The following is a 72,089-nucleotide window of genomic DNA, read 5'->3' as shown; positions in this document are numbered from 1 at the left end:
TACTAACATATGCAACAATATGGATGAATTTGAAAAGCATTTTGTGGTTAAAAAAAAAAAGCAAGACATAAAGAGCATCTATTTGATTCCATTTATATGAATGTCTAGGAAAGACAAAATGGGGAGCAGATCAGCGGTTTCCTAAAACTCAGGCAGAGTGGTAACTGTAAAGTAGCATGAGGGAACTTTTGGGAATGATAAATAATGTTTTATATCTCTATTGAGGTGGTAGATACCCTGGAGTCTACTTTTTTCCAAACTTATTAAAATAAGTTGCACACACTTAAAATGTGTGCATCCTATTCTATGTTAATTTTTTCAAACTTATTAAAATAAGTTGCACACACTTAAAATGTGTGCATCCTATTCTATGTGAATTTTGCCTCAATAAAGTTTATTTTTTAAAAATAGTCTTTAGGGACTGCATTGCATTTATAGATGAATTTGAGAAGAATGGATATGTAAAAAATACTGAGTCTTTAATCCACAGGTATGGTTTATTTTCCCACTTAGTTCCTTAATTTCTCTAAGAAAAGTTTTATAATTTCTAGAGTAGAAGTTTTTAAGTATCTTTACTAGATTTATTACTAGATATTTGATATTTGATGACGCTATTATAAACGATATTTCAAAAATTCCCACATGTTGTTAGGTCTGTTTGCTTTCACCTTACAAAGTTTTGGAGAAGTAATGATAGGAAATTTTAAAATGCTCTACATAGGTATGGCAGCACTTTTTCAAAAACATGGATGAAGAGATCTGGTCTTTTTATAAGATGTGCACCAGCAAACATTATGCATTATATTTTATGCAACGTCAGCCAGGTTCCAGTACATTCCCATTTCCTAATACACCAAAGTGTATTAGGTCACCTCACTTGTATAGTGAGGTGGCCTCACTAAGACAATGGTATTTTGTGTGATAGTCATGGGGGTTCCCTGGTCGTATCTCCCTTTGAGAAGCAGCTTCCCATTCATCTGCAGGAAACATGCTTAGTTAACATCTTCTGGCTGCAGAGCCTTCCGTATTCTCCTCAGTTTTTGTGCTGAGGCCATGTCTTCCGGGAAGTATTCTGCCAATGGCTGGGCATGGTTAGAGTATTAGGGCCTGGCCACTCTGCCTAACTCAGCCTCCTAAAGCCAGTTACTGGTGCTTGGAAGCTCCCTGCTGGGTGGGCCAAGACACTGTTAGATTTCTATCATGGTCTGAGGTTCTTCCTGCTGAATTCAGTTTCCCCAGATTTTTTTCCTCGTATAGATGTCAGAACCACATTTTAGTCTGAAGGCTTTCCCTGGCCAAGTCAGCTTCCTCCCTCCTTTATCTTCCCTAACTTATATTCCTCCTCCATTCCCTGGCCTGCCAATACCACTAGAACTGCACTTCATCTTAGCATCTGCTTCTCATGGGCTGCAAATGACAATTACACAATACGTTTAAAGAAATTAGAATCTTTGCTTCAGTTATCCTTGCCTTCAAGCCCACCAAATTTTAACATTTCTTTTACAATGAAGCAGCCTTTCTCTTCCTTTGAACATAAAAGCTCTTCCCCTTCTTAAGCATTTATACCCAAGCGTGTGGACAAACACAGACCTCAGTTCTGGGGTTACTGTGTGAGATTCCTGCTCTTTTTCCAGAAGACAGCTCTGAAGAGTTCTCCTGCACAGATTATAAATCTCATCCAATGAGTCTGTCTTGCACATGGATCCTTAGGTCTCTTCCCAAAGACTATATTTTATATTACCAATGAGTCAATTTACACTACATAGCTCCCAAATTAATATCTCTTCCCATCATGCTACAAAACCACTCTCTTGTTGGCCGGGAACACTGTTGAACTTTCTATCTTTCATCGCAGGAAGGCTTTTTTTCTCTTAAAAAAAAAAAAAAAAAAAGTACTGCCAATTCTTTATGCTTGGTTTGAGTTGTAAGGCTAAGATTAAGAAAGGGGAAAAAAAACATAGTATTTTTCTCTTCAAAAGTTCTTTCTTTAATGGAATACGTTGTTTGAAGGCTTTTGTCCAAGTCTCTGGGATCTATAGAAGTAAAAGATTTCTGGATTTCTCATTGCTCATTGAGTTTCTGAAAATGCCTGAGACATATAGTGGTTCTTATTTAGACTCTAACAACATTGCCTTGCTCTCCTTCCATTCCTGTGTGGTCTTTTCAGGAAAGAGTAATTGCCCTGTGGCTTCCCCACTACCATTCATTCATTCAACAAATATTTATTCAACGCCTATCGTGTGCCAGGCATTTTAATGTATATTTCACTTTATTAGACAAAATAAAACTAAAAAGAAAAATTAAAGCATAGCACAATCGTCATGTGAATTTTAAAACTTGGAAGAAAAAAGTTTTTTTTGTTTTGTTTTATACCAACAGGTCAATGGGAGGTTGTATAATGTGGGGGAGGGCAGTTAGGGAAAGGAGAATTAGAAGATCTGGTGTTCGCTCCATGCCTTGTAGTGTAGAAGCTTCTATGCCAAACTGCATCTCAAAATTCACTTATCCAAAATGGAGCTTCTGATATGCATACCCCAAGTCCCCTCCCCTCACAAATCCCCTATTTTAGTAAATGTAAACTCCACGGTTGCTCCTCAAAAAATATTTGTTGAGCGAGTGAATCTAAGATAATATTAGCAAAATCCCAGAGTGGAATGTATTTTGATTTTTTGTTTATATACTGCAAGCTCAAAGTCATCTACTTGTTTTTGTTTTTAAACAAAATCAAAATCAATGCTTTATAAAATTTATATGCATAGCACCTTGCACTATACTTATAAGTCCTACTTTTAAAAATCTCTGTAGGAAATCCCACAATTCTCTTGCTCAGGCCCCCAGCCTCTAGTGACTTGACTTCTAGAGCAGCCACCCTAATAGTCCTGCCTCATAACAATCTCCACACTGCTCACAATGGCCTCAGGAGAAAAAAAAAAGTCTAGATTCTTCTAAGCAGTCTAGAAGGCATTTCTTGATCTGGCTTCTACCTCTCTGTCCAGCCTAATTCACCACTTAATCCTCCCTCACCTTGTACTTCAGATTCTGGTCACTGAACTGACTATAGAGTTTTGAGTAGACCACAACCTCATACTTTATTGTTTCTGTTTACGATGTTTCCTTTGTCTAGACTGTGTTCTCCCAACTCATCTGCCTGATTTTAATATTTGGGAAAAGTAGTCTTTGAAGAGACTCAATATAGAATATCCCCCTTCCCTACCATCTGTTCTGGATAAACTGAAAAATAAAATAAAGGATGAGAGGGTTAAGATCAAAATAGTACTCTGCTTACTGTTGGAGCCCTAATCAGAGGTCATAGCTTTAGGTGTGTGAACCTAGGTAGGATGTTAATGAAGAACCCTTGAGTTGGGCAGCTCACCAACTGAAGTGATGGGACTGGATTGGATTAAGCTTCCCCCCCCATGACTAAGGAAGACCCTACAGAAGACCCTACCCTGGTGACCAAGGAGGACCCTGGAGAAGTACTATCACATGTATACCCTGAAGGCAGCAGATCCTAAGATGAGAAAAAAGAACCTGAGCCTGTTAAGGCCAGGATCTTTTGTAAACTTTCCAATCAGGCCAGTCACTTCATTTTCTTTAGGACAGAGTAAATAAATAAAGAGGCAAGGAGAGGCCAGGAATGTGAATGTGCTTTTACAAATCCTTCTACATGGACACTAGAAGTGGGAGAAATGCAGTCCTTCCTAATATTTTCATGTCTTCCTCTAGTCTTTATTCCTGTGTATTCCCTAGTTTTTGCTAAGAGATTTAGAGGCGCTTTTCTCTAGTCAGTGATTTTCAACTAGGGGTGAATTCCCACCCCCTCCTCTACAAGGGGACAACTGGCAATGCCTGGAGACATTTTTGGGTATCTCAGTCTGGAGTTGGGATTCTACCAGTGGTTAGTAGGTAAGATCAGGGATGCTGCTAAACATCCTACAACCCGTGGGATAGCTCCCAAAATAAAGAATTATCTAGCTCAAAATGCCAAGGCTGGGAAACCTTGCCCTACACAGATACTGCTCCTAATTTGTACTTTCTATACTTACCTTATCCTTACTTCCTTACCAAAGGCACACTATGTGTCTCAACTATGGATTCTCATTACTTACTAAGGTGATCAATAAACATTTGCTGAATGACTTAATGAATGAATGAGCCAGGTTATAAATATGAAAACTACAAGAAAATAGTCAACTAACCCTATGGATGACCTAGAGATCATTTATACCTTTAGGGTTGCTAATTTGGAGGCTGAATGCATGGTGTCTGTAAACTTCTAAAATTATATGTAAAATGGTGTGTGTTCATACTTGTATTTTCCTGAGATAGAAGGACTAGATTTTACCAGATTCTAAAAGAAGTCTATTACTCCAACAATATTAAAAACCACATTTAAGATGCCAGTTTAAAAACTCATACTATGAGAATCAGTGCATCAGCCCCTCTCTCTAGGAAAGGTCTGGTCATACCTGTTTGTCATGGAAAGATTACCTTGTGGTTCTGACTCATTATACCCAAATTTAAGAACCACAATTGCTTGTTTTTAAGCCCAGAGCCTCTTGACTTTGACTTTCTCATTGTTCTGTTATTGTTCATGAGCTTTATGTTACATTTGCTGTGCTGACACATAGATAGCCTTCAAATATTATAACCTGGGCATTTTCTTAATCTCATTCTATTTTGCTTCTAATTATGCATTAATTTACCAGGAGCACATTAAACTTTAATAAAGACATTAGAAATTATCTGTCCAGGGCAGTCATTTTATAGATGACAAAATGAAAGCCCAAAAGAGGTAAACCAACTGCTCAATATCAGGACTGCAATTATCTCCTGTTTCCTGGTTTAGTGAGCTTTTTAGGACATAAACTAGGGTTTTAATTATCATGACTTCCTGATATGATTGCCCATATACATCTTTCTCCAATGTTCATAGCTTCTTAAGAAATTTTAGCTCTGGTACATAAGGAAACTGCCCAACATATTTTAAGACTTGCTCACAGCAAAAATAAAATGAGAGAGAGAGAGAGTGAGAAAGGAAAGAAAGAGGATAATAGAAAACACAATGACTAGTAATAACTATTGACCTTGGAACAAACCCCAAAGAGTTACTTGCACAGTGTCTTAACTCACAGTTCTTAGAAAATAGGGTTGCTTGGATGCTCTCTCCTCTTGGGTGAAAACAGAACTTAGTACCAGACCAAACAGATCCCTAGGGCTGACAATGCATTGAAGTCTGGCTTGAACAGGTCTAATGAGCTGGGGCCTCATATCATGAGTTCCAGAGGGCTCGAAAGGCATGTAGAATGGAGGTCAAAATTTTGATCAGGTAAGCTAATCGGCAGCAGGGGAACAGAAGCTTGTGCCTACTGGGAAGAGGCATGACTCCACAAATCACCTTCTTTTCAACTTAGAGTTAATACTACAGTTCAGAATTAGCTCCTCTGCCATTACATACATATACAAAGGATTTCCTGTGAGAGAAAGGAAACACCTCTTAAATCTGGTTGTTGTTGTTTTTCATCATTTTGGCCATTTAGTAGCTATATAATCTCAGCTAAATACTTTCTGTTTCTAAGCCTCAGTTTCCTCATTTGTTAAAAAAGAAAAAAAAAATGATAATAACAACCACCTGATAAGGTGCCTGCAGGATGCTCAGCTATTGTAAGCCCTTAATAAATATTAACTATTCCTACTTGAATATTTTAATGGTATTGTTTTGGAGAGTAGCAATACTCCAACTAACTGTATTTTGAGTTTCTCAAGTAGTTAATGAACTCTGCTTTCTCTTTCGATGATTTTGATGAAACATCTTCTTGACATTTTAGACAAGAATTTTACCACTGAGCAAAAGTTTGGGGTTTAATTTCCTGTTGGCAATCTACTAATAGAAATTGCTGCTTAATTACCTGATTCCCCAAATAACCTGCACCAAGAAGGTTCAGTACATGGAGTGGGTATATTTGACCAAATTAATTTGAATTTTATCTTCACAAGTTCCTTTTCAGCCTTTAATATTATTGATTCACTAAAGTTGTGGGGAGTAACTGATGTAGGGTGTGATGCTGACAGGGCAGAGAAATCTGTATAAGGAGAAGAGGAAAATAAAAGCATAAACCAGTTTAACTGCATTAATTGATTTAACTAGTTGTTAGACACAAAAATAAGCTCTTCCAGGTAAGGCTGTAAAAGCGTTTTTGTCTGGTTTGGGTCCTTCAGGGTGTGTGTGTGTGTGTGTGTGTGTGTGTACATGCACATGTGTATGTTTACATCTTATATTTTGAAATTGTGGGAGAATTTGTGTCAGCAACCAGACAAGGCATTGGGACTTTTTTTCTTTGGGACACCAGAAGCATGTTTGTGTTCATTACACTCAATTCCTGGCTCTATGCCAATCGTCTCTCTTGTTTTATTTCTATTTTTTTTTTCCCTTTCCACCCCAATGCCTGCTCCTTCACCAAGATCGCCATTCTACTTTGCTTACGATGCCCCTGGATATGCACATGCTTTTGTCACTTAACACTGTGTTTTTAGGATCTATCCATGTTGCTGTATGTACACTGAGAGTATGCTTTTATCCACTGTACGGTATTTTAAATGCATCTGCTACATTTTATTTATGCATTTTCCTGGTGATTGCACCTACGTCCCCTCCAGGCACTTACCAAGTAACTTATCACATACCACTTCGTATGAACATCCTTATATATAACTTCTAAAGATCTGTGAGTGTATCTTCTTTTTTCTTATTTTAAAGATTTTATTCATTTATTTGACAGACAGAGATCACAAGTAGGCAGAGAGGCAGGCAGAGAGAGAGAGAGGAAGAAGCAGGCTCCCTGCTGAGCAGAGAGCCCGATGCCGGGCTTGATTCCAGAACTCTGGGATCATGACCTGTGCTGAAGGCAGAGGCTTTAATCCACTGAGCCACCCAGGCGCCCCTGTGAGTGTATCTTCTAAGGTATAAACTCAGGAATGGGATTGATAGGTCAGCAAATAGAGAATATAGATGCAATTTATATAATTAAATATATGTTTTTTAGTATTTAAACGTAAGTAGTGACAGACTCTTCTCCAGAATGGCTATTCCTGTTTCCATTCCTCCCAGCAGTGCTCTCGTTTTCCTATTTCCACGTATATCTCACCAGTACTTAATATTATCCTATTTCTGGTTTTTGTCTCTCTGGTTAGTAAAATATGACCTTTCATGTTGTTTGAATTTCCTTTGTTTTCTCTTGATTACTAATGAGGTTGAGCATTTCTTCATCTATTCATTGACTATCTTCCATTTTGTGTATCACTTCTGTAGGCATGATTCCTTTTCTATTTTTTTTTTTTTTTTTAGTTACTAGAAACTCTCTTTAGAGTTAGCAAACATTTTCTTCCAATGACCTCTCTATTAGCCTTGTATATGGTGCCCTTCACTGAATAGAAATTGTTAAATTTTATACAGCTATGGACATCAATTTTGGCAATATTGTGTATACTTCCTTGATCCAAGAAACCATTCCTTAGGAAGAAGTTAGAAAACATTCCTTTACATTCTATTTATTAGCTTTATAGTTTAATATGTAAGCTTTATAGTTTATAGTGTATGATGTGAAGTAGAGAGCTACTTTATTCTTTATATGGTAAATCAGCACAGTCAGAATCATATGTTAAAAAATCTAGCTTTCTCTACTGCTTTGTAATGCTTTCTCAATCATATTCTGGTTTTTATATGTTCATGGGTCTGTTTATAAACACTCTGTTCAATCCTACCAGTCTCTGTTCTTCTACCAAAACTGTATTGTTTCTATTACTAAGAGTCTATGGTGTATCTTAATGTCTGAGGTGAGTCATTTAAAAATGACTTTGCTTTTCCTTTTAAAAATTTTCCTTTTAAAACTTGGGAACTTGTATTCCTTCATATATCTTATAATCAGTTGCTTAAATTCCTAAAAACATACTGCTAGAATTTTATTAACACTTTCAGGTCAATACTGAAAGAAAAAAAATGCTATGTTGTCATTTGATCTATTTACTAAGATTTTCTTTTACATTCTTAATAGAATTCTAAAATTTTCTATTAAGTTTTACACATTGTATACTTTAGTTCTTAGGCACTATGGTTTGAATGTTACTGTAAATGGTTTCTCCTTCCTATTAATATTTTTAAGCTAATTATTGCTGGTTAAAATTTCTAAACTGTTTTTGTTTGACAGATTTGCCAAACTCTCAAAAAACTCCTAATACTTTAATATTTTGTCTGCTAATCCCTTTGAGTTTTTTTAAATGTAGTTACAAAAAAACAATACTTGTTTTTTCCATTTTAATCCTATACCTCTTACTTTGTTTCAAATATTATTTTTTGGCCGGAACTTCTGGTATTGTATCAAATAATGGTACACTGCAGCCAACATCCAAAATTTCTCTATTCAGTATAATGTTGGTTGTAAAGTTTTAGTAAATAAACTTTATTTAGGGAAAAAAATTTTAACAGTTTTTGAAAATCATATTTATCAAATTCTTTTTCTATAGCTATTTGAATGACATAAATCTTTTACTTTTAGTCTCTTAATGTGTACATTTTCTTATGTTGAATGACCTTTGTATTCTCAAGAGAAAAACTTATTGCGATGCTATTTTTTTTTAACAGATAGAATCCTTCCATTAGCTAATAATTTTATTTAGAATTTTCTTACCTATATTCATAAGTAAGGTGGATCTACATATTTTTTTCTTACACTGTTTTCATCTGGGTTTGAAATCAAGGTTTAATTGGCTTTATCAAATTACTTGAGCAGTTTTCCCTTGTTTTGTATTATCTGGGATAACTCATAAAGTTTAGCAGTTCTTTAATAATTTTAGTAAAACTCAACTGTAAAATTGTAAAAAAAAAAAAAAAGCTTTGATTACCACAAAAAATGTAACTGTATCAGTCTACTAAACTTTTCTATTTCTTCTTGGGCCAATTATGCTTTTTTTGTGTGGTTTTTCTTCCCCAAATTATATGTTTTATCCAGGTTTTATTACTAGTCTCTATTTCATTGCTTTGTTGTTTTTTCCCCTTTGATTAAAATTCTTAGCTCATGTGTTTTTAGACTTTCTTCTTTTCTGATGAATATATTTAAATCTATATCCCATATTAGTTATGTTTTGATTGCCTTCTGGTCACCCCTTTGGTGAGGGAAAGATTTTCCCACCCTAAATAGTATGAGATGGCCAAACACAAGACACCTGACTTGAGACATATGAGATTGATAGCAGTGTATTGGACATATATTCACAAACCAGGAGAGGAGGATACCACACACCACTGGGGGCCACAAGGGTTGCATTTGGGAGCAGAGTGATCGATTTTTTTCCTACTGGAAATATCTGTCCAAGGGTACATTTTATGGGAATATTATCATTTTATTAACCTTACATTACTGAGAATATAATAAAACCCTAAGTTCAAGGACTTCCTTTAATACTCTATGTTAACTGTAACACAAATATTACTCTACTGTCTTCTTCCATCTAGGAAAAGTTTGATAATAAAATAGTTAACACTTAAAGAATGTTTACTGTGCAAGGGAGTGTTTGATGCAATTTACATACATTAGCTCATTTAATGTCTTTAATAGCAACCTCATTCTTGTTTCTTGATAGGTATAATACCCTGTGCCTAGCCCTCACCCCCATTTTAGAAGTTTGTAGAGTTTTTCTTTTTTGGTTGATGGTCTTAAATGTTAGTATATTATGCCTAGTTATGATTTCTTTTTTCATCTACTCTATTTAGCAGTTCATGGTGATTTTTATCTAAGGTCTTCGACATTTCTTCAGTTTTGAAAAATTTTTTTATTATCTCCTCAAATATTTCCTTTCCTTCATTTATTTGGTTTGGTCCCCCTCCCCAGCTTTACTGAGATATGATTGACCGGGAACATTGGTTTAAGATGGATGTGATGATTTGATACACATATATTATGAAATGATCATCACAATAAGGTTAGTTAAGACATTCATTACCTCACATAATTACCTTTTTGTGTGTGTTATGAAAAATTTAAGATCTACTCTTAGTAACTTTCAGGAATACAATTTTTTTTAAGATTTTATTTATTTATTTGACAGACAAAGATCACAAGCAGGCAGAGAGGCAGGCAGAGAGTGGGGGGAAGCAGGCTCCTTGCTGAGCAGAGAGCCCAATGCAGGACTGGATCCCAGGACCCTGAGATTATGACCTGAGCTGAAGGCTGAGGCTTAACCCACTGAACCACCCAGCCCCCCCTACAATACTGTTAATGATAGTCACCATATTGTACATTAGATCCCAGAATTCACCTTATAACTGGAAGTTTGTACCCTTTGACCATTTTTGTCACTCCCAGCTCTTGGCAACCATCCTTCTACTGTTTCTATGTGTCTGGCTTTTTTAGATTCCACATGTAAGTTATACCATACAGTATTTGACTTTCTCTGTCAGACTTATTTCACTAATCACAATCTAAAGGTCTATCCATAGTGTTGCAAACGGCAAGACTTCCTTCCTCCATTTATTTATTTGTTCCCTCTTCTCAAGACTCCTATTTATAGATCTCAACTTTTTTTAAACTTCTATTCTCTGTATATCTTACCTTTCCTTTTATATTTTCTTGCCTGTTGCTTCCTAGGAGAGTTCTTCAGCTAATCTTCCAGTTCACTAATTTATTTTCAGATATGTTGAGTTCTTTATTTCAAGTTTCATGTTTTGACGCCCAGCTTCTTTCACTGATTCATTTTTATAATGATTTTTGTTTGTTTTGTGTTCCTAATAATCTCCCTTATTTTTTTGAAAATCTTTATCATGCTTTAAAAATCTTTTTCTTCTACCTGGTGCATTAATAGTGCTTCATCTAGCACAGGTTGTTAAGTTTGTCTTCTTTTATAGTGCTTACATCTTGGAAAGTTTCTGCTTTGGGTGGTAATGTTTTCACGCTGAAGCAGCAAAAGCCTAGGCTCTGTCTAGCACTCATCTGACTGTATTTGGCATTGGGGAGGGAATGCTCTTCTTAGAAGGTCTTTGGTGTAAAATTCACCCTCTATCACTCATCCCACTTGTTCTCTCCACCATCAACTTGGCAACTGGCTTTGAAACATTCCTATCCCTTGGCCTATGGCACTATTCTTTGCCAAAAGCTAGCTCTCTGAACGACAATCACCTCTCTCATGGCATATTGAAAGGAAAGGGGGAGAGGGAGAGCTCAATGATTAAGGACTAATCTCCAGTATGTATGAGTTTTGTTCATTGGCTTGCTTTTTATCACTCTCCATCCAAACTAGAGAGCACTTCCCTATCTGACTCTGATCCAGAGCACAGGATGGCCCCTTGCTTTTGAGTTGATATGTTCCTCACACCTGGACCTAATCTCCTTCTGGCTCCCAGGAGCTCCTTAAGTTTCAATGTCAGGTTCTAGGATTCCTCAACCTTTTCTCTTCTCTTTTGGCATCCCCAGAAGTTGGTTAGGGGAAATCCAGCTCCTTTACTCTCTTAGAGCTACTTTACTCTCTTAACAGAACCAGCCGAGTACTAGGTACTCCCAGCTGTATCCTAGTCTTCATTTGTAAAATACGTCTAGGAAAATTTGTCTAAGAAATACGTTAAAGCTGAGTTTTTATAATGATGGAAGAGGGTATTTCACAGACTTGAGGTGGCAGTTTTGTGCCAAAGTGTGTGGCTTTTAGAAGGAATATAGCTGGGGCTCCTATGGTGGCTTAGTAGGTTAAGCATCTGTCTTTGGCTGAAGTCATGATCCCCGCATCCTGGGATTGAGCCCTGCATCCAACTCCCTGCTCAGCAGGGGAGCTTGCTTCTCCCTCTCCTCCCTGCTCCTGCTCTCTCTCTCTCTCTCATAAATAAATAAAATCTTAGAGGAGAAAAAAAAGCCCAGAAAGAACATAGCCAGGGTAAGACAGTATGACAAACCTTGATATATACACCTCAGCCATATTTATTGATCTCCAGTAACCCTATAGAGAATTTTTCATTCATTTTCCTCTTTTTCTCTTTCTTCTCTTCTCCCCACTCCTACCCCCCTTCCCTCCTTCCTGCCCTTTTTTCCTGCATGTGAAATAATCAGAAGCTGCTTGCCCACAGCAATATGAATCCACACAGTGGGACACAGGTAAAAGCGGATTTGCAGCAGGAAGTTTGGTGGAAGGGCAAAGAAGCACTTTCCTCCATAGTCAGAGGATTATGTCTAGACAAGGATGAGTGATTTGACTTCCAAATTAAAATACTGCAGTGCAATTTCCCCAGCAACAATAGGTGATTCTTATAAGCAAAGCATTATATAGTTCTTCCTTGCTCTTCTAATTGTAATGTCCCCTCTGATTTCTTCTATTAATGTGCTTCTTGCCAGAAGCAAGCCAGAAAATTGAGTAAAGACAGCTGGATTAGTCACTCCAAATTACCTATAGTCTACAAAAGAAAAAAAATTACCAGAAATTGGCAGTCAATTTTTATTTTCTCCCAAAGTAAAAATGTGCAGGGGACTATTCAAAAATGTTATTTTATTTGCATTCTACGTTTATGTAAATTCACAAGAATAAAATGTTTTCCAGTGACATCATCTTCCCTCCTAAGTAGATAATTAACTAACTGGTACACTTTCCAAAAGAAGGATTTGACCAAATAAGGACCATTGCGAATGCAAATGCATAAAGCAAACACTTGCTGAATAGAAAAATAAATCTACCCCCAGAAGAGAAAGAATATACCTAAGTGACTGCTTCTTAAGAATAATAATGTTATTCATTTACTTCAGATTTTCTTATTCAGATAGTCTCGATTTATTCAATAAAGGAAAAAAGGTTTTTAAAGCTATTCTTTTCCATTTTTTAACATAAATTTATTTCATTATGGCCAGAGCCTGTTTCAACCAATTAATTTATCCTTTAAAAATATATCATAATCATTCCCTTCCTTCTTTCTATACCACTATCACATCCTTATCCCCTGTATCAGCTACTATTGCTGTATAACAAACACACCAAAACCCAATGGCTTAAAACAAATATTTAGTATTTATCATGTGTTTGTGGGCTGCCTGAGGTCAGCTGGTCAGCTGGGGCTCAACTGCTTCCCACCTCTCTCTCTCTCTCTCTCTCTTTCTCTTTCTCTCTAGGCTAGCTAAGACATGTTCTTCTCTTGATGACCGCTGAAGTAAATCCAATCACACAAGAGCTTCTCAAGTCCTACTAATATTCTAGCAGCCAAAGCAGATCATATCATCAAGTCCTGAGCCAAGAGGTGAGAAATGTAGGTTGGAAGAGAGAAGGAATGAATATTTGGAATAGCAATTTAATTTACCTCATCTCCTTATTCATATGTTATGGTACATTGACCTCTTAACTGCCTTTCAGTATGTAGAACCATCCTTGTCCTGTTTTCTGTATACATTTCCCAGATCAATCTTCTTTAAAAAGTACTTTTATTAAAATCATTCATTTGTTCTAAAATCATGAATGGGTCTCAATTTCATCTATACTATGTCTAAAAACCCTGTCTTTCAAAACCCTTCATAATCAGGCCATTCTTCATTTTCTCAGCATATATCCTCCACTCTAATAAAGCCAGATTCTTCAATATTTTATGAACATCTTTTACCTAGTCTCATCTAGATACTTTTGTTCAGACGGTTCCTCCTGCCATAAATGCCACCCCATCTGCCCAGTCCTAATTTCATCTTCTCCACAAAGTTTCTGAGGTAATTTCCCTAATTTGTGTGCCTTTTCTGCTGTTGAATCAATATGTTACTTCTCCCAGGGGAAGATCTGTTTGTCACTTACGGATTCAACAAGGTTTTACTTAGTATTTACTAGGCATTGCCAGGCATTATAGTAAATGTTGGGGATAACACAGGGAAAAACACCCAGTCCCTATATATACAACAGTAAACTGGATAACCTAGAAGAAATGGATAAATTCCTAGAAATACCCAACCTTCCAAAACTGAATCATAAAGAAATAGAAAGCCCGAATAGACTAATTACAAGTGATAAAACGGAATCAGTAATTAAAAAGCTCCTAAAAAACAAAAGCCCAGGACCAGACTACCTCACAGGTGAATTCTACCAAACATATAAAAAGTTAATATCCATCTTTCTCCAATTATTCCAAAAAATTGAAGAGGAAGGAACACCTCAAGGCCAGCATTATCCTGATACCAAAACCAAAGACCCCACAAAAAGAAAATTACAGGCTAATATCCCTGATGAATATATATGTAAAAATTCTCAATAAATGAATGGATATGCATATACCTATTATATTTGTATGTATGTATGTATCTATCTATCTATATATACACATACATGCAACACACAATGGAATATCACTCACCATAAGAGAGACCATAAAAGAGAATGAAACCCATAAAAAGAGAATGAAATCTTCCTGTTTGCAACAACATGGATGAATCTAGAGGGCATTATGCTAAGTGAAGTAAGTTGGAGAAATCTAGATTTCTAAATATGTAGAATCTAAAAAACCGATGAATAAAAAAAACAGACTTGTAGATAGAGGAAAGAAACTCTCGGTTATCAATCGGATCAGGGTTTGGGGAGCGGGCAAAACAGGTGAAGGGGATTAAGAAGTAAAAACTTCCAGTTATAAAAAAATAAGTCATGAAGATGTAATAATGTACAACATAGGGAATACAGTCAGTAATATTACAAAACTCTGTATGGTGACAGACAGTAACTAGAATTATTATGAAGATTATTTCATAATATATAAAAATAAAATCTCCATGATATATACTTGAAACTAATAGGATATTATATGTCCATTTTACTTCAATAAAAAGTAAAATATAAATAAAAATCAATAAATACATTAGTTTTTTAAAAAGTCCCAGTCACTGGGATATGCTGGTTCACAATCTCTTAGGAAATATTAAGGTGTGATAGAGCTGCAGAGAGGTGAACATATAGGGAGGCACAGAGGTACACAGGAATGGCATTTAATCCTGCCTTGGGGGACTATGGGAAGACCTGGAGAACAAGTTATCTAAAGTTAAATCTACGTGGTAAGTGAGAATTATTCAGTTGAAAAAGGATCAGTAGAAAGCATTAAGGTTGAAGGAACTAAGATGAAGAAGAAATAGCCAGCGTATTTAAAGTGCTTCCCCTAATTGTGTGGGGCTGGGGCACTGAATGTAAAACAGAGAGAGGAGGGAAATAAGGCTAGAGAGGAAAGCCATGCGGAGGGAATATGAAACTCACTGAAGTCAGAAGGAAGGTAAGCAGTGTGCTTAAGAAGGGACTTGACATAATCAGGTTCCTGTTTGGATTTTTAATTTTATTTTGCTTTCTTCGATTGAGATATAATTAAAATATAACATTATATTAGTTTCGGGTGGACAACATAATGATTCAATTTTGTATATATTACGGTATGATCACCACAAATCTACTTAATATCCATCACCATACATAGTTACAATTCCTTAAAAAGTTTTTTTTATTTGAAAGAGAGAGCACGTGCATGTCTGCTCAAGGGGAGGAGCAGAAAGGGTGAGGGACAGGGAAAGAATCTCAAGCTGACTTTCCACCTATTATAGAACCCATCGCAGGGCTCAACCTCATGACCCTGAGATCATAACCTGAGCTGAAATCAGGAGTTGGATGCTTAACCAACTGAGCCACCCAGGTGCCCCATTCTTATTTTTTTTTCTTATGATGAGAACTTTTAACATCCACTCTCTTAGTAATTTTTACAATAGGGTATTGTTAACTGTAGTCACCATTCTGTACAATCACATCCCCACGTCTGATTTATTTTATATTGGCAGTTTTTATCTTTTGACCTCTTTCACCCATTTCACGTCTCACTACCACCCACTTCTGGCCATCACAAATCTGTTCTCAATATTTATGAGCTAATTTAAAAAATTCCATCTATAAGTGAGATCATATGGCATTTGCCTATCTTTGACTTATTTCACTTAGTATAATGACTTCAAGGTCCATCATGGTATTGCAAATGGCAGGATTTCCTTTTATAAGTCTGCATTCCATTTTATTTATATGTATATACATATATACATATATTTATACACACAAACTACACATTTATGTTATAATTACATATATTATAGCACATATAAATATTATAGATATATTATAAACATTATAAGTTATTTATATTAGATATATTATGATGAATAATATAATAATCACACATAATATACATATAGCATTTTCTTTATCCATTAATCCATTGATGGACACTTAGTCTGTCTTCATGTCTTGGCTTTTGTAAATAAAGCTGCAGTGAATACATGGGTGGAGATATCTTTTTGAGTTGGTATATTCGTTTCCTTTGGATACAGAATTCCAGAAGTGAAATTACCAGATCATGTGCACAAGTCCACAAGTGTACTCTTTTCTCCATATTCTTCCCTGTTTTAAATCTTTTAACACAGATTAGTGTTTTAAAAGATCTCCTTGGCTGCTCTGTGGATCACGGATTAAAGGGAGATAAGAAGAGAAGCAAGACCAGTTCAGGAGGCTGTTGTAATAACCCACGAGAAAGATGAGTGTGAATCAAACTATAGTAGTAGAGAAGAGTAGATTATTTTAGAGATATTTGGAAGTGGATTTAACAGGTCTTGGCTATTAAAATGAAATAAGGGTAGAGAGCAAACAGCAATGCCCCCAAATCGTTTGGGGAGCTTGAGAGGAAAAAGAGAAGATACAAGGAAGTAGAAAGTAGGATGGGAGCAGGATGAAGAGGTGGATGATAAGAGTGGGGGGATGATGTCACACCTTGGTGCTAATTAAAGAATATTTGTTGCAGATATGGCCAAGCAACAGATAAGGAGGACCTTCCTAGCACCTCTGAAATCACTCCACATAGGTGGCCACCTAGCCTGCTCATGAAGGTTCGTGTAGGTTCAAGTTGGAATGGGTCTAGGAGGAGTGCTATGGCCCAATGTTGCCTGAGATCCAGAGCAGCCCAGTTGTGGATACTACAGCGGGGGTACAAAGTTGCTGAAGCCAAGACTATGAATCTGTGTGCACTTCTCCCTATTTGACTTAAAAGAGTGATAGTTAACTATTCCTCATTCCTTAAATACACTGGTTGGGTTCCTGAGACTTGCAGCTAATCCTTACTCACTCAATGTTACTAAACTAATAGCATTCTACCAAAAAAGAAATTAAATAATTAACTCCAAAAAGTCAAATTTATATTCCTTTTAAGGAAACTGAAATTAATAATTAGTCCTTTATATCTGGAGAAATAAAATTTTCTTTGCTGGAAGAATGGTCAAAATATATACACTGGATCTTAAAAACAAAGGCAGACATGGAATCTTTATGGTAATATCAGTGATACTGGAAGGTTGCCCCCCCCAAAAAATAGTGCCTATGAGAATGACAGTTACACACTCAAGGGAGGGAACTGCATACCTAGTGGTTTACAATGTGTTCAATTACTGGGTAGAACAGCAACTCAAGTCTCTTAGCAGTGCAAAAGTCTATTAGATCACTTACCACCCTCCCCCCATACTTCCACCACTGTAGGATTCTTCTCTCTGGTACGTTCATAAGGACTCTGTTCAGTCTCGTTTTAATCACCTTCTTTAGAAGACTCTTCCCTCCTACCATAGGAAATATGTCCTTAAGGGAAATTGACTGATACTTAACCCATATTTTACTTGTTATAATTTCCTATTACTCTAATTAATACCTTTCTCTGAGCTTTTCCTTGTGACTCACCTACCATGTATCACCTCTTCCTCTGTGGTGTTTTGCTATTTAGATCCCTTGCATGTGGACAGTTATTCTGAGTCTCTAGTCAGTCTTAATAGTTAGGAAATGTTTAAGCCTGTAGTACTAATAAATCAGCTCAAGGTATAATTAGAGGCTTAACTCTGTGAAGAGAAGATGTAACCCATTTGTTAATAACATCACTTAGGTCTTTTGAAAACATTCCTACCTAAAATAACTGAGTCAAATTAAGAACTAGCCTTAGACAAAATGTCAAAATAATGGCCTTCGAGGACATTAAGAGCCCAATTTCTCTATTGAAAGCATAGCTAAGAATGCTCTGAAGCTTTCTGCTAGTTATTACATAGGCAAGTTGACTTTCAGCTTCTTCAGAGTTGATTAAAATCCAGATGAAATTAATATTAATTTATGTGCTAGCTGCTTTTATTTAATCCTTACATTATAGTCATCTTACAGACAACTACACCACAGCTAAGAGATGTTAAGTAATGTTTACAATGTCACACAGTAGATAATGACAGACTCAGGATATAGACTCAGGCTATAGACCCAGGTCTTTTGACTCCAAATCCTGAGCTCTTAAAGTCATTCACCTGATTCAGAGATGATAACACTATTACTTAGATTTGAGTCTCTCCACCACACCATGAGGCTTTAGCAAAATATCTGCTTTGTATTTTCTGCTGTGCCATAAAGCATATGGGCATGAAAAACAAACATGTTTATAGATGTATAAGAGCTATGGAATTCATATTCTCCACCTTGTAGTAATAATGCCTCCTTGCTCAACCTACTTCACATTTAATCCTCTTGTGTTCTTATACATATGCCCACTGCCCCCTTTTATGGACAAGATATTCTCAAAAGTTTTCCAAAGAGCACTTATTAGAAAGTGGCTAAGTTCAAAATCAAACACAAATCTCTCTAAAGTCCTTCCTTCATTTGTTGAAAAGTGATTGAAGGAAGCCCTACTTCTCTTCCTCATTAGGAATGGTGGGGTGGGGGGAGATAACGAAAAGGAATTGCAACATGTTTTGCAAAGTAAAATATGCTAGTGAACTGATTGTATCAACCTGCTCCAGAGGAATCCTGTACATGATAAACATTAAGACTCACTAAACCAGTTTTTCTGTTGTGTAATTCCTCCTCCTGTCACCCTCCTAAATATGCAATGTCATCTCTTATGTACTGTAATCTGTTCAGTGATCGCTAGTTCTAATTCTATTGCTATTTGGATAAATTATGTTTAAAATTAAAGTTAAGAATTTTTAATAACAAGAATATTCTCTATGATGAAATGAAAATTTAAAAGAGCATGTAACCTGACAAACACTACATCAGCTAGGTGGTCAAGGTGATCAACAGTGATAAACCATGGGATTAAATTGGCACTTTATATCTGTGGTCTTGCTTCTAAATTTTGTTAACTTCCATCTAATTAAGAGAAAAAATATTAGAAAAATCTCAATAGAAGGACATTTTACAAGATACCTAATAGAGATATAGATATAGCTGAAACCAAAATACCTAAGTACTCCTCAAAACTCTCAAGGTCATCAAAAACCAAGAAAGTCTAAGAAATTGTCACTGTCAATAGAAGCTTAAGGAGACAGGATAACTAAAGGTAATGTGACATCCTGGATGATATCCTGGAATAGATAAAGGACAATAGGTAAAAACTAAGAAAACCTGAGTAAAGGACAGACTTCAATTAAAAATAATGTATTGATATTGGTTCACTAATTGTGACAAAAAGACCATACTATGGTAAGATGCTAATGACAGGGCAAACTACTAGTGGGTTATGGGGGAATCTCCATGCTCTCCTCATGATTTTTCTATAAATCGAAAACTGTTCCAGAAAATAAAGTTTATTAGAAAAATAACTAAAATGAAAAATCATGTAAATAGGGTTTTGTTTTGAATAAAATCCTTAAAAGGCATGTTCTTCTCCCATTCTCATGTTTTTTAAACATCACAAGCACACAGAAAAAAATAGCATTTTAAAAAATTCATCGGAAATGTTTCTATCATGGAAGTATAATAAATTACTTTTCCCATCTTGCCATCATGAACAGAGATTAAGAAATTCACGGTTATTTTTTCTTTAGGTTTATTATTGATTATGATCTTTAAAAAGTCATGTTTCCATTTGTAAAACAGATAAAATTTTACCTCATGGGAGGGTTATAAAGTTTAATGCAAGGATGGAAAGAAATAGATAAACAGTTTATAAAAAGAATTACTTTAGGGCTAACATTATAATATCAGAGCTTTTTAAAATAAAATTTTCATCCATCTCACCCAGTGACCAGAGTATTTGACTTTCCTGACAATGATGAGGTCTATAATAATTTTATTCTTTTGTTGAATTTTCTTCACACAAATCAGCATGCACTTAAACTTTGCTTAAATACCAAGACATGCTGACACAGGCTGGGGACAGAATTACATAGATAGTCCACACCCTGGCTCCTGCTCAGTTTTTTAAATCCAGGACACGGTGTAACCCAGCAAGTCACTGTTTCATGAATCAGCCCTCGATGTGAGGGAGGAAAGTCTTTGGCAACCTCACTGTGCTGTTCTAAGGTAAGAGAAGTGATTGCCTAGGGACAAGACATCACGGCCACCACATGTACAGACTTGCTCTGCCCAGGATGTGGGGAATTTTACTTTGCTTGGAATCAGCCCCAGAATTCAAAATTAAGCTAACTACAGCTTGCTTTTCTAATATCCTAAAAATGCATGCTTTTTCTAAGACCCTAGGTCCTGGCTTTCACTATCCATGCTTGCTTTGCCTCTGCTCCCCATCCCTGAGCCACTGGAGTTGATACACCATTGCTTGATCTTGTCAGGTAACATGAAACAGAGTGAGGCAATCAGCTATTCAATTCAGTCACAGGTCTGAGTGTAGAAACAACCCCACATGAAATCAGAAGTCATAAGACAGTAAAGGTGACCGCAGGCTCTGAAAAGAGACCTAAGTCTATACCAGAAAGTAGGCAGCCAGGGGTATGGTAATCAACTTCTGTGGTGTCTGTTTTCTCTCGGTTTGTGCTATCACTGCCCAATTCAAGAGAATCTCACTTGGTTGGACCAACAGAAGACAGGCAGGCTATTCTTCTGTGGAACCTGCTGGGTCCAGTCTCTGGCCTAAGGTAATTTCCAACTGCGCCTTTTCTTCCCTCATGTAGGTCCATGGAACTCATGGTGATTAAGACTTAGGATGGTAGCTACTGACCAAGAATTTTATGGAACATAAATTCATCACATGATTTTTAAAGTTTTAAGACTTGAATTCCATAGTTTGCATTCCTTTTCTCTTTAATACTGCATCTATCCCTGGAGGTTCCTGTTTCTTCTCATCTCTAAGACTGGCTGTGAGTGGATCATGTACTCCCTAGTACTTTCTTGTCAACTGTATGGACATGAACACCATTTTTGCTTTAGAAGTTTAGACTTAAGTACTATAGGAATGCTGACACCAGAAAAGAATGTAATAAGCATGGCAGAAGTTGTAAAAACTAATAAATTAAATAAAAGTCTTCCATTCATAGTTCCTAGTCTGCAAACAAACCCTTTGTTTGCAGTTCTTGTTCATAAGAGTGAAGTTCATAAGAAATAATAAGGAAAAATGTTGATTGGATTCTTATTTGGGGGAAATGTGTATTTTTCAGGAACTTTCAACCGTATGTTACCAAATTCGGTGGGCATTTTCACAGAAATAGGTATTTAAAGAATTACTACCTCCCTTAAACATACTGAGATACTTACATCTCTATCCAGAATTCTTTGAATGCTAAGGAGTTATTAATTCACTCAAAAAGAAGAATCTGACTCCAAATTTTATTTCTATCATTTGACTCATTATAGTAACTAATGAGAATTTTATTAAATATATATGTGATTCTGAAACAAATGTACAAGGCTCTGTGGCTTAGTTTCTAATTTCATTATCATATTCTACTCAGCAATGTTGCTTGGACTAAATGCTAGTCTAGGATTTTTTCCTTAGTCCTTAGATCCAGAACTTCATCTAATAGAGTTTAGGTTTAGTTCCACAAAGTCACTAGAAAACTTTGTTCATTTATAATGCAAACCATTTACACTAAGAATTTTTTTCTCTCCAGATATCGACCTCAGAAATGAACCAAGGACAGACATAGGCTTAATGACTATGGAGGCAGGGAATAAAGCAAAAAGAATGCTTTAAAGCTGATGATGAAACTTCCCCTTAGAATTATGGCACCACAGACTTATATCTGCTTAGGAGCCTAACTATTCCTGTCACTGGTCTGGGAGCCCTTAGTCTAGGGACACACCAAAACATTCTTACTTTAAAATTCTCATCTCTCTGGATGCCACATGTACCCACACCTTTGTACCTCTATATCTTTACCCTCACTGCAACCTTCTTACAACATTTGGACAATGTGTTTTATATTCCATTTAGCTGTCTTCCTATGGAAAGGAATTATCTACATACATTAATTGCTGTCAGTCCCACAATAGGACTTGCCTTTTTTCTTTCCTTTCTAAAACTTTTTTCCCTAGCATTTATCTTATTCTTGTCTCTTTTGTATATTCATTACTACAGTAGTATATAGCAATAACTCACCACATTTCAGATTTGTAGTTATATCAGATGAATAGGTACCATAAGCACAAACAAGAGCGAGATGGTATTATAAAATCACAAAGGAGAATCATACAGGATAAACATTCCTTTTTCCCTCATCCTCTATATGCGAATGGGAGAATTAATACAGGTTGACATAATGGCAGGGATGTTGGCACTTTAATACGTAACAGTAAATGAAGAACTGCAATTGAACAAACCTATCTTGTGGTCAGTCATTACCGACTTGAAGTTTTAGTTCACAGGACATTTATTTTGTTCTACATACAGTGTTTACAAAGCTTTGATAGAATTGCAGAGAAGCACCAAGAGGGGAAAATAGTATTGTAATTAATATTAATAAGTAGCCATAATTAATACCACCTCTGAAATATTTTTATCTAAATTTTAAAAGGATCCTATGATCAACAAATGGTGCTGGTATAACTGGATAGCCATATGATAAAGAATACAGTTAGACCCTTATTTCACCATGTATAAAAACTAACTGAAAATGGATCACTGACCTAAACTTTCATGACCTTGGATTAAGCAGTGGTTTCTAGATGTGACCTAAAAGCACAAGTGATAAAAAAACAGATAAATTGGATTTCATCAAAATTAAAAACTTAATGATAACTATGTGAGGAGATATGTTATTCTGTTTAATTGTAGTAATCATTTCACCATGTATATGTACACCATGTATATGTACAAAATTATCATGTTGTGTACTTAAATATATATAGTTGCTATTTTAAAAAATATATAAATTACAAGATTAAAAACTTTTTGCTTCAATGGACACTGTCAAGAAAGTGAAAAGACAACCCACAGAATGGGAGAAATTGCAAATCATATATATCTAATAAGGAACTTGTACCCAGAATACATAAAGAATCGTTCTACCACAAAAATAAAAAGACAACCCTATTTTATTTTATTTATTTTTTTATTTTTTTTAAAGATTTTTTTTTTTAAGATTTTATTTATTTATTTGACAGAGAGAGATCACAAGTAGGCAGAGAGGCAGGCAGAGAGAGAGGACGAAGCAGGCTCCCTGCTGAGCAGAGAGCCCGATGTGGGACTCGATCCCAGGACCCTGAGATCATGACCTGAGCCGAAGGCAGCGGCTTAACCCACTGAGCCACCCAGGCGCCCGACAACCCTATTTTAAAATGGGCAAAGGATTTGAATAGACATTTCTCCAAAGAAGATATACACATGTCCAATAAGCATTTAAAAAAAATGAACATCATTAGTCATTAGACAAAAGCAAATCAAAACCATAATGAGACAATACTTCATACCCACTAGGATGGCTGTAATCAAAATGACAATGACAAATGTTGGCAAAGTTATGGAAAAACTGGAGTCTTCATATATTGCCAATGGTAACGTAAAATAGTACAATGGTTTGGAAATAGTTTGATAATTCGTCAAAAAGTTAAATATAGAGTTACCATATGAGTCAGCAATTCTATTCCTACTGGATCCACTCCTAGTTATATCCCATGAAAAAATGAAAACAAATCCACACAAATTCATAATAACCAAAAAGGGGAAACAACCCAAATGTGCATCAACTGAGAAATGGGCAAAATCTGTGCACCACAAAAAGTGGTACAATTTTGTATTATTTGGCCATAAAATTAAGTATAAATAGATGTTAAAATATGGATGAACCCTGAAAACATGATGGTAAGGGAAAAGAAGTCAGACAAAAAGACCACACATTATATTACTTAATTTGCATGAAATGTCCAGAATAGGCAAATCGATAGAGAAAGAAAGTATATTAGTGGTTGTCAGAGCCTGGGAGAGAGGGAAACGGAATGACTGCTAACAGGTACTGAGTTTCTTTTTGGAGTGATGGAAATATTTGGGAATTAGATAGCAACAATAGTGGCAAAATCGTAAACATACTAAAACCGTGGAGTTGTACTCTTTAAAATGGTAAACTTTCTGGTATATGAAATATCCACAGTTTAAGGTAAAGAAATTATGGTTCGAAAAGGCTGAAGACTCCATTAACATTGGAGGCTGGTGGTATAAGTGCACTGAATTAGGCTAATGGTTCTCAAAATGTGGTTTGCAAATCAGCAGCATCAGTGTCACCTGGAAATTCGTTAGGTATGCACATTCTCAGGTTACACCCCAGATCAAATAAGTCAGAACCTCAGGAGAGGGAGCTCAGCAATCTGTGTTTTAACAAGTTCTACCGGTGATTTTGATGAACACTCAGGTGTTGAGAGTCACTGGATTAGTTACAACTTTAAAGCCTTCCTGCTCTCCTGGTCGCTAGATGTGTAGCCTTTGGCAAGTTTCTTGACCTTTCAGTGCCTCAAATTACTCAACCAGAGAAATCATTCCTCACAGGGTTATTATGAGCACTAAATGTTTAAATACAAGTAATCTGCTTGGAAGAGAGTTTGCCACTCAATGAGCAGAGTACTCATAATAAGCTATTATTATGCAATAGTACTGAGCTGACACAGGAAACAAATACAGATCCCCACTTTTGGGGAAATTAAGCCACAGATCTAAGTTTAAATTTTCTAGTAGCCACATATAAAAAGTAAAAAGAACTAAGATAAAGTAATAGTATATTTTATTTAACCCAATGTATTAAAAGTATTATTATTTCTTGGGGTACCTGGGTGGCTCAGTGAGTTAAAGCCTCTGCCTTCGGCTCAGGGCTCAGGTCATGTTCTCAAGGTCCTGGGATGGAGCCCTGCATCAGGCCTCCCTGCTGAGCAGGGAGCCTGCTTCCGCTCCCCGCCACCCCCCCCCCACCCCGCCACCTCTCTGCCTACTTGTGATCTCTGTCAAATAAATAAATAAAATCTTTTTTAAAATTTTAAAAAATAAAAATATTATCATTTCAACATGTAATCAACATAAAAAATGTTTAGATAGCTTGCATTCTCTTTTTCAAACTGAATCATCAAAATCCTGTATATTTTTTACTTAGAGAACATCTCAATTTGGACTAGCCACATTTCAATTGCCCAGTAGTCACCTAATGCCTGGTGTATAGGACCACAAAGCTCTTAATTCAAATGCAGTGCTCTTTTCCTTGCCTAAAGTTCCTAAGACTTCAGCATGTTGTCTGCCTGAGGGGAATAACTAGATGGGGAAAAATTATAAAGCATCCTTTCTTGACATATTCCATCTTAAAAGGTGATACTGGTTTGCAGATGAGCCTCCAACCTATGTCCTCAACTGCATATTGTTACACAAGGATGATCTGGTGAACTGCCTGAGGAGAATCTTAAGGGAGAAACATAGTAGGCTGCAGGCTTTCCTGAACTGCTCCCTCTTTTATCCATAGTGTCTAGAAAACTTGTCAGATACAAAGCAGGCACTCAGCACAATTTTTTTCAATTAATGAATAAACATTAAGAGTGCTTTTCTAACTGAATTTTTAATTTTATCATAATTTTTCAAATACCTGAAAACATCTAATAATTTCTTTCATAATGTCTTTACTTCTCATAAGCAGAGCCAGTTTTTTTTTTAAAATTGATTTGCTTATGCTTCTCCTTACATTTAAATATTCATCAAGTGCTTAATAAAGATTAGGTTTCAAAAGCATGAGCCCATAATAGTATTGCTGATATTAGGGGTGTATTTTCTGTTACAGAAGACATATTTCATATATATGTAAATAACATACAAATATCACAAATATAATTTTGTTTGGATTTTTTTATTGTGATCTAAGAATAAACAGAAGGAAATATCCAGAGTTTCAGTATTGATGAGCATTCCTCATTCTCAGTAGTAGTAACTACAGGACATATTTTTACATTAAGGGGCCATATACCTGGATAAAGCTGACATTACTACAGCAAGTAACCTGCAGAAACACTGTTGATATGTGGGTGGAGTGGTTTCCCAGGGAGGATGCTACCTGGCATAAATTAGTTTCTTACTGAGTTCCGAGGATCCTAGAAGCAAGATGTTGTGGGTAGTTGACTCAGAGTAAAAGACAAGGTCCTAATAACAACCCAGAAGGCTTCTTTGACTCACTCTGTACTTTTCCTTATGCTCGTTCTCCTCCAGCCACACTAGCCTCCTTCCTGTTCCTCAGATACACCAGGTTTTCTCCAACCTTCCTGCTATGTTGAATGTTCTCCCCCTGCCACAAATCTACCTGGCTACCTCCTTTCACTTTCAACCTTGCTCAGATGTCACCTCCCTGAGTTCTATCCTGATTGCACTATTAAATACAGTCACTTCCCCACATTCCACCCCCAACCCCTCCTTTTCTTAAGCCTACTTTTTACCCCACTTAGCACTTACCACCCCTTAATATATGACACACCACCCTGTGTCATTCCTCATATAAGTATCTCAAGGTCAGAGATCTTGTCTGTTTTGTTCACCTGTACCGTTTCCTAGAGTAGTGGCTGGTGTACAGCAGGCACTCCATAAATCCTTGTTGAATGAACAGTTCACTCACAGAACAGATTCTTTAAGAGATTTTTTCTTCCTTTTCACTTTTTAAGCCCGCTCTGGTATTAAGATCATCTGGGAGGTTTTGCAAGCCTGACTGAGAAGTTGAACTCTCCCCACTTTTTGGTTGGGCTTGCTCACTGAAGGGTCCTGTCTCTGGAATTCATTTCTCTGGGCAGGTTGCCAGAGCCTGAATTTGTCGTCTTTGGTGTATGATGCAAGATTTAGGGTTTTTGTTTTTCTTTTTGGAGGGGCGTGTTTTAATTTTGGCTACCTTTATTGTTTTGTCTGGGGTTTTATTCTTGTGCTGAGTTTTGTTTGTCTGGGTTGATCAAGCAATTTAGCAACTATTCTTCAGAGCTATGGAATACTAGAAATTAGAGCTGGAAAAGACCTCATGGTTGATCCAGTCCATCCCCCTTGCCATTGAAGTCTTGCTCTCCATAATACAATGTCCATGGCTTTGTTCAATGAGGTTTTAAATGTCCTCAGAGATTCCTTTAGGCGCCGACTCAACTAACCTAATACTCCCAACAATTAACAAAAATTCCCAGAGTATGTCTAAACTCTCCCTTTCATATTTTCATTTTATTTGTATCTGTAGTCCAAGGTAGCAGGCATTTTCTCTTACAGGGTTTTACATCTTTCAAAGAAGTGTGGACTTAAATTTCTGCTCTTAACAGTTCTTTAGCCGAACTCTACATGTGTTCCTACTTTTCTTCATTCTCTTCAATTTTGGTGTTGCTTAGTAAATTCTTTCAAACTCCTCACCTTGATTTTTGATTTTTAGTATGTGTAGTTTCACTAGTCATCCACTGAATGACTGTAAAACAATGATTTTCCTTCTGAAAACTTAAGACAATGCACTGCCATCTACCATATGAAATTGCAAATATATCCAATTTGCTGCCATAATCAAGCTAGGCTGTTTTTATTTTATTCATCAGAATACTAAACAAGTTCTGTGCAATGCTCTTCCCTTGCCTTTAAAATTTTGATGGTAATTGTGTAATATCAGACATCTCACTTAAGCCCTTTGTACTTTTGTTTTTATATCTGCAAAAGGAGAGAATAACAGCAGCAGCCTCCTTTGCTATAATCTTACGAAAATAAAGATGTTATTACAGGGCTAGAAAGAGACCTTTCAGAGATAAAAACCTTTCATTTCCTAGCTTTCAGACAGAATCACATAGGATAAATTATTTTCAATACTATGAAGTTCAAATGGCACTTTTTCCCCCCTGGTTTATAGTAATTTATGCTAAATCAGTGCAACTCAAACTAATTGAAGTGACGGGCAAATTTCACAAGTTTCCAAATGCCATGGACTGATTTTTGTAAAATACAAAAATCACAGAGTTGGGTGAAGTGGCAATGTCAAAGTGCTCTAAAGAGTCACTTTCTGTATTTATCTTTTCCTAGACAGGCACTGGTCCACAGACCCTATTTTGAGTGGCCCTAACAATCATTTTCCTCATTTTCAGATTCAGATACTTTATAAATATTTCTCTTCTGAAGATTAACATACTACTTGCTTTTACTTTTCAGCTTGTTTTCTGCCTCACTTAAAAATCAACTTTTAGAAAACAGAAGAGCCAATCAATTAATCATTTTCCCAAAACCTTTGGTTACATATTTCCTATTTATTTTCACTTTTTCCAAAGTGTAATAATCCCTAGTTTACTTCGTAAAATCAAATCTAATGAAAAATACTTTTACAAAAGAAAAAAAAAAATCTCGGGGTTTATACCAAGTCAGTACTCTACAGGATAGTCTCTTGGTCAAACAACACCAGCAGCCTCACTTCTCAGACTGCCCCTAGTCTCTAGCAATCCTGACCAATGCTAGAGCAACACTGTTAACAGCAGAAATCCACCAACCCAAGAAGGTAAAAAACACTCTCACTTATTCCACCCTGCCTGGCACTCTGCCATCAACCTGCACTTTTTGGATTTAAGACACAGATTATATGTCAGCAATAACTGGAGAAGCTATTACATAAGCTGGTTATGAGATGCCATGTGCTTTCAACTGGCATCTTTTATAGTTTGGACATTACAAAAATTTAGTTTTAGCACTCTTTTCTGAAATAAGCTTCTCTTATTTTTAGTGGGTTTTAATTACTTTGAGAGGGAATTAAATAAAAATATACTGAAATATAATTTCTCCAGGGAATAAAAAAAATAAAGTTTATAGGAAAACATGAAATGTGAGGAAATATTAAATATAGTAAACTGCACAAATGTAATACATAACTTACACATTGGGCTTTTTATGATCTAAAAATCTATTCCAAGAAAAAGAAAAAGTGGAATTTGAAGACTTAGGAGCTTGTTTCAAAAAATACTAAAAATAAGTTCCAGCTGGTGTGAGAACATGGCAAAGGTATAACATGGTACCAGGGTAAATAATAGCACAGGATGGGTGAGGAACTGGAGAGGGAAACTTTAAATGCAGAACATTTTATACTGCTTTTTAAAGGGATTTTTACAAAAGTAAGAAAACATATATACACACATCAATAGCAGAGAAAATGTACTAAAACAATATATCAGATGATGTTTTCTTTACACAATTTTCCAAGGGTAAGCACATGGCTAATATGGATTAATCACTAATGAATTTAATAAAGTGAATAGATTATTAGGTCCTAGAACCAGTTATTTCATTTTCTAATGTTTCAATGTGCCAGATGTTTCATAAAAATAGTTTTTACTATTTAAAACGATTTATGAAGCTAGAATGCCCAACTTTTATTTCTGTGTTAAAATGTAAGAGTTAAAAATCATTAACAAACAGAATTTGCAGTTCAGTTAGCAGTCACTGAATGTAAAAAGAGTTCTTAAAATGCTCCTCTTCAGAGCCATTCTCGTTCCCATAGAAACCAATGTGAGATCCTGGAAAACAAGGTAAGTTCTAAAATAATCACCATTATAAATACCCATTATATAAATGTAAATACAGGCAATTGAAATGATTTAGATGATTTTGAAATTGCATATCATTTCCCAAACCATAATGATTCCTTCAGAGTGGTTCTTGTCTGTCATATAAATACAGCATTTACAAAATTTTTTAAATTCTTATGATTTACTTGTAAGACCATAATCGCCTTTTCAAACAAGTCTTGGGCATGCAAATATCGATTTTTGAACATGTATTTTGGTGCAAGATGGAAATTTTGGCTGGGCTTTTCCTTAAGTACTTATCATTATTAGTATTTCAATTTTATATAACCATTTCTTTATTATTTATTAATTGTTCTACAATGAGATCTAGATTTTTAGAGAGTTATTTTACAATTATAATTTTCACATTTTTACTTATGCAAGCATTTTGTCACATTAAAAGAGCCAAGAACTCTTCTTTTATTGAGATAGTAATTCTTCCGAGAGTCCAGAACCAGCCACTGAGTATAGAGCACTCATAATATTAATGAAGATGTGAGTGTGTGTTCACAGATATATACGCGTCTAATAGGTAAGCCCCTAGGGATAGGAGCAAGAGCATTTCAGGGGTAAAGCTCTAATATCAAGAAACAAGAATTTTAATTTAGTATGGCTGTTGAAGGAGTTCTGGACATGCCACTCCAAAACATGTCACTTTGGTATAGTGATTATTTTGAGGGAAAGGCACCTGAAAAACAACAGATATAGGGGGAGGTTTCCTTTGAACTTCCCTTATCGGCCTAAAGACAGAGCCTTCAAAAGGAATTCAGTTGTCATAAATCCCCTTCCTGGGATTGACTCCTACCACTGGGAGGGAACTAGAAGTCAAGTCAACACACAGACACACTTTGTCATAAATTATCATATTTCCTATCTATTCTTCTAACAGCCCGTTCATCTTTCCTAAAAATAACTTCCTCTCCCCTAAATTGCCTATATCCCCGCCTCCCACTGTTAAAGATGGCATACATGCTCTCAAATCTCACCACTTCTTTGGGTATTCACTTTTTCTTTTCCTGTGAGGCCCTGGTGTGCATAATAATAAAAATTAAGAAGTTTGTTTACCTTTGCTCCTGTTAATCTGCCTGTTGTCAATTTATTTTACAGACCCAGTTATTGAACCTAGGAGAACAAAGGGAAAGTCTTTTCTCCCCTACACCATTAAAAGAGCAAGTTATAGACTAGTCATGCAGTATTGTTAGCTGGATCAATGATCAGAAAGTCAGGTATTTTCTCTTCATTTCATCTAAACACTTGCTGCTTTAATGTAGTCTCCAGGCCAGCAAAATGAAAGCTTATTAAAAATGTAGAATTTCAGGGGTGCCTGCGTGGCTCCGTTAAGCCTCTGCCTTTGGCTCCAGTCATGATCTCAGGGTCCTGGGATGGAGCCCTGCATGGGGCTTTCTGCTCAGCAGGGAGCCTGCTCTCACCACCCCCCCACCCTGCCGCCTCTCTGCCTACCTGTGATCTCTCTCTCTCTAATAAATAAATAAAATTTTTTTTAAAAAATGTAGAACTTCAGGCCCTAGGTAGACCAGCTGATTCAGAAGCTGCATTTTAATAAGATCACCAGAGCTGAATGCATATTAAAGTTTAGAAACATAGCCAGTCTCAAATATTTGCTCCAAACAAATTCTAGCTTTATTCCAGGTGAACTGATAGAAGCTAAAAAACCTACTAGGATGTAAGCTCTAAGAGGGGAGGGGCTATGTCTGCATGTGGCATCTGCATATCATATAGTTTAGAGCAAAATCCATAAATAATGTTAAATAACTTTGTGAAAAGAGAATGGAAAATATCCCTTTATTTCAAAAATGACATATTTCAGGTTTTATGTTTAAAAAAAAGTTCTTATATTTCATTTTGTTTTTACTCACTCCCCCAAACCAAACCATTAAACACACATCACATACAAAAATCAACTCAAAGTGGATGAAAGATTTAAATGTAAGACCTGAAGTGGTGAAATTCCTGAAAGAAAATGTAGTCAAGAGCTACATGACATTGGTCTAGGCAGTAATTTCTTGGATATGACACCAAAAGCACAAGCCATAAAGCAAAAATAGAAAAGAGGGACTACATCAAACTAAAAAATTCTGCACAGAAAAAAATAATCCACAGAGGCAAGTTACAGAATGGGGGAAAATATGTGCAACCTATAGGTAACTAATAAGGCGTTAATCCCTCAAATATATATGAACTCCTTACAATTCAATAGCAAAAACCAAATTAAGAAATGGGCAAAGGGGGGCACCTGAGGGTGGCTCAGTCAGTTAAGCTTTTGACTGTTGACTTTGGCTCAGTTCATGACCTGAGGGTCATAAGATCAAGTCCCACACTGAGTTCTGCACTGGGTGTGGGGCCTGCTTAAGATTCTCTCTCTTCCTCTGCTTCTCTCTCCACCTCATACATGCATGCTCTCTTGCTCAAAAAAAAGAAAAAGAAAAAGAAAAATGAGCAAAGGACTTTAATAGACATTTCCCTAAAGAAAACATACAAATGACCAATCGGTATGTGAAAATATAAACAACATCACGAAACATCAAGGAAATGCAAATAAAAACCACAATGAGATATCACCATCTCACATCTATTTGTCAGGGTGGCAATAATAACAATAATGATAATGATGATAATAATAATAATAGTAATAATAAAAAAGTAACATGTATTGACAAGGATGTGGAGAAAGTATAACCCTTATGTACTGTTCTGGGGAATGTAAAATGATGCGGCCCCTATAGAAAACAGTATGAAGATCTTTCCAAAAATTACAAATAGAACTATTATACAGTCCAGCAATTCCACTTCTGGGAATTTATTTGAAAGAACTGAAATCAGGATCTCAAGAAAATATCTGCATTCCCATGTTTTTTTGCAGCACTGTTCACAGTAACCAAGATATAGAAACAACCTAAATTCCCATTGACAGGAAAAGGGATGGAATATTACTCAGCCTTAAAAAAGAAAGAAATTCTGCCATATTCAACAACATGGATGAACCTGGAGAACATTATGATAAATAAAATATGCCAGTCACAGAAGGACAAATATTCCATGATTCCACTTACATGAGGTGTTTATAATAGTCAAACTCATAAAAACAGAATAAAATGGTGATTGCCAGGGGTTGGAAAAAGAGAGAAATGGGGAATTGCTGTTAAAGTTTCAATTATTCAAAATGAGTAAGTTCTAGAGATCTGCTGTACAGCACCATGACTATAGTTAATACTGTATTGTGCATTCAAAAATGTAAAAGGGTAGATATATTAAGTGCTCTTACCACAATAAATTTAAAAAAGTAGATCACAGCAGGGCTTACAGCTAGCTGCAGGTGTTCAGAGCCTGACCTCACAGTTATAGTCCACTTTTCTTAAAGACCTTCAAGATCTGTTTTAGGGGAAGGTGAATAAATTTTAAAGGCCCAGAAAGAATGAAAATGTGAACACAGAGCTATAGATTTATATGAAATAAAAGATGTTCTACAAAAGATATACTGAAGTCTACTTTCTATATCTCATCCTTTCTACATTTCCCTGCTTTTAGGTCCCTTGTCACAAATTGCATATGGTTTAGTATGCCCCACCCTTTCAAATTTCCATTTTCTCCTACAGAGTTACACTTGCCTTTATCACAAATATATGTAAAATTTTGATGATCTTGTTGGTTAAATGCCTGAATGTTGTGACCTGGTGGGAAGAGAAAGGTCTTGAAGGTCTGATTTATGGATTTAATTTTATCTAGGACCTGTCCTTTGGACACTTAGAGGCTCTAGCAAACAACTGTGTTCTGGAGGTTAGAAAGGACAGATTAAAAGACAGATAGGGCACAGCAAAAGTTGAGTTTTTCTTGATGACAAGCACAGCTGGAATTAATTTTTTTTCTAACCTCAAGAAGTGGTGTGAATTGCTAGAGGGTAGGAATCAACATCGTCATTCTTTTGATTTCAAACTATTACTATTTATTGCTTCAAACTCTTACTATTTATTGTTCATCATATGTCAGGCATCCTTCTGAGTGTGTTTTATATGAAATAGTTTATTTAATCCTTCCCACAACTTCATGGAGAAGGTAATTGATTACTCCCATATCAAAGATGAGTGAACTGAGGCCCAAGAGGGAAAGTAATTTTCTAGGGCCCCATAGCTGGTAAGCAGCAGAGCCTGAATTAACTCAAGTGATTCTGTCACCAAAGCTTTTTACATACCCTGGAAGGACATCCTAGAGACTTGATGTGTAGACCTGTCTCCTCAGTTCTTCATGGCTGGCTAATTAGCTGTACCTTCCTGAGGTCAAATGAAGTGACTCTGAAATCAGTCCTTCCTCCAGATATCAGGCATTTAGCAGCCCCTGGCCATTTCTTCCTGGATAGAGATAAATATTAGAAAGATCAATCTTATAGAATCCATTCTGCCTAGTTACTGATAGTCATTCTACAGGAAACTTAAGGATTCAGGTATTTGTGGTATAACTATAATTATATAGATCCCAAACAGGACTTCGAGGAAAAAAAAAAATTTGCTAGAGACAAATTCAATCATCTACTATAAAATATGCTATCTTGATTTCTTGTGAAGTTAAATATAATCGACCAATTATAGATATATATAGGAAAAGGCATAATTGTGACTGCAGTGCTTCTCTCTAATGTTATAGAGGGTTTCCTTGCTACACACAGCTAAGACAATCTTAAGATTCCATTTTCTTCCTCATTCTACCTCTTTGCCCTCTCTACTTTTGTCTACATTTATGTATTTCTGCCATTTTTCTACAGATGTACATGTTCAGTAGTGTTAGAAAGAAATGATTTTAGGGGTTCTTGTGTCAACTATCTGTCTCTACACACTGAGGTGGTTTTTTTTTCCTTTATCATTTAAAAAGCCAAATTTTTTATAGCACTTTAAAAAATTCAGATACACTTCACATAACTTAAAATTTATCATTTTAAAGTGTACACTTCAGTAGTTTTTAATATATTCACTGTTTTGCAACCATCATCATTACCTAATTCCAAAATATTTTTATCATCCCACAAACCTCATACCTATTAGCGGTTAGTCCCAATTCCCCCCTTCCTCATCTCCTGGCAGCCATTAATTTTTCTGTCTCTATGGATACATCCTCAGGCAAATCTTTTATCTCTGTGCAAAATGGCTGTCTCAGATCTATGATTTGTTTTTTATTCTTTGCTGCCTAAATCAAACTGCCTGCCCAAAGCTTTACCTTGGTGTGTCGTTCCCAGTGGCATATGTAATATATATGATAGACAGCATGAAAGTACAAAATTTTAAGAGGTCCCATCAGAGTTAGCAAATGCTGCCATACTTAAAAATTTTAATATGAAGAAATATACCATATATTTTCTATATTTCCACTGTCCACATTTACTTAGAGTTTTAGTTTACTTCTAATTTTAATTCCAATTTTAGATTTTCCTCATCTTTTCCTTCTCTTCTTTTGGTGTTTATTCATATAACATGTCAAATTACATACATTTTGAACTTAATTTGAAGGCTGCTAATGTTTTCAGTAATCACTACAAATCAAAATAGTATTAATAAGGGACATCTCATTTTTTAAAAATATTTACATCTAATTGAGGTTCCCAAATTCTGGTCCATATCTGTGCTATATTTACTTGCTGTATTCTCTGTACATCCATACGCTCTGTTCATTTCTCAGATAATTTCCATTTAAAATAGAAATTCAAATGTATTACTATGTTCCACTGTGATTTACCTGTTTACATGTCTCTGAGTGGACTCTGAACTCCTGGAACAGAGGGACTTTGTTTACACCTGTTTGATTTCCAATATGGTGCCTGGTGCATGGCATGAACTAATACACCTACTGTTGTTGAATGAAGGAACACGATTTAAATATACAAGCAAGCATATGTGTCAAAATTTATACACCTAATTATATGTTATATTACATTATAATATTACATACACAACATACATAAGTTTTATAAGCTCACAGCTACATTAAAAATACTTAATATTTGAAAAATTCAAAATGATATATGTGAACACCATAAAGTATTAAATATATCGATTTTTACATTGTTTGATTTTATAATAACCTTAAAACTAGTTATTTCACACAGAAACACACAGCATAATTGCAAGATGGAGAAACGACGGACAAAGGGCAGAGTGGAGATGCAAGTCAGGTAAACAAACCTGTATTTGGACTGTGTAGCACTACTTGACTGACTTTGGCTATTTTTTTCTGAATCTGAATTTTCTGTGACGTGGAGATATTTAATACGATGCTTAGGGATCAGTTTAAGATTGGGGCTAATCAATATGAAGGGCCCGACACTTAGCAGGCCCTTCGGGAATCTTATCGGGCACTTTATCCCTCAGACTTAGACTAAGTAAAGGTGTTTAATTTTTCTACACATTGTGAGTCTTTTCCAATGAGGAAAACCTACCCGGATGCCAAATTTGCCAATTCAGAGAGCCCCGATAAAACAATAAAGGTATAAAATGATCCATCTCTTAACTCTGACAGATTGCTACACCCGCAGGAAGCGCTGGGCGGACCTCCAGTATCCCAGCATTCCTTGCGCTGCTCCCGTGGCACTTCTACCGCGTCTCGATGGTAGAGCCGGCCTCAGAGGCGCCTCGGCGTTGGCGGCTTCGGTGAGGAGAAGTGAGAGTTCCAACTTTCCTCTTGGCCTGAGAGGTTTTTGGCGCAGAGCATCGTCATGTCAGAGAAAAAGCAGCCGGTGGATTTGGGTCTCTTGGAGGAGGACGACGAGTTCGAGGAGTTCCCTGCCGAAGGTAACCGGCTGGGCCCCGGCCTCTGGGCCGCGCGGGCGGTGACTCAGGCCTCCGGGTAGAGTCGGCGCGGATGCTTGGGCTCGGCCCGGGGGCGCCGGCGGGAAGTCCAGACCCCTGCGGCCGGCTCTCGAGGCTCTGCACGCGCGACCTTCAATGCGACCGGCTTTGGGTTCGGCGTGTCTGGGTGGACCTCGCTAGTGAGGCTGAATGCCTTCTGCTTCCTCATTGGGAGGAGCCATGGTGACCCGAGCCTCTCCGAGTCCGGGATGGTTGGTCTTTTTTTTTTTTTTCCCTAACCCGTCACCTCGTTCATATCTACATATATCTCTTTTTTCTTTACTTTCTTGTCGTGTAGCAGCGTTCCTTTGTCCTTAAACCACCCAGAATTCAATTGCTGTACCTGGTTAGGCCAGTATTGCTTACTTTTAGGACTTCACAAATGAAGCCACTGAAGTAGGCTCAGGTGTTGGTGGGTAATGACACGTTCTTACCTTATCCTTGTTTCTCATTTTTGATCACTTCAAACTAACAGAATCCTAAAGCTTTATATTTTTATTAGTTTCATGGTTACCAAGAGTAGTTTTCTCATTGTAAGTGATAGCAAATAGCTAGTATTTATCGAGTAATTACTTGTCTAAGTGTTTTGCTTGTGTTCATTTTAACAATTCTAGCAACTAGGTACCGGTATTACCATTTTTCAGATAAAAAAAAAATTGAAGTTTGGAACTATTAAGAAAGTTTGTCGAATGTCATATAGCTGGCTAGAAATGATGGATACCTTCTAGGAATGATGTACTGTTTCTGTTTATCTTTTTATAAATAAAGACCAAAATTTATTAATTGTTGTTTCCAGGTAGGTTTCCAGAATGACTTCCTTTATTATTTGTTATGTGTAGGGTAAATATTTGTTCTTGTAAATCAAGGCTGCTAATGGTAGCCTTTCTGAAGGTGGTAGGAAGAGAATTGTGATTAATAGTGTACCGATCTGTTATGTTAAGCAATTACAACTTCGCTAAAATTGTCCTAAGGTGTCTACCCCATTGTGATCCTATTGTGCATAAAAAACCACATAGCTTGAACATTTTTTCTTCTTATTTATGGTGTACTCTGTTATTTTGCTTAGTGGAAGAAGACATTAGTGTTCATAGGACCCCTACACTAACCGAAAGCACATTTCAGTTATGGGATTCATTATGTATTGAGAGGATTGTTTTGTTGTTGTTTTGGTAGTGATTTATCTGTCCAGACATGTTTTCTCTCTCTCTCTCTTTTTTTTTTTAAAGTAAGATTTTATTTATTTATTTATTTGAGAGAGACCGCACAAGTGGGGGTGGGGGAGGGACAGAGTGAAGACAGAGAAGCACACTCCCGGCTGAACAGGGAGCTGGAGCAGGTTTGGATCCTAGGACCCAGGACCCCAGGATCATGACCTAAGCTGAAGGTAGATAGATGCTTAACCCACTGAGCTACCCAGGCCCCCCAGACATGTTTCCTTTACCTCACTGTCAAGTTGGTTTGTAATCTAATACTGAGCTCTTCAGTAGAGAACTGGCTTATTGAGGGCAGGATCAACTTTTTACTCAGACTTCATATTTCATATAGCTTTTACCCATTGTTTATCACATACAAGGTACAATGGTAGACACTTTGTTTACATTTTATAGTATAACTGTCACTACAGCTGTGAGGAAATCCATGCTTAGATTTCAAAAGCTTGCCATTAAGTAGTAAAACCAGGATCTGAAAGGTCTGTGTGACTCCCCAACACAAGCTTTATTTTTAACATTTAACAAAGTGCCTGACACATAGTAAGTGGTAAATAAATGCTTGTTGAGGAGCACCTGGGTGGCTCAGTCATTAAGCCTCTGCCTTCGGCTCAGGTCATGATCCCAGGACGCTGGGATTAAGTCCTACATCAGGCTCTCTGCTCAGCGGGAAGCCTGCTTCTCCCTTTCCCACTCCTGCTAGTGTTCTGTCTCTCACTGTGTGTCTGTCAAGTAAATAAAATCTTTAAAAATAAATAAATAAATAAATGCTCGTTTAATGAATAAACTTGCATTTTAAAGTAAGTAGGTGAGGGACACCTGGGTAGCTCAAGTCATGATCCCAGGGTCCTGAGATCGAGTCCTGCTTTGGGCTCCTTGCTCAGCAGGGAGCATGCTTCTCTCTCTGCCTTTGCCTGCCACTCTGCCTGCTTGTGCTTCTCTCTCTCTCTCTCTGACAAATAAATAAATAAAATCTTTAAAAAAAAAAGTAAGTAGTTGAGAATTGACTGCTTAGAGAGTTCTAAAGATAACTGAGTACCTAATGATACACATGATTTTTCTCAGCAACTTTGATTTCAGCAGCTTTTTGCAGAATATGTAGTTTGTTCTTATTCGAAGTTTATGTTGTGAGGAGCAATTTGTTCAAAGTCTTGGTAGTTATATAGTAAAGAATTCATTAAAGTTAAGAGAAAACGCAGAGAATGTTTTTTAGGAAGGAGGATCTTAGGGAGAGAGAATTTTAAGCAGGCTCTATGCCCAGCACAGAGCCTGATACAGGTCTTGATCTCACGGTCCTAAGATCATGACCTGAGAGTCAGTTGATTAACTGATGGAGCCATCCAGATACCCTGAGAATTCTACTTATTTATTTATTTATTTATTTATTTTTAAGACAAGAGCCTGTTGAGATCAACCAGTTTATTAAAATTAAGTAACTCAGCACTTAACTGGTCTTTATAGGATATTTGTTGTCTTCAGGTTTGAATGTGTAAAACCCAATTCATTTAGGAACATTTCCATTTAGAGTAAGAAATAACATTGAAATGCCATTGTTTTGCTTAGGTTTCTGTGTTTCTTCTGTGGTTCATAATTTAGACAGGTTTTCCTTTCATGTTAATTTGAATTAAGATTTTGGTGGGTACAAAATTAGCCCAATAGGTGAAACCAATAAATCTTTACTAATAAAAACTGCTCTTATTAAAAAAAAAAACTAAGAGAAAAAACCTGGGAAAATATCACCAAGGAATTACTGAATTATTTCCCTTTTGAAACTATATGGTTTTTGTTTATTTTTTATGGCCAAGTCATGTTTCAGTCTTCATTGCTGTTCATTGTGATCCATAGACCAGCAGTTTTGGCATTAACTGGCAGCTTATTAGAAATGCAGTTTCTCAACCTAGGCCTACTGAATTAGTGTGGACTTTACCAAGATCCTTTAAAGATTTGTATGCACTTTATAGTTGGAGAATAACTAAATGGCCCATTTTGAATTTTTTAGTATTTGAATTTTCAGTTCAGTGATTATGACCTGAATTATTTTCCAGGTTCTCTGCTTTCTTTGGAGATTCTCTTTCTTGTGGTTGTCTTTATAGTAAATGTGCCATTGTCAGACACAGTAACAGATACAACATAAAATGGGCTATAATCCTCTTTTCTATCTGTAGGAGGTCTGATTTTCACAGGCCTTGTTGCCTCATTGCTCCAGAAAGTGGGTGATGGGGGATACCCATTGTGTAGGGTAGCTCGCAGTTACAAGAGACTGCTGCATGAATACCATTACTGAAGTTTGGTATCCCTGGTTTGAGTAATGGATTATCCATCTTTTGGGGGAATGTTGTTGCTACATCTCATCCCGGATAAGAACTTGTTTGGTAGGATGTCATTCAGTCATTTTAAGGAAGGGGAATTTCTGTTTTAAAACGGAAGCTACGGTAATGTGTTTTTATGGAGCCTCTTTGTTTCTTTTGAATAGTTCTTCAGTGTGAGGTATACTGGTGGTGGGAGGGGTGATTCTCTGAAGGTCCAGAGAAACAAATGCTTCTTTTTAAAAACTTGTTGTTTAGTCTGTGGATCTGTGTTACATTGGCAGTTCCTTACAGTTACTCTAACTGATGGGTATATAATCTGGTCATTAAGAACTGTTTAGGAGCACCTGGGTGGCTCATTGGATTAAAGCCTCTGCCTTGGGCTCAGGTCGTGGTCCAGGGGTCCTGGGATCAAGCCGCACATCGGGCTCTCTGCTCGGCAGGGAGCCTGCTTTCCCCCCTCTCTCTCTGCCTGCTTGTGATCTCTGTCAAAAGGATAAATAAAATCTTAAAAAAAAAAAAAAAGAACTGTTTAAAAATCATGTTTAGGATCTTTGTGAAATGCGCTCTGCAGCTTTTTGGCTATTTAAACTGAGAATAGGCTTTGTTCGGAGGACACTCAACATAATTTGTGTGATTGATTATAATTAATTTTGGAGGCTTTGGCATGGTTAGAACTGGGAAGCAACTTAAAATCTAGAGAAGATAAAACATGTCAAGCTCGTATGGCTAAGTTGGTAATTAATAGAGCAGGGTCTAAAACTGAAATACTTTATAATTTATTTCAAATGTCAAAAAAATTTTCATCAGAGAGATATTAAAAGGATACTTAAAATATTTTCATTAATCACCTTCCTCTGACAATCAGAAGTGGGTGAGAAAAGAAGAGTGGAAAGAACAAGTGGGCCTTTTGGTTCTTTTAATCTCTTCTTTCTGTGCCAGAATTGAGAGAGGTTTTTTTGGGTTTGTTTGTTTGTTTTTTTAGGGGAAAACTTTTTAGAATATTTAAAAGGAAACTGAGTTTGCCTCCAGAAGTAATGATATTTACAAGAGAATTCTATTATATTAAGTATTCTATAATTTTTCTATGATCAGTGAAACTGCTTTGTTATCTGATGAATTCAAGAGCAGTGTACTACCTGCCTTCCAACTTTCCTTGAAAAATTGCTGGGTAAGAGACTGATACTGATGGAAATCTGTCTGTTGAGGCAGACAATAAACAAGCTTGTGGTTCCCTCTGGAATAACTGAGCTGCTCTCACCTAACAAAGTAAGACATCTTACAGTGGTTCTTATCCAGGGAAGTATTTTTAGACATCACATTTACCTGACAGATGCAAATGTGAAGTAATGACATTTAGGGGTAGAGGCCAAGGATTTTAAATGCTTGTTTTGTATAGACCAGTATTGCATAAGAATTGTCCAGTGAAAAATGTCATGGAGAAATATTTACATTGATTGGATACCAATTGGACTAAATCATCAATGGGATTCCTGAAAATTATAAATATAAGGATAGATACAACTGATAATGTGTCATATATTAGTTAACTAATGCTCAGAGGACTCTGCTATTTTCAGTTATTAAATGTAATATAGTGGACACATACATAACACTATCACACATTTAAATTAGTTACGTGGTGGTGGCAAGAAATGAAGAAATTGTGTTACTAAAAATAAAAAATAAATATGATGAATGGCAGAGTGCTTGTTGCATGTCCATTCATGGTAATTATATGCAAGAAGAAAGTTTTTGAACCCTGGGGTAGAAAAAGCACAATGAATCTAAGATCAGACCTAGTTTCAGAATCAATTTCTCATCAACTTGTAGCTTATCAGTTCATGTTAGTTACTTAATTTCTTTAAAATGCTTTTATAGTATTACGCATATGATAATTGTACAAGTAGCTGCTTATAGCAAAAATTTAAACCTACAAAAGGGCATAAAGTAAAAAGTAAAAGCATTTACTTGCCTTTCCCCCAAATCATTCGCCATACACCAGGGATAGCCACTGTTAACTAGTTTTTTTTAGCATCTTTCCAAAATTTATGTATATATTGTGTGTGTTTATATATATATTTTTAAAAAATACAGAGGACCATATTATATATAGTATTTTTCATTCTAGAGCAATTCTCACTTTGTCTTTGACTTTCATGATTTTGACACTTTTGAAGTTTACAGACCAGTTATTTTGTAGGATGTTCCTTACTTGAATTTCTCTGATGTTTTCACCTGATTCAATTCAGGTTCTACACCTTGGTTATCAGGAATATCATAGTTGCGATTTTGTGTTCTCATTACATCCTATCAGATAGAATATGATTCACATTTGTTGTATTACTGAAGAAGTTCACCTCAATCACTTTATTAAGGTATTTTCTATGAGGCTCTTCCAAAATTAGATTACTCATTTTCCCTTTGTAATTAATAGGCATTTTGTGAAACTATGGAAATACTAAATTCCACTCATTATCAAACTTTCAGTTTATTAATTTGGTTATTTATATCCATACAGACTCGGATTATCATTTAAGGGGTTATAATAAGGTGCTATTATTTATTTTGATCCTCAGATTGTCCTATATTTGAACATGGGGAGCCCTGTCATACCTTTGACCTTTTTGACATTTCGCCGTCAATTGTGCGTTTCCAAGCATTCTGACACAAAAAGATATTCCAAGTTATTCTTGTTCTTTCCCTGCTCAAATCCTTGAATCAGCTCTTTCTCCAAGGAGCATTTCTTTTAGTGGAGAATAATATTCAGAAAGCAGGATCTCAACTCCAGCTGTGCTAGTTGCTTTGGGGACCCTCTCAGTGGAAGGAATGAAGTACACAAATGTGTGCATAAATTTATACACTTGTATTTGTATGTGTGTATATATAAAACATAAGTTCACACAGTGTCTCCAGTTACAGTTCAGCACTACGGGGTTCATTCTAGCTCATTTTCTTTCCATATTTGTATCTCCCTTCCCTAACATGGAGAAATCTGGCTTTCACTGTCTTAAATATATTGTCTGTTTGGTCATCCTGCTCCCTAGCCAATCTTTGTTGATCCCTCCACCCACAGTTACCTTCCTTATGTCGCTTGGGCTTCAACATTCTTTGCCAGACCACCCTCTCCTCTCCTCGCTAAAGCACCGCATGACTACTTCTCCGTGTTCACTCTATGTTCTGCCTCTGTAGGAATGCCCTCTTGGCTCTGCCACCTCATTTGCTACCAGGTGCATTTTGAATTTTGACATAGAGCCTTAAATTGCCTTTGAGAATGGCTATACCAATTAAAATTTCTATCACAGTTTACTTTTTCCCTCATAAGGTTGCCTATTGTCCATATTTAGCATTTTAGTCCTTGTGAACCTGATGGATGAAAAATGAAATGTCATCATTTTGATTTTGGGATTGAATTAAGTGAGATTGACTGTTATTTTTTCCTTGAATTTTTACTGTCTTTTTTTTTTTTTAAGAGTTTATTTATTTATTTGAGAGAGAGAGCGTGCCTGCACACAACCAGGGGGAGTCGCAGGGAGGGGGAGAAACAGACTCCCAGCTGAGCAAGGAGCCCTATGCAGGGCTGGATTCCAGGACCCTGGGATCATGACCTGAACCAAAGGCAGATACTTAGTGGATTGAGCCACCCAAGCACCCCAGCTGTTACCATCGAGGGGCCATAGCAAAATACTGTAGATTGAGTGACTTAAACAATGGAAGTTTATTTTCTCAGCATTCTGGGGGCTGGAAAGTCCAAGATCGAGGTGTTGGCTGATTCAGTGACTGGTGAGAACTCTCTGGCTTGCAGACTGCTGCCTTCTTATTGTGTCCTCACAGGGTGAAGAGAGAAAGAGTGAGCTGTTTGGTGTCTCTTCCTGTAATGGCAGTAATCACATCTTGAGGACTCCACCCTCATGACCTTACACAATCTTAATTACCTTCCAAAGACCCCATCTCCGGATACCATTACATTGGGGTTAGGGCTTCAACGTAACTGTTTTGAGATGGAGAAGGACACACACATAACAATGATACATATGAAATGGCATAGCACAGAGTTTCATACAAAATGGTACTCAATAAATGTTAGTTCCCTTTTCTTCCCTCCAGTCTCCTTAGGGAGTTGGATTTTGGATATTTGGTATTTACTTAGAATTTGAATTGACAGATATTTTATTTGTAATTTTAGGAATATCCAAAATAAAGCTTGACTTCGTTGGTTATTTAAAAATTGATTAGTTTTCTAGTATTGAAAACTTTTAAATTAATTTCCAAAAGTGCTCTAAAAATAGTGTATTCATATAAAATATAAAGATACATAAAATAATAGCAAACAGTTGTTTAAGGATGCATACAGATGTGCAGGAGGTATAAAGAAATACAGTGAAGTTAAGAAAACAAAAAAATCAAGATACTGGTGCTTGGGGACACCTAGGTGGCTCAGTGGGTTAAGTGTCTGCCTTCAGCTAAGGTCATGATTCCAGGTTCTAGGATTGAGTCCCACATTGGGCCCCCTGCTCAGTGGGGAGCTTGCTTCTCCCTTTGCCTGCTGTTCTCCCTGCTTTTTGCTCGCTCTGTCTGACAAATAAAATCTTTTAAAAATTCTTAAAAAAAATACACACACACACACACACACGTATATATGTATGTGCTTGGGAGGATTTAGTGAGAGGCGTACTCCAGGATATTAAACAGTAAAAATTACTTCGAAAAACTATTTGGATTAGCTGTTTCACTGATCCTATAGAATAAACTAGCAGTAAGCAATTGCAACTTCAGTATTTAACATTATTACTGGATTGTTAAACATCACTCAGTGAAAGATGTGATGAATTGTTGAAAACATTGAGGAGAAAATAAAAGTTTCAAAGACTAAATTTAAACTCTTCTGAAGTATTAAAAGTTCACCAAATACATATTTTTCCTGTGTTGTATACATGTAATGTTTGGTAGAAATAGTATTGTCTTTATTCTGGAACATGTTTTCCTTCTTACTTTCCTTACTCCACAACTTCCTGTGAGGTGATTGGTGCATAATAAGTGATTTATTCATTCAATATGTATTTGTTGAGTGCTTCCTATAAATGTGGTAGTGAATGGTGCAGAGAGAATGATGTTAGCTGCCATTTATCAATAGTAAGTGCTTTAGATACATGGTCTCACTTAATTCACATAGCAGATTTATAAAGGTTTTATGCTTGGGTAAATTTGGTAATTTACCAAGTCATAGTTAACTAGATGCTCTACTGAGGCAAATTTGACTCCTTAGGTGATAACTTACCTTTGAACTTAGAAATACCATGGAGTCAGGGCACAGTGATTTTCATAGTAAGCTTGAGATTTTTAGTATTTTGGAGGTGCATATCTTGGGAGTGGAACTCGAAGTCCTTCCCTCAATACTCCCAATTAAATCAGAGCAATTTTGCTTTTGCTTATCTTTATCTATTGGGCTTCTGGGTAAGATTTCATTGAGTTTCCTTCCAGTGGTGGGGGCCGGGATAGGGAGGGCAGGGAATTAAACAGCTGGTAGTAAAGTGTAACTAACAGAAGTTGAAAAGAAGGGGAAATCATTTCCAGTTCTGTACAAGCTGAGATAGCAACATTTGAACAAAGCTTTCGAAAGACAGAAGTGTAGAACAAGGGTTTCCAAAAGAACGGGAAAAGAGTAGATACCTGGAGGTGAAAAAATAATACTTGTGTTTTATTTGACTATGAAATAGTGGTTGTAAATGCAGGTAGTTTGGAGCCTAATATTGTAAAATTTTAAACCAAAAGTCCAGTTTGGACTTTATCCTTTAGATACAGGAGAAGTAGATTTTTTGTTTGTTTGTTTGTTTGATATGTGTGGGCCTCCTTTAAGCTGTAGGTAGTTTAAGATCAACTCAGCTAAATTAATTTGGAAAGATAGAAAAGAGACTGAGTCAGGGAAACTGATTAGCAAAATGTTGAAATAGCTTGACTGAGGATTAAGGGCCTGAAAAAGGTTGTTAGTAGGAAAGAAGTGAAGAGAGTGACACAAGAATAACAAGTGAGCTTTGGCAACTGGTTTGATAAGGACTGTTGGGAATAAGAAATTGGAGGTTGTGATTTTGCACTTGCATGTCTAGTAGAAGACAGGTGCTGGGGTTCACATCTTAACTCATTCATATGGAGGATCAGAATGAGGGAATTGCGACAAGTGTGGGCATGAGGCCTTGCAAAAAATGAGAGTAATGGCTTTCGGCAGTTTTATAAAAGTACAGAGAAAAACTAAGCGCTAATAAAGAGAAGCAAAGTCAGCATGACTTTATTGTGGAACCATTCTCCCAGAGGCATGTATTTTTAAATTATCGATGAAAGGAATTGTGTTTGAATTTCCTTCTTTTAAAATATATGAAAAATTATAAATGATTATTTAGCTTATTTTGAGCCTCTTTCAGACTGCTGACCACAAATAACTGAAAGCTTACCAGTAGTCTGGTAGCAACATCATTTATGACTTGCATTTGGTTGGTTGGTCTAAAGTTCCTCACTGACATTTTTGGTCCTTATTGGAGAAAATGCAGTAATAATATGGTGCTGTGCTAGGTACTGATTTTTTAGCTATTGAATAAACATTAGATCTCTAGGGTATAGTTGTTTTTGTATCATGATAACCTGTAAAACTTAAATTTTTGTTTTAATCTATTTTATACAGTTTAAGCAGGGACATGTATATTCATCTCAAAATGACTAGATTTAGGGTGTCTTCATTGTTGAATTCATGAGCAGAATGATGGTTTTGTAACTGTTGCTGTTCTCTTTCACGTACCTATGATAGTAGGTAGTTCTCTGTATACTCTACTGTGATGGTAAGTGTACGATTAAGAATTTTTCAAACTTCCATATGTTTTTAAAAATCTTTTTCTTCATATAATGTTCTGCATATAAATGCTCAATTTTTATTTGAAGACACTTTGTTGAAGATTAGTTTGTTTATACTGAGGGTAGCTTTAGTTTTAAGGATTAAATGAAAATTTGATGCTCCTACACATTGGTATAGAATAAGGCATTTGCAACCCTATTTAATATAACGAGAATTTCTTTTTCGCTTTTCTTCAAATAGTATACTTTATACTTTTAGGGAAATTTTGAAATGTGTATTGGAGAGTGGGGAGAGTAATTTCAAAATACTAAGTTGAGAGAATTCCCTTTCCCATACTTAAATTTCAAGGTGATACTTAGAAGAAGTATGTAGGATCTTTGATGGTTCAGATTTGTGAAACTTAAGGCTAGTCACAGATATAATTCTCACTGGCAGATGTGAACAAAGCCATATCTGGGGGAAAGTCTTAAATAATTTTCTAGAATTCCTAGAAACTTATGTATTAGGCATCTGTTACTGGTTACTTCCAATTCTTAAAATATGTTTTTTTTTTTATTATTTTTTTTTTTAACCAGTACACATCTGGAGGCCTGCACACTGAAGTAAACACAGCTGTGGTTATTTAAATGATTAATCACAATCCTGGCAATGCACTTAGTGTTGAAGATAAAGTATATACTTTATAAAGTCAGCTATGTATTGAAGGAAAGCATTAGACATGAATCAGGTATCCTTTGTTTCATTTTATTATTTTGCCCTATATTTGGGTTTAAGCCTTTAAAAAGGAGTGATTAAATAAAATTGCATAGTTATCAGTTTAGAGTTATAGTTGAAAATTAAAACACAAATCAGGGATATATTGCAAGAAATGCCAGATACCGGAGATTACAACATCATTGCTTTTTAATTTACACATTCACTTAGTATGAGTATACATATATTGCAATTTATAAATAATGTAACATGTACAGTATGGAGGATTTATAAGTGTTTGGAAATAATACTTGGGTATTATTTTACCTTATAACTTAAACTTTTTACATAATATATTCAGTACATTTGTTAATAAAATCTTTAAAGTTTCCACCTAAAATAGATTATGGATTCCCATTTGTCAGTGTGAATGAACACATATATCTTCATTGGTGCTTTTGTTAAATATAAAGTGCTTAATAAGTTGTAATTCAAAAGATTATATATTGGATTCTTCACCTGTGATAATTGGAAGGATAGTTCACTTCATACAGAGTTCAGTGTGTCTTACTCCTAAGATAAGGCATTAAGGTTAAAGAGTAATACATTGAATTTCATATGATGATTTGTGAAGAATTTAACCAGCTTTTCTAAATTTGTATATCTGTATACTCAATAGTATCAAAATTATAAAGTACTGTATAATACTACTAAAGAAATACAGAACTATCATTATGAATTTTTTTGTGTGTATTCTACCAAAAATTTTGCTCACTGTACTGTCGTGCCCAACCCTCATGAGCTGCTTTCCTTTTTTTTTTTTTAAACTTTATTTTTACCTTCTTTTTCCTTTCCTTGCCATTAAAATAGCACAAGATGGTTTTTAAAGGAGGGAGAGATACTTTATCTGTATGCTAAATTATCATCAGAATTCACCTCTTCTTTTTTTTTTTTTTTTTTTAAGATTTTATTTATGACAGAGATAGTGAGAGAGGAACACAAGAGTAGTGAGAAAGGGAGAAGCCGGGTCCCTGCTGAGCAGGGAGTGTTGTTATATGGGGCTCTCAATCCCAGGACCTTCGGATCATGATCTGAGCTGAAGGGAGACACTTAACTGAGCCACCCATGCATCCCAGAATTCAACTTTTTAAACCCAACCTTGTACCACTCTAAGTTTTTAAGACACTGTTCAAACTAGTGTCTTTCATGGTAAGAATTTTGACTTTTTCTATCCTATGTAGAGTTAAGAATTGGGAGCTTCTATAAAACAAGTTATTGAATCTGTTGTTTCTTATTGGTGATTGTCTGAGGAAGTTGGATAGGTATTAACAATTTGATTTTGTGTTTTGTTTTGTTTTGTTTTTGTTTTTTTAGTCTCTTTAGTTAAAAATTCTTGAGTTAAAAGCCAGCTTGAAGACATTTGAATGACATCAAATAATAACAGTACTGAAATCAGCATTTTGAATCAAGTCATAGTAAGATTAAAAGTTCCTGGGGCAGGGGGAAAACTATGTTTTTACTCTTCTTGAAAGGGTAGGCCTACAAGATTAGCAGAGAAATGTGAAATAAATATTCTTTTATTTTATATTTCTAACAAATCTTTTGACACATTATTGTTTATTAGGGAGTAGTATAAATAGAAATAACTTGGTTATGTTAATTAGAAGTATTGTGGGCTGGTAAGAGACTTTGTGTCTTAGAACTTTAAAACAGTTCAGTTGTTACTTAGTTATATCACCACCTTTACTCAAGAACATATTATTTAGTCTTAATATTTTCAGATTATTTTGTGGAATATTATACCCCATTAGATATCTTTATGAAGAATGCTTAAAGTATCAGTAAAATAAACACTTAATTTAGCAATTCCTGTTTCTTGGCTCAATACAAATATCAATGTTTAAAGTCTAGGATTTTGAAATATTGATAGAAAAAGTTAAATATTTTCTTGTAAACAATATTTACCTTCTTTGTTTTATTGTAGTGGTAATGGCGGTGGTTTTCAAATGAAGGGAGGTATGATGTGCTGTGATTTCCAAGAGTTTCTCTAAAATTCTGATTTTAAACAGTACTTCATCTTAGACATTTTATAAAAAAAACTTGAAGTGTAGAGCCATATCTTGCTACATTGCAGTGTAATGATATAGTTAGTTTTATGTGGATTTTTTATACTGGAAAGCCTTAGTGTATGCAATTAGCACAACACAAGAATCATAAAATCCTAGACTGTCCATTAATACTATTAGGTAGTTATGGAACTATAGGTTATAGTAAGACTGGAGAGGATGTGGATGAATGCATATAGTCAGTGTTCACTTGCCATAAAATGAATTATGAATTTAGTTGTCCCAATACAAGTTCAACATACAAGAATACATATTTCTATGAAAGTTAAATTTGAGATCATTTGAAGTGCTTTATTTAGTTTTAATTTTAAAATGAAAATCATTCAGTATTGTAGAGAGATATATCTACTGTTTAAAATGAGGCTCCTTTTTAATTTAAAATTTTATCTGAGCTACACCCAGTACCACCTTTACTTAATGTTCCTCTCATGTACTTAACATTGCAGTTTCTGCCCCTTTATATTTCCCTTAGAATACCTTACTTTCTGAGATTTTCCTCTTAGAAGAATAAAAAGTTTATTCATAATATTATGACGTATATAATGAACAGTTTATTATTGATTGCAATGGCAATATGGGAATTAACAATACTATTTTATCCCAATACCTGATGATTAACTCTTAACTAAGTCACTTTTCTGGTCTATAAAGGTGCAAAATGTTTTTTCTCTCAGTTTATTTTAGCTTTGGGAGTGCGTGTGTGTGTGTGTGTGTGAAAATGGGTTGGGTGCCTTGGTGGCTCAGTTGGTTAAGCATCTGCCTTGAGCTCAGGTCACGATTCCAGGGTCCTAGGATTAAGTCCTACATCAGGCTCCCTGCTCAGCGGGAGTCTGCTTCTCCTTCAGCCCCTTTCCTTGCTCGTGTGCACTCTTTTTCTCTCAAATAGATGAATAAAATCTTTTAAAAAGTAAAAATAAAAATGGGTTGCAGTAGCTTTCCAATCACACTTCCACAGGCTCCTTTAATGTGGTTCCCCAATTTTTTTTAACGTCTTAATCTACTCATGATAAAATATAGTTAGTTTCACAAACAGAATAAAAATTTTCAGTTTGAGTTGCAAGGTACTATAGGAAATGTAAGGCTATTTCTAGCCCAGTCAATTGAGATATAATTAATACTGCTGTTAAGTATTATTGTTGTTAAGGACCTCAGAGAATAGTTAGGATTTGAATTTAGGTAATTATAGTATTCTCTGCTTGAGAATAATAAGCTAAGAGGTACAAGAAAATTTATTTGTGTAAAAATACTTTTGATTATTGAGAACTTTTATTAATATACATTCACTGCCCTATATCCAATAATTAAAGATGGGTATACATCGTTTGTGTGTGTGTGTGTGTGTGTATGTGTTTGTGGGGGGGTTAAGATTTTATTTATCTATTTGGCAGAGAGAGATCACAAGCAGGCAGAGAGAGAGGAGGAAGCAGGCTCCCCACTGAGCAGAGATCCCGATGCGGGGCTCGATCCCAGGACCCTGGGATCATGACCTGAGCTGAAGGCAGAGACTTTAACCCACTGAGCCACCCAGGCGCCCCTGTGTGTGTGTGTTTTAAGTAAGCTCTGCACCCATGATGGAGTTTGAACTCAGAGATCAAGAATTGCATGCTCTGGGGTGCCTGGGTAGCTCAGTGGGTTAAGTGTCTGCTTTGGCTCAGGTCATGACCTTAGCGTGCTGGGATGTCATCGAGCTCCCTCCTCAGCAGGAAGTCTGCTTCTCCTTCTGCCACTCCCCCTGCTTATGATCTTTCTTGCTCTATCTCACAAATAAATAAATAAAATTTCTTTAAAAAATCACATGTTCTACCAACTGAGCTAGCCAGGTGCCCTAACGTTGGGTATACATTTAACTGAGCTTCTTAACAATCTGAATTAAATTGCCTAAGGAAACTTTTTCATGTTTTCAGGCACTAGGGTCTTAAGTTTCCCCCATGATTTTTCCTTGGGGAGCATTGGATGAAGTTATCACTATTCTCAAAGACATTCTCAAAGTATAATTGAGAATTTTACATTACCAGTTCATAATACAGGAGCTTATTGATCTCTTCTGTGTTGAAATAGATGCTCTTGGCTTTACTGAGATCACACTGGCCTCTGTTTTCTTGAGATTGACCACACAGAGGGCACTTGAGAAATATAGTCCATTTACCCAGTGTTTTATTGAGTGTCTGTGGTGTGCCCAGCACTCAACTAATCATATCAGAGTTGCAGATTTAATAAAATGTGGTTCCAACCTGTAGGTTTTGAATTAGTAATGGACAGAGATGGCAGTTGCATTTTAGGCATTGGTGGTGGAATGGTATAAACTGTGTACCACTGGGGAGGAGGGGACAGAAAGAAGACTACAGTATTATTTATGAAGGGAATAACCCTAAATTAATAAGTGGCAGTAAGAATAGGGAAGGGGAGACTTATTCTGGAGATAATTGGGAGTTGAAATGGAAGGGTCATAATGAGTGATTGTGATAGTGGAAGGAGAAAGAGTAGTTACGATGCCTCCTAAGTTTTATCTGGTCCTGTCTTGGGGGACCAGATAAATAGACGTACTTTCTTCTATTCTTAAATCATGATGATGACATGTATTGCATTCAAAAATTTTTGTTAGGTATGTAACATAATGAGTAATATACCCATATTACTCATTATGTTATATACCTAACAAAAATTGTTGAATAGATTTTAATTTATATGTACAAGAAAAACCTAAATCATACGTTTTATTATTTTTCTTTTCAAGTTGAAATGTTCTTAGCCATGTCTCTAATAATTAATTACTAAAGTGAAACTTAGGCTAAGACATACTTAAGAGAGAGTATAACTGTTTTGGGTAGGAAGGGGGTTATACAACAATATACAAGGTCTGGTTTAGTTTTATTTTTCATAGCCATTTGTTGTGCATGATGCTAGGTACTGTTTGTAGTTTAAGAATACAAAGGTAGGGGTGTCTGGGCGGACAGTGGGTTAAGCCTCTGCCTTCGGCTCAGGTCATGATCTCAGGGTCCTGGGATCGAGCCCCGCATTGCATCGGGCTCTCTGCTCAGTGGGGAGCCTGCTTCTTCCTCTCTCTCTCTTCCTGTCTCTTTGCCTACTTGTGATCTCTGTCAAGTAAATAAATAAAATATTTTAAAAAAAATTTTTAAAAAAAGAATACAAAGGTAAATAACACAAAGTTATTGTTAAGGAGCTCAGACTCCAGTAATGGACATAGACATATAAACTGATCATTATGGTTGTACAGTATGTAATTGCCGTAATAGAGATAGACACAAAAGAGGGGTCCTAATCCCCGAGGGTAAGGAGGAGGAGATGGGCATAGGGAAGGCTTCCAGAGTTGATTTCCAAAGTCATTTTTTTTTTCTTTCTGTTATTTGACACAGAGAGAGATCACAAGTAGGCAGAGAAAGAGGGGGAAGCAGGCTCCCCACTGTGCACAGAGCCCGATGTGGGGCTTGATCCAAGGACCCTGGGACCACGACCTGAGCTGAAGGCAGAGGCTTAACCCACTGAGCCACCCAGGTGCCCCCAAAGTGATTTTTTTTTTTTAAACTATTTTTCCCACCATTTAATTTTGAAACTTTCAACCCTATAGAAAAGTATTAAAAAAGACAAGGTGGGGCTGAGCAAAATGGATGAGGGGTCAAAAGGTACAAACTTCCAGTTACAAAATAAATAAGTCGTGGAAATTTACTGTATATAGCATGGTGACTATAGTTTAATAATACTGTATTGCATATTCAAAAGTTGCTAAGAGAGTAAATCTCTCAAAATTACTCATCACAAAAAATTTTGTAACTATGTATGGTGATGGGTGTAACTATACTTACTGTGGTTATCATTTTGCAAAATATACAATTATTGAATCATTATATTTATACCTGAAACTAATGCAATGTTATATGTCAGTTGTGTGTCAGTTTAAAAAAAGGCAACAAATACCTAAGGATTATCAGTTGCTAGTATTTTGCCCTCTTTACTTTACTTGTATCATATATATCAAATATATTTGAGAACCACCTGCGAATAAACTGTTGACAAAATGACACAACTCTTACATATTTTAGCATACATGTTTTAGTGGGGGACATGTTCCTCTAAAACAGTTTTACAGTCATGTTTAAGAAACTTAACATTAATTCATTGTCATCCAGATACAGAGTCCATATCCAGATTTTACCAACTGTTGTAGAAAATGTCTCATCCCTTTTCCCCCATCCAGTACAGCCCCTTCTTTTTTTTTTTTTTTGTTCTTTTTTGTTTGTTTGTTTGTTTTTTGTCACATTAACTTATTTGAAGGTACCAGTTATAAAGAATTTCACATTCTGGATTTGCCTGGTATTTCCTTCATGATTAGATTAAAGGCCAGCATTTTTTAATGAAATCTACATAGATGATATTTATTTCTCACTGAATTACATCAAAAGATACATGTCAAGTTGTCAAAATTTATTGGTGATGTTAAGTGTAATCATTGGTTAAGGTTGTGATTTCCAGATCGTTCCAATTTTCCCCTCATTTAGTAAGTACATAATCTTGTGTAGTTTCAGCTATTTTTCACTCAATAGTTTTAGTATCCGTTGCTGATCCTTGCCTGAATTGTACTGAGGGTTACAAAGTGGTGATTTTCTAATTCTGTCATTCTTTCTCCATTTATGTACCTGGGAATTGTAAAGAGCATCCCCTTCCCAATAACCCATCCCCCAAAATACTGCTATGGACTCATGGGTTTTTTCATTTAATTCAGTATGTCATTCTTTGTGATTCTAAAGTTGCTCCAGATTTGGCCAGTAGAAACAACTTTAACCCAGTTTTAGTACCTTCTGACATGTTTACAAAAAGGAATCCCAAACTTACCTGTTAACTTCCTTATTCCAGATCTGGTATTAGCCATTTCTTCAGGGATCTATTGTTCCTTTTATTGGGGAATGGTATTTTAACTAATTAAGGTATTTTAATTAAGTAGATGTCAGGCCAACTAATAGGTTCAAAAGATGGCAGAAAGTCAAAGAAATGAGGAGCAGCATATGTTTGATGACTAGAAAATTTTAAGCAATTTCAAAATGTGAAGTAAAGTTAGAACTGAATAAAAAGGAAAATTTTGTGAATTGCTCTTCACTGTTATTTTTTACAAGGGGGAAATGTGTATAAGAGGGTACTTGAAGCTGCATGACTAACATGAGTGAATCATCCCAGTGGATTTAAATTTAAATAATTAAAATACTTGTTTTAAAACAAATACATTATGCAAAATCATACAATTTTTTGTAATAAAGCTATGTCAAGATTATAGCAGGCAATGCATCTTAAATAGGACAACAGAGTATGCATAAACTCTCTTCTGGGATGGTTTGATGACATTTAAAAAAAAAGAAGAAGAATATATAATGACATTATAACCCAGGAGGCTAGATTTTTATCAGGATCAAGAGAGTAGAAACAAGAAGAGCCTGATAGAAGAATATTGCCATTATATAGGTAAGAAATGATAATGCGAATGTCTGAGGTAGTAGGGAAGGAGATGTTAGTTTCATAGGTTTTCTGAGTATTGTAAACAAAAGCTAAAATTTAACCCCTCTCCCCATCGTCAAAAGGGAAGAAAGCAAAAAAGGAAATTGAGAAAACTAAAAACGGTAGCATTCCTCTTTGTACATATCTATGTTTGTCCTCCCTTTAAAAATTTTCTATTGTTGATAGGCAAATGTTAGTGATGCTTGTAATTTGGTCCATTTTTTATGTATGAGTTATCATTTTTTATGTTTAGCAGTTTCTCCTCAGTTTACTTTCACATCCTTGGTGCTGTATTTTAGAAGTTTGTGAAATAGACCTTATAAAAATTAGCCCAAGGTAAAAATCAGGAAAGTAAATATCCTCTTGAAATTACAATACATTTTCATGGCAAATAGAATTTTTTTTGTATTAACTTCTGCTTTAGATTTTCTGCAAATTCAAGAATTGAGAGAACACGACAGCATAAATTGAGATTTAAGGAGGAGGGTTACCATTTCTTATAGATATGGTATTAGATGTTTTGAATTGTGTCTTAAGTGGCAAACTTTCTGAAGTTTCTGTATTTATGGAAATAACATGTGAGAAGTATTTAGACAGCATCTGTTTCTGTTTTTAGACTGGGCTGGTTTAGATGAAGATGAAGATGCACATGTCTGGGAGGATAATTGGGATGATGACAATGTAGAGGATGACTTCTCCAATCAGTTACGGTGAGTTTTAAGTCAGATTTTATATAGCTTAGTATTAATTGTAAAGATGGAATATGTAATTTACATATGATGATTGACCTCTTTAAAAGATCATTAATCTTTGAAATACATTTTTGAATTACGAAAAGGAAAATCTACTACCTTCATCTGTGTTTCTGAACATGAATACTTTGTGTAATTGCATAGGACTTTTATTCTTTCTAGTTTCCTTACAAAGGTAGTTAAATAGAAGCATATTTGCTGTTTTTTATTTTTGTGGGTTTAATTCTGTCAACATTAATTTTCTACCAATGTTGAATAACTCCGCAGAAATTAGAACCAGAATGCCAGGACCAAAAGATTGGTGATTCTCAAACTGGAAAGGAGATTGGGGTGATGGGAGTGTACTTTTTCATATTCATGTGCAAATTTACCTAATATGATTGATTGAAGTAAAATTCATATATCATAAAACTAATCATTTAGTGTATAATTCAGTGGCATTTTGTATATTCACACTGTTCTGCAGCTATCATCTCTATGTAATTCCAAAGCATTTCTATCACTCCAAAAGGAAACACCATACCTGTTAAGCAGTCACTCTGCATTCTTCTTTTCCTGGCCCCTGGCAACTACTAATTTCCTGTCTATAGATTTGCCTGTTTTAGATAAGTCATAAAAACAGAATCATACAATAAGTGATCTTGTGTGTCTAGTTTCTTACAGTTAGCATAATGTTCTCACCTTTCATTCATGCCACAGCATGTATTAGTACTTTGTTTCTTTTAATGGCTGAATAATATTTCATTGTATGATATGCCACAGTTTGTTTATCCATTCATCAGTTGATGGACGTTTGGTTTGTTTCCAGCTTTTGACTACTGTGAACTGTGTTACTATGAGTATTCATGAACAAGTTTTTGTTTGAATATCTATTTCCAGCTTTGGGGGATATAATCCTAGGAGTGGAATTTCTGGGTCGTATCATAATTCTCTTTAACTTTTTGAGGAACTGCCAGATTGTTTTCCACAGCAGCTGCACAATTTTACATTACTACCAATAGTGTATGAAGGTCCTAAATTGTCCACATTCTCATCAAAACTTTATTTTTTTATTTTAACCATCCTAGTGGTGTGGATTGGTATCTCACTGTGGTTTTGATTTGCATTTCCCAAATGACTAATGAAGAGCCTTTTTTCGTGTATTTGTTGTCAATTTGTATATCTTCTTTTGAAAAATAATCTAGTTAAGTCCTCTGCCCATTTTTAAGTTGGGTTGATACTCTTTTTGTTGTTGAGTTGTCAGAGTTCTTTATATATTCTGAGTACTAAGCCCTTATCAGACCTATTACTTACAGTTATTTTCTCTCATTCTGCTCATTTCTCTTTTCATTTTCCTCATAGTGTTCTCTGTACATAAGTTTTTAATTCAGATGAAGTCCAGTTTATCTACTTTTTAAGAATTTATTGCCAAATTCAAGGAAAATTTATCCACATATTTTCTTCTAACAGTTTTAGAATTTTAGTTCTTACATTAGGTCTAAGATCGGTTTAAAATTAATTTTGGGGGGCGCCTGGGTGGCTCAGTGGGTTAAGCCTGTGCCTTCGGCTCAGGTCATGATCTCAGGGTCCTGGGATCGAGCCCCGCATCAGGCTCTCTGCTCAGCAGGGAGCCTGCTTCCTTCTCTCTCTCTGCCTGCCTCTCTGCCTACATGTAATCTGTCAAATAAATAAACAAAATCTTAAAAAAAAAAATTAAATTAATTTTTGTACATGGTTTGAAATGAGTCCAACTTCATTCTTTTGTTATACCAGTACCATTTGTTGTAGAGATAATTCTTACCTCCCCAATTTTATTTTGATTCAATCCATAGTAGCTATCTTGGCCACAGAGTTATCTAAGTAAACTGTCATGCTTTGCTCAAATCAAGATCTAGCAGTTCTACTGCAGACTTCTAATTTTCTAGTCTAGTACATTTATTCAAAAAGAGAGATGTTTTATAAAAAATTTAATGATGCAGTACCTTTTGTTCTACACTGCATTTTTCACGGGCTCAAAAACCCTACATTCTAAAGATATTTTAGGATTTTGCTGGAGACTAATAGCAATTTTATCTATCACCTTTTTCCCCTTTTTGGAAATAGCACAATTTACCTTTCCCTTTTATTCTGGTACTTTTACAATTCTCCATGATTTCTCAAAATGGCTGACTCTTTTTTGACTGTGTCTTTTCATTCTTTCAGTATGCTGAGATGTAATTATTCAGAGCCTAGAGATTTTAAGCTGCTTTAATTCAGTTTAGAGTTATCTAAACTGTCTTAGTTTTCAATTTTGTATTAATTATGTTTTTCCTATTGCAGTTTTATGAACAAGATAGGAACAACACTGTTGAACAATAATTCTGCTTTTTCTCTGAGTCTGTTAATATTACATCTCTTCCAAGCATTGGATCTGTTCTCATTTCTTTTTATTCATATATGGCTCTCACCTTTTTTGTTCTTTCTATAGCTCTCAATCCATTCTGGGGTTAAATTCTGTGTGCATAAGTTCTTGCCACTTTTTGCATTAATTTTTGGTTCATATTTTAAAACTGAGCAACATCAGAGAACACCCTGCTACCTTTTCTTTTCTTTTTTTTTCTTTTTTTCTTTTCTTCTTTTTTCATTATTTCTTTTAGTAGGCATCCCTCTCTTTCTTCCCTCACTAGAATCACATTATACTCTTAGAATATTTTCAGGCCTTCCGGCTCTGTTGATCCCCATTCGGAGTTCTTATCATTATCATTTGTTTTCTTTTCTGTTATCTTAAAACTTTTCAGGTTGGAGCTGAATGAGTTTTCTTCCTTTGCTATTCATAAATTAAATTTCTTCAAAATGTTTTCCTTTTTTATCTTTCAAAGTCAGAAAATAGCACTTTTCTCATAAAAAATTAAACTAAGACATTATTAAATACTGGGTCACCTGGGTGGCTCAGTCGGTTGTGTCAGCCTTTGGCTCAGGTTATGATCCCAGGGTCCTGGGATTGAGCCCCACATTCAGGTTCTCCACTCTCCCTCTGCCTGGGACTCCCCCTGCTCATGTGTGCGCGCTCTCAAAATAAATAAATAAATAAATAATTTTTTGAAAAGGCGTTATTATGTACAATGATCTTACCAGGAGACTTTTAGTAGTAAATACATTGATAATTGGATTTCTTGCCACTACTGCATCTTACCTTTTTTCTAGCTTGGAAGTAGAGCATTATTCATATATTATTTGTGTCCTGTTGTTTTTATAATACACTTACACAATTCTTATGTTCTCTTTTGTTCTGCCTTTATGTTTGTGGATTTCTATAAGAGTATAAGTTTTGATACCTTTATTAGTGAATAAGATTTTTCTTTTTATTTTCCTGTTTGAATCATGAGGTTTTTTTTCCACATGTGGGTTGATACATCTCATCAGCACTATAAAATAGAACTTCTTATATTGATAGAAATGTTTTGTAAGCTGCCCTATCCAGTACAGAAGCCACCAGTCACATGTGGCTCTTGAGCACATTGAAATGTAGCTAGTGCAGCTGATGAACTGAATTTTTCATCTTACTTAATTTTAATAAATAGCCATATGTGATTCCGGTATTGGACATTGCAGTGTCAGATAATATTTTTATCTTTGCTTTAAAAAAGTTGTCCTGATTAACTAGCTCTGCAAAGATGTTCTTCTTAGTCTTTGTAAAATATCTGGAGGTCCTTAATGTGATATTTTAAGCCATAATAAAGAACATATTTTACTGTGTTCTGATATTGTAAATAGGTTCTAATCCCTAGCTTTGGAGAGGCAATACATTTTCTAGAGTCACTGTGATTCCCTGGGTTCCAACTCTGAATCTGCCTTTTATTAGCTACATGTCTTAGCCTTCTGCTTTCCATGTTTTTCTCTTTCACTGTAAATACCTATAACAAGTAGAAGGAGAAAGAAAAAGGTCACCTGTATCTCCAAATAACTAAAAGTCATAGAGAAACAAATAATCAGAAGCAGCAAAAACAATGACTCTTAGTTCTTCTTGGAGTTATTTAGAGACACATTCAGTAGAAATGGGTGGGATTAGTTTTCCTGACCTTGCATCACATGTTACATAAAAAAAATCCAAGAAGCCAATATTGTTCTGATTTCCATGTCAAATATAGCCACTGTCCTATAACAGTATAGTTTCTTGGATAATAAGAGAGTTCTCAAACCTACCAGTGGCTATTTGTCTTTCTGTTTTTGTTGATAAAGGAAAGGTGCTGTTTTTGTTTCAAATAGTGTGTAGTCACTATATGTGTCTTGTGATCCTGTTCCAGTTGTGCTGGATTTCTTTCTCATCTCTGTTAGATTGTATAGATTAGATTGTATAATTTTGTGCTTTGTACTTAGTACCTTGATTTGTTTTTCCTTTTGATTTTTTATATGTCTTAAATTCTAGCAAAAAACCTTTTCATCTTTAAAAATAGAGAAGCATATCATATTCTCCTTTGTATGTGTTAATAATTTACAAATGTAATTAGTCACTACCTCCTTTCAGGAAGGCAGATGCAAACCTGGACAGATTTGGTGTACCTGTTAACTAAATTGTAGGCTGACTTTCCAGGATTTTTGTTGTTGTAGAATAAGAGAATTTGAATAATCCACATTGATTCTGTTAAAGACGGCAGAAGACTGTTAAGAAACTTTAAAAATTATTTCCTTTTTAAGTAGAAAACATGAAGAACAGATAAAATCTTTTAATCTCCTGGAAGGGGATGGGGTGGGGGGGCAAAGGGAGCATTTTGGTTAAATTTAGCAAAGGAAGGAGCAGAAACCTGGGCTGATCCTTTGACTTCTAGAGGGGTGATTTACCACTGGCCCATACTATTCTCTACACCTGAGCAGAAGATAAAAATGTTTTTTCTGAATAATCTCTGGATTTAATATTATTCATGGACTTTAGATCCATGTTTGTATTATAAGTAACTGTAAATATTTTAGTGACATTTGGGTAAATGAATAGTAAATATACATCATTCCTACATGTGTTTTTTTTGTGTTGTGTTTACATTGGAGAGTATGATAGTGTCCAAGCTAAATTATACTTGAGAACAAATGTCAATTTATCTTACTAGATATAATGGCATGGGGCACATTAATCATACTTTACATTTATACAGTGTTTTGTTTTGTTTTGTTTTGTTTAAGATTTTATTTATTTATTTGACAGAGAGAGATCACAAGTAGGCAGAGAGGCAGGCAGAGAGAGAGGAGGAAGCAGGCTCCCTGCCTACCAGAGAGCCCGATGTGGGACTCGATCCCAGGACCTGAGATCATGACCTGAGCCGAAGGCAGCGGCTTAACCCACTGAGCCACCCAGGCGCCCCATTTATACAGTGTTTTATCATACTTTGGCCCTGAAATAATTTTGTTATAAACTTCTATAAAATTGGATTGTGTCAGAGAAGTTACCGATCATACTTGGAGTAGTAGTTTAGCTGAAATTGACTATAGAGCTAAACTTTTTTGTGCATCTGTTTTATGCAAAGCAGGTGAAAAGTTGCAGTATATAAGGACGACTGAAAGTTCAGGTTGAATAAATTACTTAAATTATAAAATATCTATATTTATATAAAATATAAATTAAATTTATGTTGCATATTTACAATATATATTTGTATATATTTGTAAATTTTTGAGGTCTTTAATACACTTTTAAAATTTTTTTAAGTAAAATCTTGTTTAGTCTTTTATAACTTATTATATATGTTTTGTCTACATAAAGTTAATGCAGAATAAGTCCCATGTACTTTTAAATTTAATAAGTTTTGTCTGGGTTAGAGCAGTAGATATATGTCAATATGGAAAGCAGTCTGTTTATTCTTTATGTGTAAATAGCAGTAATACCTACTAGGATTATAAAATTCCTAAAAATTTGATACCAGATGTCTTGTGTTCTTAGCCTTATGGTTGATAATTCTTAAAATTTCTTTAAATATTAGGAACAGGACATTTGTATGGTATTTCAAAGATGTTTGGAAGATAGTAGTTAATCTATCTCATCTTTTCCTTAAATCGATTTATTAGAAAATTAAGGAATATAAAATTAGGTTTACTTATGGGAAAGCAGAATTTTATTAGCATTAATGTTTATTCACATTCAGCTTCCTTCTTGCACAGATTTCTTTTAAGGGTGTAAAGTAGAAGCTAATTGGTAGTGTTTTATATTTGTGCCTAGGCTTAGCTCATTGTTTAATTAATTTTATTTCTAAAAACATTGTTTCTTTAATTTATCATAAAGAATGTCCAGTGATGTTGTTCTTCTTTTGTGTTTTATTATAGAGCTGAACTAGAGAAACATGGTTATAAGATGGAGACCTCATAGCATCCAGAAGAAGTGTTGAAGCAACCTAAACTTGAACTGTACTAAATTCTAAGTCAGAGAACCCAGGATGGGACACTTTAAAAAAAAAAAAAAAAAAAAAAAGTTTATTTCATTACCTGCTGGGATTTATTTTTGTTTTTGTAACACACAAAAAAATAAATGTTTTGATCTAATCTTGGTTTGGTTCAGAAGTCTTGATCTTTTGCTTCCCGTCATTAATTTTCTCACACTATTTATGATTTTCTAGGACTTTATTATATAGAGACAGTAAATTCATCTGATCCCCAATTCAACACTTTTTTTTAACCACATCAATTTAATGTTGATCTTATTCATAAGGTTACTTCTTTTAAGTTACATTTAACCTTAATCTCATCTGTATTTTGAAAGCTTAGGAAACATGCTGACATCTCTAAGATGACCCTTTAAAACCTGTGTTTTAAAAATATTGATCGTTTTCAATTGATGTAATTAGTTCCTGAGCCATTAGTAATAGTATTAATAGGTGATAGAGTATTATTAGTACTGAAAACCAAGTGGTTTGATCATAGTCAGTGTCCTCTGTCAAAATTGGTGAAGTAGGATCAAGAGACTTTGTTAACAGGCATATTCTCAGGTACTACATAATAGATTCATTTAGTATAAGATTCTACAAAGTGATTATCATTGCCACATTTACTTTTGTGAGTGGGAGATATAATTTAGTTGGTAAAAGGATTCTTCCTCGTTAAGTCTTAGAATGAACAGGTTTTATGAGGAATATTTTCAAACTTGAATGTGTTACTTATTTAGAAGGAGAATTAGGAGAACTGTTGAGTAATTTAAAATGTAAAATTTATGTAACATGATGTATTAACACCAAAATAAAATTGGGTGCCTGAAATACACTTTAAGTTATGCCTCAAAATGACCTTGAACATGTTTTTCTCCTAAGACAAGCTTATATCTGTCTTGCCTACCTGGAGAACTGCTGGGTGATTTAGGTAGACTAAGGAATAAGAACGAACTTTGGAAAGTGTAAAAACATCTTACATTTTTGTAATCCTGTAGTGCAGCACAGGCAGCCATGCTACTGCTGTGGCAAGTGAAGAAATATTTTGATTTATATGTTCTCAGTACTCTGGTGGGTGGTTATCTTTACATGCCATATCAGTAGTCACTTTGACAGTGTCAGATATTACCCGGGAGGGTTGCCACCTCATGTGACTTTAAATTGGTGCAAGGTACAATTTTGAAACCTTATAGGAATTGGGCAGAGGCTTTAATGGGCTTTCATTAGAATCTGGTGTTTTTTTTTTTTTGATTGTTATTTTATTTTTTTATTTTTTATAAACATATATTTTTATCCCCAGGGGTACAGGTCTGTGAATCACCAGGTTTACACACTTCACAGCACTCACCAAAGCACATACCCTCCCCAATGTCCATAATCCCACCCCCTTCTCCCAAACCCCCTCCCCCCAGCAACCCTCAGTTTGTTTTGTGAGATTAAGAGTCACTTATGGTTTGTCTCCCTCCCAATCCCATCTTGTTTCATTTATTCTTCTCCTACCCACTTAAGCCCCCATGTTGCATCACCACTTCCTCATATCAGGGAGATCATATGATAGTTGTCTTTCTCTGCTTGACTTATTTCGCTAAGCATGATACGCTCTAGTTCCATCCATGTTGTCTATTGCAAATGGCAAGATTTCATTTCTTTTGATGGCTGCATAGTATTCCATTGTGTATATATACCACATCTTCTTGATCCATTCATCTGTTGATGGACATCTAGGTTCTTTCCATAGTTTGGCTATTGTGGACATTGCTGCTATAAACATTCGGGTGCACGTGCCCCTTTGGATCACTATGTTTGTATCTTTAGGGTAAATACCCAATAGTGCAATTGCTGGGTTATAGGGCAGTTCTATTTTCAACATTTTGAGGAACCTCCATGCTGTTTTCCAGAGTGGCTGCACCAGCTTGCATTCCCACCAACAGTGTAGGAGGGTTCCCCTTTCTCCGCTTCCTCGCCAGCATCTGTCATTTCCTGACTTGTTGATTTTAGCCATTCTGACTGGTGTGAGGTGATAATCTCATTGTGGTTTTGATTTGTATTTCCCTGATGCCGAGTGATATGGAGCACTTTTTCATGTGTCTGTTGGCCATCTGGATGTCTTCTTTGCAGAAATGTCTGTTCATGTCCTCTGCCCATTTCTTGATTGGATTATTTGTTCTTTGGGTGTTGAGTTTGCTAAGTTCTTTATAGATTCTGGACACTAGTCGTTTATCTGATATGTCGTTTGCAAGTATCTTCTCCCATTCTGTCAGTTGTCTTTTGCTTTTGTTAACTGTTTCCTTTGCTGTGCAGAAGCTTTTGATCTTGATGAAATCCCAATAGTTCATTTTTTCCCTTGCTTCCCTTGCCTTTGGTTATGTTCCTAGGAAGATGTTGCTGCGGCTGAGGTCGAAGAGGTTGCTGCCTGTGTTCTCCTCAAGGATTTTGATGGATTCCTTTCGCACATTGAGGTCCTTCATCCATTTTGAGTCTATTTTGTGTGTGTGGTGTAAGGAAATGGTCCAATTTCATTTTTCTGCATGTGGCTGTCCAATTTTCCCAACACCATTTATTGAAGAGGCTGTCTTTTTTCCATTGGGCATTCGTTCCTGCTTTGTCGAAGATTAGTTGACCATAGAGTTGAGGGTCTATTTCTGGGCTCTTTATTCTGTTCCATTGATCTATGTGTCTGTTTTTGTGCCAGTACCATGCTGTCTTGATGATGACAGCTTTGTAATAGAGCTTGAAGTCCGGAATTGTGATGCCACCAACATTGGCTTTCTTTTTCAATATCCCTTTGGCTATTCGAGGTCTTTTCTGGTTCCATATAAATTTTAGAATTATTTGTTTCATTTCTTTGAAAAAGATGGAATTCTACCAAACATTTAAAGAAGAACTAATTCCTATTCTCCTGAAACTGTTCCAAAAAATAGAAATGGAAGGAAAACTTCCAAACTCATTTTCTGAGGCCAGCATCACCTTGATCCAAAACCAGACAAGGATCCCACCAAAAAAGAGAGCTATAGACCAATATCCTTGATGAACACAGATGCGAAAATACTCAACAAAATACTAGCCAATAGGATTCAACAGTACATTAAAAAGATTATTCACCACGACCAAGTGGGATTTATTCCAGGGCTGCAAGGTTGGTTCAACATCCGCAAATCAGTCAATGTGATACAACACATCAATAAAAGAAAGAACAAGAACCATATGATACTCTCAATAGATGCTGAAAAAGCATTTGACAAAGTACAGCATCCCTTCCTGATCAAAACTCTTTAAAGTGTAGGGATAAAGGGCACATACCTCAATATCATCAAAGCCATCTATGAAAAACCCACCGCAAATATCATTCTCAATGGAGAAAAACTGAAAGCTTTTCCGCTAAGGTCAGGAACATGGCAGGGATGTCCATTATCACCACTGCTATTCAACATAGTACTAGGAGTCCTAGCCTCAGCAATCAGACAACAAAAGGAAATTAAAGGCATCCAAATCGGCAAAGAAGAAGTCAAATTATCACTCTTCGCAGATGATATGATACTATATGTGGAAAACCCAAAAAACTCCACTCCAAAACTGCTAGAACTTATACAGGAATTCAGTAAAGTGTCAGGATATAAAATCAATGCACAGAAATCAGTTGCATTTCTCTACACCAACAGCAAGACAGAAGAAAGAGAAATTAAGGAGTCAATCCCATTTACAATTGCACCCAAAACCATAAGATACCTAGGAATAAACCTAACCAAAGAGACACAGAATCTATACTCAGAAAACTATAAAGTACTCATGAAAGAAATTGAGGAAGACACAAAGAAATGGAAAAATGTTCCATGCTCCTGGATTGGAAGAATAAATATTGTGAAAATGTCTATGCTACCTAAAGCAATCTACACATTTAATGCAATTCCTATCAAAGTTCCATCTGGTGTTTTGTTCTTAATGAAATTTCAAAATTTAGCTTGGGTATTCTTTTCTGTTAAGGATTGAGTACCTGAAAATTGGTATTTAGTATCAGGATGATGAAGCCGTCAATGGTAGAAAGACAAGCAGCTGAAGAAAATTATTTTTGTGGGACTTTATAGTTAATAGATTTCTTTAATTTTGATCTTCACAACACCCCTGCCAAGGCAGGTAGGAAGGGCCTGTCTATTGTAAACATTTCATCAAATAGAAAATCACCTTGGAAAATAAGGCAGTGAAAGGGGCCATGGTTGTATAGCTTGTAGGTGTCAGATAAAGCCTAGCACCCAGGGTTTTTTTTTTTTTTTTTTTTCTTTGTCGTTTTCCATAATCACTTAATTCCACTTGAAATAGTTTTGAATTCAAATTGTAGATATAATAATGGTCAGTATTTTTCATCAGGCCTTGGATCAGAATTGCCACCACTGGATGCCATGTCTCTTCTTCCTATTTCTACTAAATGTTTAATTTAAAGAATTATAATAATGAGCCAACACTCTTGAAAAATTGTATGGTATGTTAAAAATGCCATGCTATGGCATATCATGATCTATTCTGTACTTTTTAAAGATAGCCATATCATTTCTGCTCCACAGCTAAGTTGAGAGAGGGAACATCTTCCATTCTTTTAGCAGAGAGCTAATAATTTTCGCCACTCTGTCTACTCACACAGAAGATGGTGGGAGTTAGACTTGAGTTTTCTAGCTGCCTTAATGGCTCTAGTTGTATTCCAACTTTAAATCTTGGCATAGGTCTAGATTCTATCCTGTATCTACTTCTTGCTCTATTATCCATACTATATTCTCTTCAGTAATTTTGTCCAGTCTCAGTTGCTTAAAAAAGAAAAACAAAACTGCATATGTATGATTTCATTCTCTATTTTCAGTCTTTGCCTCTCCTTGAAGTCCTAAATTTTCTTAACCACTAACAACTTGATCACTTGATCTAAAGGGTATCTCAAAGTTAACTGGGTAGAAATGGTAGAAGAAATGGTAGAAATGGAAGATTTGATTATTCTTCTCTAACCTTATCTTTCATCCAGTCTTTACCATCTCAGTAAATACCCCATCTTCCCAATTGCTGAAGCCAACACTATTAAGAACTGTTCTTGAAATCTTCTCTTGGTATTTAATCTAGTGGCAAGCCCTGTCAACTCCACCTTCAAAGTATATCAGGTTGATAGCACTGCTTGCCTACCCAGCATCCATTTCCCCTTACTCTTCAAACAAATCATTTTTTCCCCCACATACTACCTTTTCATATATGCCATCTAACTCAAGGCAAGTCAACTCCATTCCCAGTTCATGATGGGCTCTGCTTTAGTCAGTCATAACTCCATCTCATACAGATGAGTGGATGATGGATGGGCAAGTTTAAATAGATATGGGCCAATAAACAATTGGCTAGGGGCATCTGACAAAGAGGGATCTTGGCTTTTGAAATAGCAAGCCTCTCTATAGGTGTGAATAAGGAGCATGTAGTCTTAATTGCTAGTGGCAGTTACCTAAGAACTATTCCACTTTGAGGCCAAAGGTAATTAGTCTGGAAGAATGTGATTCTTCGATAATATCCTTGAGGCTGCTCTGGCACTAAGCTTCCTGCAAAATAAGCAAATATAAGGCATCTTCGGTTGGATATTTGGTTACTGGTATCTAGAAATAACTGATAATTTCAGAATCTATCTACTCCCACTTTCTAGTACCTTAATCTAAACCATCATTCACTAGGCTTTTCTATAATGATCACCTGACTAGTCTCCCTGCTTTTACTTTCTCTGCCCTACTGTCTTTTCCTGTTAAAAATAGGGATCTTGTTGAAATTTAGACCATGTCATCCCTTTCTTTAAATGCCATCAAGGACTTCTTAAGGCATCATAAAACTGAACTCAAAGCTGAATATAATTAGCCTCTGCCTATCTCAGCTTACATCACTTGATTTTCAGTTAGTGTCATATTTTGGTCACTTTTGAAAAGTAAATGAAAGTTAAATCACTAAGCAGAAAGTCATTATACTCAATTGCTTGAATGCACCAGGGGCCTTTCCACCAGTTGGTACCTGGAAAGCTTGCCCCCCCTCATCCTCATAAGTCATTCCTGAGCTCAGAAGGGTCCAGCAGAGTCAGTATAAATGAGGAGATAGAGGAGAGACTTTTTTTTTTTTTTTTTAAACAGAGAGATGACTTTTGCCTTCATTCTTGCTTGTAAGACACAAATCCTTGTAATTGGCTCATGTCATCTCATTGGTTGTACCTAGACAATTCAAAACTTGTATCTTGCCAGAAGAGGTCAGTAGGATCACCAATGACTGAAATATGTTTTTTTGTTACTTCCTGCAGTGAATATCTTACAGAAAAATCTTCATAACTTTTTACTTTGCCCAAAATATGACATCATTTTTCACTAATTATTCAATACATTAATTACATGAATCTTATGTTTTCAAGAGTAATCCTTTACCTAAGGTAATGTTCTCTTCTGTACATTAGTGTTAATAAAGATAATAAGGATGGGCACCTGGGTGGCTCAGTGGGTTAAAGCCTCTGCCTTCAGCTCAGGTCATGGTCTGAGTCCAGGGATTGAGCCCCGAATTGTGCTCTCTGCTCAGCAGGGAGCCTGCTTACCCCTCTCTGCCTGCCTCTCTGCCTACTTGTGATCTCTGTCTGTCATATAAATAAAATCCTAAAAAAAAAAAAAAAAGATAATAAGGATGTTTGAACTTTGCAGATCTCATACTCAAATACTCATTGCATTGTGTGTGTAGAAACCTGTGGTCTAAGTTGATAGGGTATATCTTACTGATTTTGATTATCATATTTCCAAGTCGAGGAATGGATAGATTTTATGAGAAGAGCAATTGTTCTTTGCTAGGGCTAAGGTCACTATCTAGTCACAAAGATGACAGTTTGTGTTTATGTCATTTAATATTTTTCAGTAATTTCCCCTTTGGTGATAAGAACAGGATGTTCTCTACTTATAGATAGAGATATATACAGATATATAGGTAGATACAGATACATAGATACAGATATGCTAAATTACTTTGGCTTTGGAGATATGCATCTTTCCTCTGAAGCAGGACTGTAGGAAAAACATTTAGTGGGATAAAGAAGTCATGCTGTAAGTGTACAAAAATTGTAAGCAAAGTTTTAAAATACTTGTGATTTATATATTGGAGAAGTTTCTTCTTACAATTTAGCTTGTTAAATTATTAAAACATTTTGGAAGCTTAAGTTTTCACTGATACAATAGTCTCAATCTGTGTATTACTAGTTGACAGTAGCATAGGAGATTAACTGCTGTTAGGTTTTATTTTGTTTTCAAATTAAAATTGCTGATAGACTAACAATTATCTCTTTTAATATCATTGAAACAGAGCATATATACTTTTCCTTAATTTTTCTTGCATGAATGAAATTGGTAATCTCATTTTAGAACGGTCACAATGCACAGAAAAGTCTAGGATATTCAGTCAAATTTGATGAGTGATTTCTAATAGTATTCCTAGGAGCTTGTGGATTAAGGCGTGAGGATAGGGGTCCACAGATCCCTCTTTGTTTCATTTGGACCTTTTTGACCTTGTGTTAGACATTGCGATTCAATGTAGGATTTCATTTGAAAAATCGGTTTCATGGCCATTTTTTAAAGTTTGATAACAGTGATCTAGATTTTCTATGATATTGGCAATTTCTCCTAAGTACTACCAAGTAAGTTAGGTTTTGCTTTCTGTCCAGATTCAGGGTAAAACCACTACATACTGTGAAAATTATAAACATTTTTTTTTCTAAATTTGCTGAGTCTTTGTCATCTTTATATTTCTGACCATGATGTTAGATTTACAGAATTGGACAGATTCTTAAAGAGCATCTACCTCTACCACTTCATTTTGCAGTTAAAGAAATAAACCCAAAGCCATTATGACCTGTCCCCAAGGTCACATAGGGAGAAGCAAGAAAAACTCCAGTACTCTCCTCACTGCATTGAACTTTCTTTTTTGGGGGTTCTACTTCATCAATCTAGAATAAGGGATACTTAATAAAAGGAAATATAAATGGCATAAAGGAAGGATGAGAACAAATAGCACTGAAGAAGAAATTCATTCAAAAAAATATTTATTGAGGGATGCCAGGGTGGCTCAGTCATTAAATGTCTCCCTTTGGCTCAGTTCTCGATCCAGGGTCCTGGGATGGTGCCCTGTATTGGGCTCCCTGCTCTACGGGAAGCCTGCTTCTCCCCTTCCCACTCCCTCTGCTTGTATTCCCTCTCTCTCGCTGTCTTTCTCTCTGTCAAATACATAAATAAAATGTTTTTTAAAAATTGAGTAGCTACCATGCATCAGGCACTGTGTATTCACTGAAACTAAGTTGTGCTCTTTGGGTCAAAAAAATTTCTGTTTTAACGCCATAGTGGACATTGTTTTCAACTTGGCCACCTACAATACTATGCCCCTTATGTTGATAACAATACCCACAATTCTTTATGGGTAATTAACTTCACCACCTCTCCACCATCCCCCTCCAGTCTTCATGAAACCAAGAATTGAGGTCCCCTGTTCAGCCCAAGCCAAAAGGATGAAAAGTCTATGGCCAATTCTAGGCCAATTAGACTCTTTTCTCATAATTTCTATCTCAGATCAAAAGATGGGGAAAACTGTCAGAATTCATTCCTGCTTCTGAGACTCTTCTCCCTAACAGGGCATCTTGGATTCTTTTTCAAACTTGGGAATTCAACATCGTCTTTGATTCTCTTAACTCTCACTTCCATTAAAGTCCCTTTCAAGTTAGGTAAAGTTGGTTTCTTTAACTTAGAACCTGTTAACCCCAACTGGTGTCCATGTTTGTGAAAGATACTGCAATTCCTTATTGCATATGACAACACAAACTGCTAGAGAAGAACGGGACCTGTGAAAGCTTAGGCTCTTTGTCTCAAAGTCCAATATCTGAGTCACTGTACTGAGAGATGGTAACCCTAACCTCCAAATGAAACTTTTAGCTCTTTGTTGCATGAACTGACTTAGTACCAGAAGACCTGCATAATAAAGATAATTCCCTTCCCTCAATCATCCCCATTCCTGCTTAGAGGCAACTTCATAAGAAGCCATACTAGGCCTCTTAGGACTGTGAAGCACAGCCAGTTTTTCCCCCCAGTCTTGCTAAGTACTATTGCACCAATCCTCTGTGGAGTGTTGTTGACCTTGCTCGCTGATTGCTTTTAGTGATTCTTTTCGTGATTAGTGGAATGACTGGACAGTAATGAAAACAAAGTTGGTTCACTTTATCTTACCAGGATTAAAGCCTGAAAACAAATCTAATTTCCTTTTATGGGAAGGAGAAGTAGAAACAAAAGATTTTGATCATCTTAAAGTAAATTGAAAAGAAGAATGGAGGATTTAATAAAATGGTAAAAGGAAAAGTAGCATAACTGTTAGATTCTTAATGGAAGAACTGGTGGTGCTCTAATTTCCTTGTTAACAATAAATGTCATTTGCATACCAGGTATGGTATAAATACTTGAGAGTCTCCAGATAAATCTGTGATCTAAAAGACATGTGAGAAATGTAAAAAACTATCATGGGAATTGAAGAGATTAGGGTAAGAGTTTGGACAGCATAATTGGAGAATTTTCTCTTTCTACAGAATTTTCTCTTTTCTTTTTCTCTATAAAATTGGAAAAATCTAGTTTATAGGAAATTAAAATACTTGGGAAGTTCTTGAGTTCTTTGA

General features: G+C 35.8%; 1 protein-coding gene and 1 long non-coding RNA gene across 2 annotated transcripts; one reads left to right on the top strand and one right to left on the bottom strand.

Annotated features, from left to right (window-relative positions):
- Positions 1–32,856: 32,856 nt before the first annotated feature.
- Positions 32,857–36,347, bottom strand: LOC123387010. The gene is made up of 3 exons (XR_006601326.1): positions 36,212–36,347; positions 33,980–34,136; positions 32,857–33,162 (listed from the first exon to the last, which is right to left on the bottom strand). It is a non-coding gene; the product is annotated as an uncharacterized LOC123387010 (long non-coding RNA).
- On the top strand, positions 36,348–62,436 carry SEM1 (SEM1 26S proteasome subunit). The gene is made up of 3 exons (XM_013064201.2): positions 36,348–36,563; positions 55,913–56,006; positions 62,316–62,436. The coding sequence occupies exons 1-3, from the start codon at positions 36,488–36,490 to the stop codon at positions 62,356–62,358; spliced, it is 213 nt and encodes a 70-aa protein (XP_012919655.1). The 5' UTR covers positions 36,348–36,487; the 3' UTR covers positions 62,359–62,436.
- The last annotated feature ends 9,653 nt before the right edge of the window (positions 62,437–72,089 follow it).

The sequence above is a fragment of the Mustela putorius genome, unplaced genomic scaffold, assembly GCF_011764305.1.
Source record: "Mustela putorius furo isolate JIRA1106 unplaced genomic scaffold, ASM1176430v1.1 tig00003845_pilon_pilon_pilon, whole genome shotgun sequence".
NCBI classification, from domain to species: Eukaryota; Metazoa; Chordata; class Mammalia; order Carnivora; family Mustelidae; genus Mustela; species Mustela putorius.
The sequence above is the reverse complement of the archived record's forward strand: the minus strand, read 5'-3'. Positions and strand labels throughout refer to the sequence as shown.

What these genes read in the sequence shown, in the direction of transcription:
- SEM1 (XM_013064201.2), top strand. Translation starts at nt 36,488, where the DNA reads ATGTCAGAGAAAAAGCAGCCGGTGGATTTGGGTCTCTTGGAGGAGGAC. An exon ending in CGAGGAGTTCCCTGCCGAAG is followed by an intron (nt 36,564 to 55,912) that starts GTAACCGGCTGG and finishes TTCTGTTTTTAG; the next exon opens with ACTGGGCTGGTTTAGATGAA. An exon ending in GACTTCTCCAATCAGTTACG is followed by an intron (nt 56,007 to 62,315) that starts GTGAGTTTTAAG and finishes GTTTTATTATAG; the next exon opens with AGCTGAACTAGAGAAACATG.